This window comes from Genypterus blacodes, unplaced genomic scaffold (genome assembly GCF_046128005.1).
Source record: "Genypterus blacodes isolate CSIRO-AG114 ecotype Tasmania unplaced genomic scaffold, CSIRO-AGI_Gbla_v1 ptg000032l_1, whole genome shotgun sequence".
Classification (NCBI taxonomy): domain Eukaryota; kingdom Metazoa; phylum Chordata; class Actinopteri; order Ophidiiformes; family Ophidiidae; genus Genypterus; species Genypterus blacodes.
In genome coordinates this window covers 6,563,626-6,633,718 of record NW_027466845.1, presented here as the reverse complement: position 1 = coordinate 6,633,718, position 70,093 = coordinate 6,563,626, and the positions used below count along the sequence as shown (strand labels likewise).

The 70,093-nt window shown below is 43.6% G+C and overlaps 7 protein-coding genes across 10 annotated transcripts in view; 4 read left to right on the top strand and 3 right to left on the bottom strand.

Annotated features, from left to right (window-relative positions):
* The first annotated feature begins 6,133 nt into the window (after nt 1-6,133).
* Nucleotides 6,134-6,901, top strand: sst1.1 (somatostatin 1, tandem duplicate 1). The gene is made up of 2 exons (XM_076146387.1): nt 6,134-6,277; nt 6,674-6,901. The coding sequence occupies exons 1-2, from the start codon at nt 6,134-6,136 to the stop codon at nt 6,899-6,901; spliced, it is 372 nt and encodes a 123-aa protein (XP_076002502.1).
* Nucleotides 6,902-11,147: 4,246 nt separating this feature from the next.
* eif4h (eukaryotic translation initiation factor 4h) lies at nt 11,148-19,283 on the top strand. Of its 4 annotated transcripts, none has more exons than XM_076146399.1 (7): nt 11,148-11,293; nt 13,573-13,760; nt 14,394-14,458; nt 15,364-15,472; nt 16,231-16,323; nt 16,773-16,943; nt 17,399-19,283. In XM_076146399.1, the coding sequence occupies exons 1-7, from the start codon at nt 11,229-11,231 to the stop codon at nt 17,536-17,538; spliced, it is 831 nt and encodes a 276-aa protein (XP_076002514.1). In that variant the 5' UTR covers nt 11,148-11,228; the 3' UTR covers nt 17,539-19,283. The 4 variants fall into 4 exon arrangements, with proteins under 4 accessions (XP_076002514.1, XP_076002512.1, XP_076002516.1 ...); XM_076146397.1 differs by having other exon boundaries at nt 16,770-16,943; XM_076146401.1 differs by lacking the exon at nt 16,231-16,323.
* Nucleotides 19,284-20,112: 829 nt separating this feature from the next.
* Nucleotides 20,113-26,853, top strand: rffl (ring finger and FYVE-like domain containing E3 ubiquitin protein ligase). The gene is made up of 8 exons (XM_076146382.1): nt 20,113-20,361; nt 21,741-21,922; nt 22,065-22,262; nt 23,115-23,372; nt 23,746-23,947; nt 24,403-24,426; nt 24,561-24,775; nt 25,193-26,853. The coding sequence occupies exons 2-7, from the start codon at nt 21,743-21,745 to the stop codon at nt 24,740-24,742; spliced, it is 1,044 nt and encodes a 347-aa protein (XP_076002497.1). The 5' UTR covers nt 20,113-20,361; nt 21,741-21,742; the 3' UTR covers nt 24,743-24,775; nt 25,193-26,853.
* A 908-nt stretch (nt 26,854-27,761) lies between these two features.
* Nucleotides 27,762-40,733, bottom strand: ano7 (anoctamin 7). The gene is made up of 24 exons (XM_076146525.1): nt 40,514-40,733; nt 39,587-39,715; nt 37,994-38,051; nt 37,671-37,798; nt 37,449-37,556; nt 36,860-36,996; nt 36,537-36,594; nt 33,847-33,957; nt 33,480-33,645; nt 33,228-33,318; nt 32,914-33,010; nt 32,676-32,819; nt 32,307-32,444; nt 32,123-32,221; nt 31,163-31,265; nt 30,668-30,779; nt 30,476-30,530; nt 30,089-30,186; nt 29,624-29,796; nt 29,011-29,216; nt 28,776-28,918; nt 28,486-28,576; nt 28,253-28,372; nt 27,762-28,007 (listed from the first exon to the last, which is right to left on the bottom strand). The coding sequence occupies exons 2-24, from the start codon at nt 39,674-39,676 to the stop codon at nt 27,855-27,857; spliced, it is 2,679 nt and encodes an 892-aa protein (XP_076002640.1). The 5' UTR covers nt 39,677-39,715; nt 40,514-40,733; the 3' UTR covers nt 27,762-27,854.
* Nucleotides 40,734-41,878: 1,145 nt separating this feature from the next.
* Nucleotides 41,879-60,163, bottom strand: ece2b (endothelin converting enzyme 2b). Its single transcript, XM_076146088.1, has 19 exons — nt 59,897-60,163; nt 53,635-53,721; nt 52,628-52,763; nt 52,208-52,423; nt 51,877-52,001; nt 51,371-51,517; nt 50,362-50,427; nt 49,580-49,768; nt 48,483-48,625; nt 47,918-48,032; nt 47,663-47,773; nt 47,403-47,501; nt 47,131-47,208; nt 46,893-46,993; nt 45,535-45,645; nt 44,951-45,018; nt 44,443-44,633; nt 44,173-44,268; nt 41,879-44,026 (listed from the first exon to the last, which is right to left on the bottom strand). Exons 1-19 carry the CDS (start codon nt 59,927-59,929, stop codon nt 43,850-43,852), a joined length of 2,289 nt encoding a protein of 762 aa, XP_076002203.1. The 5' UTR covers nt 59,930-60,163; the 3' UTR covers nt 41,879-43,849.
* A 7,288-nt stretch (nt 60,164-67,451) lies between these two features.
* LOC142995313 (olfactory receptor 52K2-like) lies at nt 67,452-68,429 on the top strand. The gene has a single exon (XM_076146311.1). The coding sequence runs from the start codon at nt 67,452-67,454 to the stop codon at nt 68,427-68,429; it is 978 nt and encodes a 325-aa protein (XP_076002426.1).
* Nucleotides 68,430-69,131: 702 nt separating this feature from the next.
* The window catches only part of arrb1 (arrestin, beta 1), an 8,922-nt gene continuing 7,960 nt past the window's right edge, over nt 69,132-70,093 (bottom strand). Inside the window, exon 16 of the mRNA XM_076146310.1 lies at nt 69,132-70,093. This exon is cut by the window's right edge and continues 950 nt beyond it. The gene's annotated coding sequence lies outside the window, so the exon portion shown is untranslated.

Here is a 70,093-nt window from a genome sequence, read left to right as displayed (position 1 = left end):
TCTGACAGTATTCCCAAACTGTTTCCAACACCAACAATCCTTTTGGGACTACTTGGAATTTACTGTGATTTTCATGATTGTAGAGCAGTGATCTCTTTGTTTCTGTCTTCATTTCAAATCCAAGTCTCTAAACTGAAATAATCTCACTGACACATTTTTCTTTCATAAGCTTTAAAGATCAGAATAAGAATAAGAATCAGTAATAGACAAACGGGGTGATTAAGTACATCGTGTGTGGGGGCAACACTCATGCAGAGAAAGAGGCGCTGTGCACAGGGCCGTAGCTAGAACTAATGGGCCCCCTGATTGATGATTTATCATCTGATAAAGAAAAGAAAATGCTTTGTTTGTGTGTCTTCTGGTGCCTTGCACAGCAGTGGCACGGTGCTGATTGACTGGAGCCAAAATTGTGTTGTAAATAATTGCCAAAGAGAAACACGTGTTACACAAACCACAGACCCAGTGCTGATCGGATGGACACAGAAATCAGAACTGGACTGAACCACTTTTCAGAGAGGGGGGGGGGTTAAATCTGGTGCCATGTTTTTATGAATCACCCACAAAATGACAAAATAAGATGACATTTTTTTTAATTATGCTTTCCTGAAGAAGACAGAAACGCCTCTAAAATTGCGTGAATTTGCGTCAGGGGGGGGTGGGGGTCAAAGTTCATCTTGGGGCGAAATGTGGTGGGTGGCACTGCGTCATGCACAATTCATGTGAAGGATCTGACTAATAAATTGAGGCCGACCAATCAAAGCCACCGCTGGACGTCAGTGTGCCCGTCAGTCCGAAATAATCCATGTGCCGAGACACAGCGGGCATCTGTCCACACGCGCATACACACATACACACACACCAATGAGCTGAGAGTCACTTTTCACATCTTTATGTCAATTAGTGGGTCAGCGGACGCAGTTTGACCCCCCGCCGCAGCCCAGTGGGATTCTGGGATTGTTGTTTGGAGAGAGAAGGTCAGAGGATAATTTCATTCTGACAGGAAGAAAGTAAAGCCACGGTCTGTGATTTGCGATCAGTCAAGCCAGCGAGGAGGGGAGAGGAGAGGAAAATCACTGAGTGTTCCTTTATACTTTCTTAAATTCACAACAGGTCATGCAGACGCACACTCGTGTCCCGCTTATGTGGGAACACTAATGATCAGGCACACCTCTGCACAGCACGCTGCCAAACAGAGACAGCAAGAAACACACACACACACACACCCACGCGCACACACACACACACACACACACACACACACACACACACACACAAACAGAGGAGAGAGATTCACACGGCAAGAAAGAGAGAGAGAATCCTGAAAATGATAAGAAAAAAAGAAAATGATATCCTCAACGTTCAGAGAGACATTTGTTCTCAGATATGATTTATTATAAAATGTCAGTGTATAAAAAGATTATCTGTGAGCTATAATGCAATAGTAGTACAGTAATGATCACACAGTGAACAAAAAAGAGACAAAACTCTCAAAATGAGAATATCTGATGTTCAAGTTTTTATTAGCTGTTCTCCTCTCTTTATCCAGTAACATCATATTATCCTTTAAGTGCTCAGTGAGTGAAAACGCTTCACATCAGAACCTGACCTCAGTATCCACACACATCATCTGGATTGGATCTCACTAAGTGAACTTTAACTCTATCTAAGTCCATTCTTGGCTGTCTTCGCTGTGATCTGATATCTTCTATGATCCATTGATGATATCACTAATTCCTGTTTTGCATGTGCCGTCACTGTCGGTGCTGCAGGTGCATGAACCCGCTCACAGCGACTCACCACTCCCTCTCAAAGCAGCATGAATGACAGCGCGGGGAGCCAGGAAGCGATGTTTTCCTCTCACGGCTGCTGCGTCACACACACACACACACACACACACACACACACACACACACACACACACACGTCTGACCACATCCACCAGACAAGGGGCGTTTCTATGTTTCACCAGCCAGCAAGGGTGCAAATTAAAATGTTCATATCTGTAAAATCATCTTTTGAGACAGACATCAAGAACCTGTCGGTCCATTTTTCCTGTTAAGTCTGCTGGACAAACTCTTTTGTCCAGGGAGACGTCCCTAGAGTTTGTCCCACCATGGGTTTAGATGTCACCAAAGCTGCAGGATCATTTTCTTGACCAGTGTGTTTGGCATGAACTTTGCTTGCTTCATGTTCCTTGCAAAATTGACCAAGACAGCTGTGGCAGGACGGTGGACACCTGTTTGATGCTAAAAGAGGTCAATTTAACGCTGTGGGACCTTCATCATGTTTGGTTCATCTCATTCCTCTTCCTCATGTCTTGGCTTTTTGAACTCTACTGTCTGTAGCTTTGCCAATAATGTCTCTGTCTGTCACTCTGTGTGTCTCTGTCTCTGTCTCTGTCTCTGTCTCTGTCTATTTCTCTGTGTGTGTCTCTCTGTCTCTCTGTCTCTCTGTCGGTCGGTCTGTATGTCTCTGTCTCTCTGTCTCTGTGTCTCTCTGTCGGTCGGTCTGTTCCAGCTTGCAGCTTCTCCTCTAACACAGAGCAACAAGCTGAACCAATCAGCTGTTACAGTAACAGACAGCTAATGTAATGGAACCCGTCACGGATCAGTATCTGTGGAAACACTGACAGGTCTGTAATCCATCCTGTCATTCACTATGAACTGACCTGATGGACAAAACATCCAGAATGGGCCGGCATGCCAACAGGGCTGGTTGCCAGGGAGACGGGAAGTGATGCTGACTGGTTGCTTGGTATCATGCCGCTATGGGTGGTGGTGATGTCGCTGGTGGCTGTGGGGAGGATGTTTGTGGTCTTACGGTGATGGTTGCCATGGTGGCGCAGGTCAATAACAGACCGGCCAATGGGAGCACTGGGAGGTCTCAGGATCCAGTTTGGGTCAGAAGAGGGGAGAAGGGTGTGAGGTTAGGAAGGTCAAAGTGAGAGAGTCTTTTGTGTGTGTGTGTGTGTGTGTGTGTGTGTGTGTGTGTGTGTGTGTGTGTGTGTGTGTTTGTGTGTGTGTTCCAGATAGTGATGTCACTGGATGATGTGGCAATTTGAGTGAATCACCCAAACAATAAAGTGATGTTAAGGATGATGAAGAGGAGAGGAGAGGAGAGGATATTGTTTCGATTAATAATCTGTCAGCAAATATCCTGTTTAAACATGCTGTCACAAACTCACTGACTGAATTCTTGCAAAAATAGCTGTGCAAAGATGAAGAAGAGTCATTTTAATGTGGCTGCGATGAAGGGGGCTTTAGGATCAATAGAGAGGAGAGAGGAGCTGACAGTGGCTACAATTCATTTACAGATGTTCTCCTCTGTTCCATAAATGTAGACAAGTCGAAGGCAGAGAAGACAAAAGAAGAGAAGAGTTTTTCACATGGAGCACTTAGCAGGTGGTGATTAGAGCCTGAATCACCACCTGCCGACCTCAAACAGGGCTTTGGCCCTGAATGCACCACTTTGTATGAACGCTGTGAACTCCAGGTCAATCAGACTAGTTGTGTCTGTTGAGTTTCCACCTGTTGAAATGCCTTTGTGCTGGAATAGAGATGCTCGTTTCTAGCAAAGACGAACCATAGCAGATGAAGAGGAAGAGGAAGAGGCTGTTTTTTAAATTGTTCTCTGACCTGCTGGAGTCCAAACACACAAAATAAACCCAGAAATGATTTCAGATAAACAAACACAAACAGTTCCCGTGTGTGTTTCGTTTCATACTGAGTCATAGCAGCAGCTTCCCTCCCAGTGAGAAGCCTCCTCTTCCTCCTCCTCCTCCTCCTGCTCATCATCTTCCTCCTTGTCCTGCCCTCACATCCTCTTCCTCCTCTTCCTTGGCCCTCGTCTCCTCCTTGCTCTCGTCCTCCTCTCTCTCATCTCTGTCATCCCCCTCTTCCTCCTCCTCCCTGTCCTCCGACCCTTCTTCCTTTTGGTTGTCCTCCTTGTCTTCCTGATCCCCTGTTCCTTGTCCTCGTCTTCTTCATCCTCCTCATTATCTTAATCCCCCCCCCCCCCCTCCTGCTGCCATCATCTCTGATCTGCTGCAGTAACATTAGAAACATGTTGATGTCTGTGTGTTTGTTTCCCAGCAGGACATTAAAATGTCTCAGTGTACGAATATTCAAAACATTAAATCTTCATTTAAAGCGAAATTACATCATCAATCACTTACAAAAACCTGCAGTTTGCTTATTATAAGTCTTCAGTTGAGGACTTTAATAGTATCGGGGCAGTGTGTTGCAGTACATAATAGTACATAATTAATACAGTTTTTGTGCATTGATGCTTAGTTTGTTGTGTAAAATAAAGGAATAGATTAAAGGAATGTGTTTTCAAAGGTTATAAAGGGAAACATGCACAGCAGTCCTCATTTAGGTCCTCAGCAGGACTGAACAGCTTCAGGCGTCCATCACAGACGTCCACTCCCTGCCTGGATTCTATTCCATTCTATAGTCTATCTTTGTGTTCATGTATTTTTAATGGTAAAATAAAGCAAAATCATGAACACAAATTTAAACTTTTACCTTAAGACGTGACAGAAAAATAAAACTAAAAACCTGTTAGGTGAACAAAATTCAAACAGTGAATATTCATGAATAAATATAAATTCAATGAAACAGATACAAATAAATAAGACAAAAAGCATCGAGCTCAACCGCACAGTTTTACATAATAACTGAATCCTTTCAGCGTTCATTAAGTAATTAAAGTAAAACTGATTGTCCATTAAGTTTCTACCTGAATGTTTGTGCTGAATGTTTGATTGACGGCTCAGGTTATTATGGATTTGGATCAGGATGATTCAGAGGGAGAAGAACTTTCTGGACAAAATGAATCTCTTTACGAATTTTTGCTGCTGGTTGTGACTCATACTAATCACATGGTTGATTAAACTCACCGGTGACACAACAAGTGAAGTGATATTTGGGCCAATTATGTTCATGTGAGGCTCTCAGAGACGAACCCAACAAGGTGCCACATGGAGTCAGCTCAACAAATAGAAAACACATTGAATTAGATTTTATTTCCCACCCATAGTCCGACAAAAAGGGACGATACATACAGTACATTCCACAGCCTGCTCTTCCCCTCCTTTCCACTAGATGTCTCTACAGAGTTCCCCCCTTTACCTGCCCTCTTTATTCCCCCACCTGTTCTCCATTTCCCCCATCAGCCTGCATTAAATACTGTATATGGGCTTTGTTTTCTTTCTTTCATCCCTCTCTCCTGCCTGTCTTATCGCCCTTTAACTGTTTCTCCTCTGCTTTTACCCTTTATGGAAATGTTGGCCTGGACTATCAGCTTCTTTGTGGACTGCTTTGGATCCCTTCTGCTTTTATTGCCGCCGTTAATCCTTTTGTACCTCCACAGTTATTCGTACCAACCAGACACAGAAATAGAGACGAAGAGTTCCTGCGCAGACGTTTATACCTCTTCTGGCCTCTGACTTATTTTTCGACCGTCACAACCCTTGACCTTATGGACCGTCCAAAGAACTAAAGGAGGTCAGTGGCCAACGTAGAGGCTGTGGTCACTTCAGCACCACGGACAGCTCAGTTTGTTACTGTACAAAGAAACGAAAAAGTTTTAGTCTCATTAGATTTCTTTCTTTCTTTCTTTCTTTCTTTCTTTCTTTCTGTCTTTCTGTCTTTCAGCAGGAAGGAAGTAAAACTGTAAAAAAATGAGTCCAACGCCTCATTTCACTAAAGCAGGAGGCGTCCTCTCATCTAAACTCTCATCTAATGTGGAAACATCATCATCATCATCATCATCATCATCCGTCACAGACCCCCCACCCCTACTGACACACACGCGCGCACGCACACACACACACACACACACACACACACACACACACACACACACACACACACACACACACACACACACTCACAAACCCTCATTCTCTCACACCTCACACACACACACACACACACGCTTCCAAACCCTCATTCTCTCTCTCTTACTCTCTCTCTCTCACACACACACACACACACACACACACCGGTGACGTCGGCGGGGCTTTATAAGCGCCGCTTTGACGGGACAGAGCAGAAGACCCTTGGAGCGCCGCCGCCGCAGAGAGCCAGACAGCCGCAGACAGGTGCACACAGACAGACAGGTGAGGAAGATGCTGACGTCCCCGAGCCTCCGCTGCCACCTCCTGCTCCTCCTCCTCTCCCTCACCGCCTCCATCAGCTGCTCCTCGGCCGCGCAGAGAGACTCCAAACTCCGCCTGCTGCTGCACCGGAGTCCGCTGCTCACCAGCAAACAGGTCCGACACACACACACACACACACACACACACACACACACACACACACACACACTTTTTGTACTTTCCCCCCATATTAATCTGACAGCTGTTAGTTACTTAAGTTGCTGTTGTTGGTTCAGATTCATACTTTAAAGTAGTTCAGTTACCCACATATGTATATATACAATATATATATGTTCAAATGTCTTCAAATGTTTGTCTTTAATTGATTAAGTCATTTTATACACACACACACACACATCTATCAGCACAGAGACATATTAGATTGTATCTGATGATGCGTCTCTAATTGATTGGCCTCTGGGGGTGTTGATAAAGTTCTCACCACCCGGCAGTGATCCAGTCACCTTACCTCTGATAACGTTGCCTTGTCACTGTCGTCACTGTGTCCAGGACGTGTTGCGTCCCTCTCTGGCAGAGCTGCTCCTCACTGACCTCCTGCAGGCAGAAAATGAGGCTCTGGAGGAGGACGACTTCCCTCTGGGGGGAGGAGAGCCTGAGGACGTTCACATGGACCTGGAGCGGGCTGCAGCCGCCGCAGACAGCGGGCCGCTCCTCACGCCCAGAGAGCGCAAAGCCGGCTGCAAGAACTTCTTCTGGAAAACATTCACCTCTTGCTGAAAGCCTTCCTCTGTCCTCCTCCCCTCCTCCTCCTCCTCATCTTCCTTCCATCGTCTTCATCACTTCTCCCTCCATCCTCCTTCCATCTTCATCCTCACTCCTCCCATGGTCCCTCCCTCCTTCATCCTGTTCCCTCTCAGAAACTGTACAGAAACCTGTTCAGACTTTATGAATAATAGCTAGTTTGGATTGTTTTCCATGTTGTTTGTTTCACAGTATTCTTTCTGAATGAAAAGTTTGCTTGAGGCAGATGATGAACTATTTTTAATTGTTTGTTTGAATAAAATCTGTTTCAGAATAAAAAAAAAGAGCCAAAATCCTTTAATCATCATTAGACTGAAGAGAATCAAGATCACAGTTGGATCAGTGATTTATTCATTGAGAAGGACAATATTATAATCAGACAGCTGAAGGAGCAGAGGGAGAACAGTAAAGACACTGAGATAGAATTGAATTAAAATAACAATAACAATAAAAAATAATAACAATAACGCTAAAGAAACAATCAAAAGAGTCAAACTGATGTAGAATCCATTTTTGAATGAGTTCTTCGCCTTCTGTGCAGATTCAGTCGACTCATCCGGAGTAGTAAAGCTTTATGGTGCAGCGAAAGGCAGTAAAAGGCAAATTCAATAAAAATTAAAATGACAAACAGGAGGTGCTGCAGGGCTGTGAGAGCTGATAACACGCTGACGTCTCTGACTCACAGGGATTCAGATAATAAAGACGTTCCATTAAAGTATGCAATATGAAAGTAGAACTTAATGTTTGTGCTGGCGTCACCGGAAGATGACTAATTAACTCAAATGAATTCATTTTGACTTCTGAGAGTCTGAAGCATCACATAAGATCAGCAACACGCATATAACGGAACAGGAGGTTCTTCAGCTCCAGCTCAGGTTCAGCTCCTTGTAAAACAACATCAACCCCCGCAGCCCTAACGTCTAACACATGTGGGTTTGGAACAAATAGCCTCCTGCTGAGGCCATCATGGGATAAATATTCATTTTTCATTATATTTCATTGAGATTTTTGAATTGTCAGAAATCGACTTCCTATTCTTCAGTGATTGTGGGTTCTAATCCAATCCCACAGTTCTTTCTGCAGAGGAAGGAATTTCAACACTACGGGATCAATGAGAAAATATTATTAAATCAATGCAAATCTGTAATTATGTGCCAAAAATACACTGAACACAAAGTCCAGGTAGCGTTGAGCTATATGAAGACGTGTTTTGAATACATGTTGTTCCTGATGGAGGTGCTCAGGGATCAACAGGGTCATAAACATGTTCACAGTGAATATTAATGGAGCTATAACAGCTTTGTGTTGATGTTTGTGACTGTGGACACACACACACTGACACACAGTCCATACATTTGGCATCAGAACAGATGAAAATATAGTTAGTTTAAATGTATCTGTGTTTCTGCATCTCCTAATGTGTGTGTGTTTGTGTGTGTGTGTGTGTCACTCTCTGTTTCTCTCCTTCATTAGTGCTTTGTTAAGAAAAGCTTTTCAGCAATTAGAGCTTAATGAACTCGATGATTGACAGACGAGGCAGAGATTGTTAGAGCAGCTGGCTGTTCATTTATCTGTATTTGTGTTTGCTTGTTTGCTTGTTTGTTTGTAATAATCTTTATTTCTATAGCAACTTTGAGTGATTTTAGCAACACAAATTGTCACAGTAATAAAGTTAAAGGTGTAATTAATACCAAAGTGAAACTGAGATGTGTTGTTGTTTTAAAAAGGTGGGAACGTGGCCTCTGCTGGTTGATCCCACAGATTGTTGACTACTAGTGCTAGTACTGAAGACTAGTACTGAAAATCCACAAACCTGGCAACTCCACATAAATCTTACAGGTGAACGCTGTGTGGCATCCAAATGAGAGGAGCTTTGAGATTGTGTATAGTATTGATAAGGACACTATATATACTGTATTTACCTCTAACTGTGCCTGGGCTTAATCTACTATTGACAAAAAAAGAATTGGCGTCGTGCCAGTTGAGAAATGGCAATATTTCTAAGTTAGAAATTGGATTTTGGGTCATCTTGTTTATCTGTGAGGTTAAACTTAATTCAGTGTCTTAACCAGCTTCTTCTGCAATGTAAAACAAATATCATATTTATTTATATACTCTCATGGAAATGAGCAAATCTCTGCTGTGTCAAGGTCTCTATCTCTCGCTCTCTTGCTGTGTGTGAAAGTGTCTGTGTGTGTGAGTGTGTGTGTGCCTGCAGGTGTCTTCGCTCTTTCACACGGAGTCATGATGATGTCACACCTCTCTTTGTGTTTAAAGAGTGGAGCGATGCCGATGCTCTTTAATAGCTCAAACAACAAACAGGAAGCTGCAGCTGTAGCGGCATAAAGGCCCTCAGACGCCAATCAACCTCCCGGCCAATCAGCTGCTGCCATTTAAAAGGCTTCAATGAAACTTAATAAGCTTTAATTATAGCTGAAAGCCTCCCTGGAACCATGCTGGAGCTCAAACTCGCTGTGTGTGTGTGGGGGTGTGTGTATGCGAGCGAGTGAGAGTGTGTGTGACACATTGCTGCATGAATGGGCAAACGTCAGCACCAGTCAGGGGTCAAAAGTCAAAGTACTGCCATTCACCTCGTCTTGTCATCACCAACAAAAACAGTTTGAGCCAATCACGTTAAAGCTGATAAACCTGCCAAACAATAAGCCATCACCGTGGAAACGTTATCACCAGTCTCCAGGAGAGGAAGTGCCTTTTTCTCACTGTGTCTCCATTTAGGACCTGGACGGACCCTAGCAGATCTGAGTCTATACAGACTACTTGTCATAACGCACTGACGAGGCCCCGCCTACTTTTGGGGACACTTTGGGATGAGATTCAGGCATGTGATTGGTCGTTTTGTCGGTCAAAAGTTTGCCTGTGCAAGACAATTGAAATGTTAACTGTGATCGCAGAGTTTGAGCCTAAAGCGCTGCTGCCTTGTTGTGGGTTGTGGGTTTGAATCCCTGTGCTGTCCTCATCCTGGTAGTTATGATGCTTCAAAGGCAGAGGAGGAATTTCCCCACATATTGTATCAATTAAGGAAACAAGAGAAATTTGGGCGTGTTGGCCCCTGGCAGCATCCTTTCTAGTTTGTTGTTTGTTGTTGTTTTTTTCCGTCTCCGTGTCTTTCTTTGCTTCTTTTCTTTAAACCAAATGAAAGAAAACAAGAGGAGAAAGAACATAAGAAACAAATGGACATCTGGGAGAATGGAAAGGAAAACAAAACAGATCTATTTCTATATAAAGAAACGTATTTAACCTCCACTGACCCCGCATATTCATATTGTTTGGAAAAGGGAGAAATTGATAGAGAGATGAAGATCAGATGCTTTCGAGCTCAGACCGCTTTAACTCGAGCTGATGTAGGGAGATTACTCCTCCCGCTCCTCATTTCGCTCGCCCTCTTCTCTGCCTCATCACCCGTAAGGAGGTCAAGAGGGTGCTTGACCTTCATGTTTAATGAAATCCAAACATGAGATCAAATGTGGACGTGATGAGAGATTAACAGCAGGAGAGGAGAGGGGGGGAGAGGAGAGGAAGGACCTGAGAGAAATTAGGTTTTGTGTAGTTATATTTCCTCCATATGCATGATACAGTATGAGATGTCAATAAATAATTAGGTGGCCCATCTGAAATTTCAGTTGAGTTAAGAATTTGAGGAAATTGTTAACAGTTTTTTATTTTGCAAAAGGTTTCTGTGTTTCGATAAAAGAATTGTTGGTTGCTTTTAAAATAAGCACAGATTGAATGTTGGCTTTGTAAATGTGTGTCTGCTATGGCACACATCAGGTGTGCGTACTGCATGAATACACAAGGAATGTGCAGGGTGGTGTGTTCCCATGAGCAGGACTGACAGAAAGGCTCTGCCGTTTCCTCCTTGTCATTAAGCGCTCTGACCACCAGAGGGCGCCACCGATTCCAAACACACCTCATCACTTTATTTAATTTACAGCCTCCAGCTCTGCTCCGCACTTTATCTGTGAGTTTCTAATTTTCAGGTTTTGCGGATGACATATTAGTGATGTCTTTTATTGGACGGTTTCATTCTGAACTTTTTGTAATATTTTTCAAACTTCCCATTACGTACACAATGGAGGCATAATGTTGGAAAACCCCGTCACTACAACCGCAAAAAAAAAATAAAAAAAATAGATCACTAAAAATAAGGACGTGATATTATGAGTTTACGGGGTTACAGCAAGTTTGTTGACGAATCTCCGGCTGCCGGTCCGGCGATGTGCGGGCAGCTAAACCCGCGCTGAGTCGTGAAGGACCTCCTCCTCCTCTGGACACAGCAGCAGTAATGGCGGACTACGATAGCTATGATGATCGGGACCGGGCCTATGGAAACTTCGGTGGCGGCAGAGGGTGAGTCTCCATGCGTCACAGCTACTTCTCCACAAACACAAACACAAGCCTCCACCGGAGAGGCGTCGTGTTTCCCCGCTGCAGTTTGCTCGCGCATCGCTGCATAGCGATTAGGCCCTCGGTGAGGAACCGGGCCGACTGCTGCCGAGTTGCCTGTGCGGGAGGAGGGGCACCCGGCGGGAGCGGCTGGGAAACCTCGAGGGTCATGAGCTAACAGGCTAACACGGTTAGCAACGTGCTAGCCCTGTATGACCAAATTGCATGGTGATGGAGCCGCTTCTCGCACACCCGGCAGCGCTTTGGCATTGGCAACAACGTCTCGCATTTATGGGGTGAAAGCCTAAATGAAGGCGGCCCCGGTGAGAGGCCGGGCGGTGAGGCGGAGCGGGGCTGGAGCTCCGGCTGCCGCATGGCCGCATGACTGCATGTGTTCGCGGCAGAACGTTTCCCAGCCCGACAGCGGTGTGGACACCGGAGGGAATTCATGAGCGCTTCTGGCTCTTGAGTCTGTTTCTGGGTGTGTATGTGCATTACAAGTCTCCTTGTGGTGATTTATGAGGCGGAACAGTTCGGATTTTTTTGAATGAATGAATTGCAGAATGATTAGGAGACGCTGCGGCCCGAGAGGGACTGAAGCCCCTAATAGATCCAGGAACAGGTCGAGTCCCATTCTGTTGTTTTGATGGAAGATCTCAGACTTCTATTGTGGACCCCAGTGTGCAGTGTGTGCTCATGCTGCTGGGACACACACCGGCCTGCTCACCTAAACATCGAACGCTCACACATGTCGTATTCATACAAGCCTAAGTAATTATGTCAGCACTTTGGTGGCTGGGCCCGGGGCAGCACAGACCCCCCCCTCCCCCCAATATTGATATGCAGATCTTTAAACATTTCGATGCATATAACTTTTTTTAAATCCGTCATCATTGTGTAATAAGTCCTTTCTAGCGTTAGTCCTGGTTTAATTCTGACATGCAAATGATGAAAAGTGAACATTTCCAAATCAACCGACTCTCAAATCTTCACATTTAAGGTTTTATATTTTGTAAATGTTTCAAAAAATGATCACTGTTCACTATGAAAGCTGTAAATCTCATCATCATCTCATCTTCGTCTGTCTGGCAGTGCAGACACATATCAACCTTTAATGTCTAATCATGCTGGATTCTAATACAAGCTTTGATCAAGCTCAACACATTAAAATTACAATAAATGAGTAAAATACAGTTTTGGGAATCAAACCTGATTAAGGGTGAAAACATGTCAAACTATTTGAATCCACAGACTTCATGAGTTATTTGATGTCATTGACTTGATGCTGCAGTTGAACCTTTGTTGTAAATGCAGAGACTGAGTGATGAAAGGAGCACAGGACTTCATGTGTTAGATCCTCATTTTTATTCAATCAGGAAATCAGTTTAAACTCTGCATCTGGCTCATATCCATACAGCAGCTGTGTATATGAATCATGCTTTCAGTACTTACAGGAAATGATTGCAAACTTCTGTAATATTGGCACGTCGGATATGAAACATGAAGACGCTCTGGCTCCTAAATAAGCATACAGCTAGTAGATGCTGATTGGTGCACTGATAACCTGATAACAATGTGATGATGGGATGTGCCTTCCTGTCATTGAGATGCTGGTCGTCTTCCTGAAATATCATATATTTATTGACAAGTGACTTCTTTGACGACTAGTCCACTGCCTTCAGAATGGAATGCTCTGATTATCTAATTTACTCAGCATAAGCAATCCTTTGCACCCTGTAACTGAAGGATTCTTTTTTATTATTTTATTTTTTATGACTAATCTGACCAGCAGCATTGGCAGAAGTTTGTCCATTTGGAAGCAGATTACGTTGGAATAGTCTCGTGCCGGCTTTGTTGAGCTCACTACTTATCAATCAACCCTGCTGTCTCTGTTCTGCTTGAGTTGATGCTCAAATTCATTGAACAGTGTAAAATGCAGCGTACCCAGTTCAGTTAACAATCGGGCCAGTGTTAATAAACAAGGGCTCATAAAAATCTCTGCAGTCTAAATACATACTGACTTTATTAAGGAGTCATTGAACACAGCACAGCACAGCAGCCACCAGAGAGCGACTGAGTGTGTTCACCTGTGCAGGAGGCTCTGTCAGTGGTGTGTGTGTGTGAGCCAATCAGAAACCGATAGTCTGTGAGTGTGAACACATTTTGAACTCATCAGTTTTTAGAATTAGGACATAAATCATGACGTACGTACGTTTGTGTGTGTGTGTGTGTGTGGTGTCCAGGTCCCGTGGAGGTGGAGGCCCCGGAGCACCCAGGAAGCAGAAGGAGCTGCCCACAGAGCCCCCATACACAGCATACGTGGGGAATCTGCCGTTCCAGACGGTACAGGGCGACATCGACATCATCTTCAAAGAGCTGAGCATCCGCAGCGTTCGACTGGTCCGAGACAAAGAGACGGACAAGTTCAAAGGTCAGTAGGCGGGGCCACGCTCGCACACACACACACACACACACACACGGTAGAATGATCTCGCTACACTGCTCGCTGCGATTTCACTGTGGAGCGCAGTCAGGCTTTCATAATTTCGGTCAAGTCAAGTGCATGATGAGAGAGATCACAGTCAGACCCAGACAGACCAGGTTAGCCTGGATCCCCTCCAGTCCTGATGAGCTGCCAGCAGGTAGAACAGATGACCGACTTGATGAATAGTGAATTGTAGAGACGTTCACTTGTCTGAATGGGTCGCCCGCTCCTTGCATCACTGTCTTCGGGTCTCAAACAGATGGTGAGCGTGTTTTTCCTCTGTCATTCTGACTGGGTTTTAGATTCCGTTGCATCATGTTCTGTTCCAAGTCCCACAGCAGTGTTGTGATCTCTGATTACAACATATTTACAGTCTAATAAAACACTCTGGTGAGTTTGAGAATTTTGACGTTGAAGTATCGTACGCTTGATCTTCTACTCGCCTCAGAGACAAACTATCACGTTGCCTTTAGATTGCAGATTTGTGTGAAATGGATATGAGAGCCCTGTGCTGATCTGGTGTACAAACATGGCGGTGTGTATCTGTACGTCTAATCTTCCTCTCTTTTGGTCCCTCAGGTTTTTGTTATGTGGAGTTTGAGGACCTGGAATCCCTAAAGGAAGCTTTAACCTATGATGGTGCGGTAAGTGTCATGACTGTCCAAACCTGAATGTGCCTCTGTTCTGTTCAGCACATGGACCGGCTCTGTTCTGACACATGGCAGTTGGTTGTAGATGTGGAAAGGAATGCGTTTACAAAGGCCAACAAATCAGACTTCAGCCAGTCAAATGCTTAAACTACAGGTGTTCACTGTGGCCAGAGCTCCACCAGTGAACACCTGTACTTCCAGCAGCAGCAGTAGTTATTACAGGTTTTACCTGACATGCAGGCATGGGTGGTGACCTCATCGACGCTGAAGCGTGTCAGATGTGACATTCCGGCAAACATTTCCAAGATGCACTAAATATCTTAAGCCCCAAGCCTTCAAAACTGAAAGCTGCCACAGTGAAGTGTTAACTTGAGTCGACTCAGAGGCTTCTCCTTCCTCCTGATCTCTAAACCTGGCTTCTGATATCTCGATCACTGATGATGTCACCACTAGATGACTGGATCAGCTGTCAGTGTGTCTTCAGATGCTCTGTAGTGTTGTTTGTACTGATAGACCCACACACACACACACACACACACTTTGCACCTGTGCACTTTGTCAGTGTGGCCATGTGTGGGTCAGCTGTAACAGATCATAAAGTGGATTCCAGTGATCGGGTGTGTCTGTCTGATAAAAGAGTCTGATCATAGTCATCTCAGGTTTCCTTCTTGAGGAGGCTGCTCACTCCTCATTGTTTAGAGCAGAAGTAGGGGACATAGACGGTGGGGAGCCAGATGGGTCTCTGTGTTGTCCCAGCATTAAGGAACATCCTTTTGTGTTCTAATCTAGGTTTCCTCCCTTTCTACCAAATGTTACACTGTTCTCTCAAGAGGAAGCTGCAGCTCTGCGTTATTGTTTACAGTATGGCCCTAGTCTAACCTGACCTTTGATCCCTGCAGTTGCTAGGAGAAAGGACATTGAGGGTGGACATCGCTGAGGGGCGGAGGCAAGAGCGAGGCGGCGGTGGCGGCGGCGGCGGCTTCGGCTTCAGGAAAGACGACAGCAGAGGTATGATGAGCCGTAACACACACAGGCGTGTGTGTGCAGCTCTAACTTAACTGGAGGTGGAGCTTAGTCACTCCTGCAGTTCCTAATTTTGGATGTAAGAGTTGTGTGTGTCAGCTGTTCTTCTTTGTGTGTTTCTAATCTGATCTGAGCTTCTGTTCTCTGACCGTTAACCTCCTTGATGTCCGTTTTCTGTCCACGTCTCCTCCAAGTCTGCTGTCTCACCATTCCAACCTCAGCTGTGCTCAATTTTTAATGTTCACTGTTTAGTCTCAGCTGAGACACGAGTTTGGCTTGATTCAGACTTGGAGAGAGAGGAGGACTCTTCATCCTTCATGCTTCATCCTCATCCTCAACACATCATTTCCTTTCTCAGAGCTGCTGGGCTGCTCAGCCTACAGGGTGGATGGACAGATAGAGACAGACACAGACAGACAGGGTTACCTAGTCCAGAGACGGAGCATAATCTTTCACTACGACTAACCGACTCGGAAATAACAACATTAACAAAATGTGTGACATCAAAGGCTGGCTGCACTTTGATTTAGCTCACCTTAGCATTTTAACATGCTAACCACTAAGGCCCCGCCCGCTCAGAGCTTTCCTCCCACGTCTTCAAGCTGCGGGAATCCCTGCTTCTCTCCGCTCTCTCTCTCTTTCTCTCTCTCTCTCTCACTCTCTCCTCCTCCTTTCTCTCTCTCAATCTCTCCTCCTCCTTTCTCTCTCTCTTTCCTCGGTTAAACTCCCACTGTCGCCTGCAGGAAGAGGAGGAGGCGGCGGCCGAGGAGCACCCAGAGGAGGCCGTGATGGCGGGGAAGACTTCTATGATCAACAAGGAGGAGGAGGAGGAGGAGGTGATATCAGAGTACAGCAACCAGTCTGAATTGATGTGATCGCATGCTGTAGGCTCACTTCAGCCACAGCCGCGTCAGCATAGAGACGCAGGGAAACAAATGACAAAGCTCAAATGAACCCAAGCGTCACGTTAAACTACACAGCAGCAAGTGTTGCCAAGTTACTTTTCATGTTTCATGTTCAAATAGAATTAAATTAGATTCTTCTAGAATGAAATTTAGAAGAGTTGAGCAGGTAATCTGGATGAACTTTGACCCTGGAGCCTGAGGGGGTTGCCGCTGCCCGGCAGCCTCCTGAAGCTGCGGGACCACACCCTGCTTTTCCTTCATGCCTTATCACCTCAGCCATCTCATGCTCATTCAGTCACCTTCCAGGTTCAGGGTTCCAGGTGTGGGGGGCGGGCAGCGATCGACCTTTAACCTCTCGGCCTCCCCGTCTGTCTCAGCAGGCTTTAGGGATGACGACTACATGGGCCGGGGACGAGGCAGCGGCGGCAGCAGTCGCCCTGGCGAGAGGAGGGGCGGCGGCCCAGGTGCCGGCCCTGGTGCCGGGGGGATGGGTCGGTTCAGAGACCCCCCTGCCCGTGGAGCACCCACAGACTTCAGGGAACCCTCTGATGGTGAGACAAGAACGCATCTTTATGCCTGTTGTGGAGTTGTTTTCTGGGGCGGGGGTTGTTTGGCGTTTCAGTTGCTCATTGAATACGAAGCAGTAGGAAAAATGGCGATATCTCTTGTACACTCTTTGCTGTTCATAGATCCTCAGCACGGGTGGGGTGGCACTTTGTCCTGGGGATGGTGCCATAGGAAAGGCCATGTTGTTGCCTAAAGCAAAGACACCAAATATTTAGCCTCAACATACCACAACATGCTGTCATACTGTATGTTAGTATGCAAAACTACACATCCCTTTGTTGTTTACAGAGGCATGTGCACAGCCTGTAACGTGTTTTTGTTTTACATTGTACATTTGTTGCTTATAGTTGTGTGTGTGTGTGTGTGCGCGCGCGCGCGTCTGCGAGTGTGTGTGTGTGTGTTTAACAGGTCTATTTGTGTTTTCTTCTTTCTTTTGCAGAGGAGCGTGCACAGAGGCCCCGCCTCCAGCTGAAGCCCCGTACGGTCTCTGAGCCGTTGAACCAGGTCGCCAACCCGACGTCGGCCATCTTTGGTGGCGCAAAGCCGCGGGAGGAAGGGGTGCCCAAGGAAAAAGAGTAAAGACTGACAGCCGAGAGGATGGCGGGACGGGAGGGGGGGAGGGGACGATTGTGTATGGATTGAGAACTTTAATAGGAAAAAAAAATTGAGAAAAAAAGGCCAACGAAACGAGTTTAAACGCCACGTTAGCATTCCTTTCTGACAGCCAGCGAATGAGCAGATGCCGCCCTCTTTTTCCTCTTCCTGTTTGAGTTCAGTTTGAGCTAAATATTTATTCTTAGACAGACTTAAGATGAAAAACGCACATCGAGAAATAATAAACCTGTAAACATGAACACCAACAAGCACCCTGTTAATGCATGTCCAGACTCTCAGCTCCCCCCAGCTTCACTGTGCATAGTGCCTGCTTCGTTCCGTACTCTCCCCCACACCAGGTGAAACGTCATCCAGCTGTTTGTTCTCCAACAACAACAACCTTTTTTTTTTTGTAGTCTTAAAGCAGCACCGTTGCCTCAACATGATTGGTCGGGTCAGTTTTTTTTGTTTTCTTTCCCTGTTCCAATGCCTGTAAAATTAACAAATAAATAAAACTCAAAACATCAAAGCAGCTCACTTAATTAAATTTGAGTTTTGACAAGAACTCCGGTTTTTAAAAAAATAAATAAACTAAAAATATTTTAAGATGGCTCATCAGTTTTTTTCTGTTGAAGGAAATCAAGCTCTCTAAACTCAAAGATTAATTGAATCAAGCTATTTTGACCTTTTGGATTTTTAACAGTGTAATTTGTCTGCTCGTTCAGATTACCATGCTTAGATTAATCCAGTTATCATTATTTTCATTTTTTTCTTTTTCAATTTATGCTGAAAAACGTGAAATCTCATGTTTTTTTTATCTGCTTGCCCTGTCGGATGGGTGGGATTGAACTTCTGTCAGGACCGATAGTTCTGGTTGGTTTCGTTTCCCATTATTGTCGCTGAGCCTTCCCCCTAGCGTGACGACAGGCCCCACCCTACATGCGCCTGAGGCAGACACCCCCCCTTTTTGTTTTTCCAAAATTGTTAAAATAAAAACGTACCAAGTGGTGAGGCTGAGAGTGGCGTTATTTCTGTTCCCACGATGCACTGCTGCACCACCTGTTCACGGTGTTCAGTGAAGGAAGGCAGGAAGTAAAGCGTCTTGTCTGAGGGCCTCTCGCTGACTCAGCTGTTTGGCTTCCTAAAAAACGTTAAGTGTTGTATTCTTGCCATTTAGGGAAGACATGGGAAATGGTTAACGACTTTGTGAGAGCAGCCGTTTGATCAATACATAGGACAAAAAACAAAAATGCAGTTGTGGAGACAGTTTTAATGTTTAAACAAGTCCCGATCCCACCTGCGGGGTGCTTACAGATACAACTGTCTGGTCTCATTTTCTAGTTCTCTGAGGATGTTGATGATGGATTATTCAGTTTCTAGGTTTTTAAGGAGGCGATGTGACTCCTGTTGGATTGTTGGTGAAGGTGATGAGTTATTGACCATACCTACCCTATCCGATTGAACACTTTGCATGCCTCTGGTCATCATTTAACACTGGTCCTGCTCAGACAGCCAGTCAGCTGCTGTCCCCTCAGCCGATCACACCAACAGGACAAACATTGGTGAAGATAAAAGTCATATCTGGTGTCGCAAATGGTTGTTCTATTTCACTTTTTGTTACTGTACTGCAGCTGTATATTTTCATTTTTCCTACAGTGTTTATGGCAATAAAAGGTGTCATCACACATTAATCAGAATAAAAGCTCACACTGCTCTGTTTTCACCCACAACATGTGTGCGCGTTTTGAAAGACGCTTCATTCAGTTGCCTTTTTACTTTACATCTGTTTCCTAATTGACTTAATAGTATTTTAACTGTGCCTGAATTATTTGTTTCATACCTAAAAATTGACCACTCTTCATGATACATGTTTTAACTGTTTGAAACTTTAAGGTAAACTTAAGTTATACAATTTTAATTTGATGTCACATTTTTGGAGATAAGTGCTTTTGCAATTTACTACAACTTAAGGTTAGGTTTCATACATTCATGGAAAGTCTGAATTTAGCAATTTCTTCTTTTAAAAAGTAAAGTCAAGAAAAACAAATAGGCACAAAGTGGAAATTTGAAAGATGTTCTAATTGTTCCTGTTCTAAAGGGAATTATTCCTATGAACTGTTGACGTTTATAGTTTTGTACAGTAATTGGATGAGTCTACATAGGTGTCCCTGGTGTTTATGCCTGTTACCATAGTAACATGAGTCATCTGTAGGCCAGGCATCAATGTAAACTTACATAGTGTTTACAGACTGTGGAGTTTTAAACTCTTTCTTCATTAAGCCTACAGGCAAATACGTTTTTAGTAAAATGTCACTTTAAACATTTCATTTCACTGACGTGTTAACTGATCAAACTCATTTATCTTATGTGAGGTGAATGTTTTGTCTTCAAACTATTTAAATGGATACTATGGGAGACTATTTTGAAATCATGTCAATCAGTTGGTCTAAATGTACATGAACCCTGGAAATGTAAAACTTTAACGTTCGAACACACATACAGGTTGGTGTTTGTACGAGTGCGTGTTTGTGTGCGTGTGCGCGCACTCGCCCGCACACACGCACTCTCTTGACAAGACACTGAGTGTGTGTGTGAGTGTGTGTTGTCTCTTCCTGGTTCCGCAGTGTGAGCGTCCCTGTCTTTCAGTTTTAGTTCTGACCTACTTGTTGCCTCTCTGTGGTTCGCGGCCCAAACAGTGAACCCGAGGCGCGCTGAGACTGAACCAGCACCAACTCGCTGCTTACTTAGCAAACTGCGAGCTAAGAGCTAAGTGCTAGCCCGAGCGGTCCGCCGCCTGTCAGTCTCCAGGTAAGAAGCTTTATATTGTCACAACTAAACAATTCTTTTGTTTTTTCGCGGTTAAACATCCAACTTAGTAGGTTCACGTTAACTTCACAAACTTTAACAGCGGTTGTCGTCACTCTTTTTGTTGTTTTGACAGTTTTGTTTCATTTAAAGTTCAGTCCGACTTCAGCGATTAGCTTAGCCTGTTAGCAGCCCAGGGACTCTGCACAGTCACAGACTCTGTAAACAAAGTGTTCATTTGGTGTCTCATTCTGTCTCACCGGCAACCGTTTACACGTCATTACAGACGCGTTACGGCGGTACGCAGCACCAGGACACACTCTCTTATTCGGCCAACTTTGAACACATACAACTGGTTTATTCATGTTGGTAAATGTTGACTTTGCTGTTGTTTCTGTGTCAGTGTAAAGTTACAGCACGGTTTAGTCAAACGTTACCGGGCCGGTGCCGCAGTTAAAAGCAGAGCAGAACACACTGGTTTGTTAAAAAGATGCACATTATGAATCCATATCCAGTATGACAGTATTTTAATGTAACATTTTGGAATATGTAAAAAGTTATAAACCACCTGCAGGCTGAATGAAGACCTGCAACAACAGACTGAAGTGAATCTGACTGCATCTTTCTTAAAAAATGGTTACTTAAATGTACTATAATGTATATATTTGTTGAGATTTAATATTAATGAGTCAATAGAAATCAATAGAAAACGTTTTGAAAAGAAGTAATGGAGGTAAAGGAGACTTCTTCCAAATAGTTTGTCAGTCAAATTTAGTAAAACACTACAGGAATGAGTTTATCTTTTTGTTCATCATCTATCTATCATGTATGTATTAAGTAATGATGTGGAAAAGGACAGTGAGTGCAGACAGAGAGTGTTGACAGGGTTGGGATTAATAAGTGGGCGGGGCTCTGATAATGGTGGGAGGGGCCCTGGTAATGGTGGGCGGGGCATCTAGCCATTTGTGTGCCAGGGGAATCCCTGTTGGAGGACAATGACCTAAATCACTTCTCTCTTCTGAAGCCTGCACACTGACGTACACTCTGTGTGCATGTAAATAAGGGAAACACACACAGACCCTGGACAACCAAACTGTCACATCCACACTATGACATTACTCAAACTGTGCCTCATTAATGGCCTTAATTGGAAGATCTATGCTCTCTAGTGTTCTCTCCCAAACTCTCTGCTCACTCTACTTGCCAGTAGTAAGCCTCAAGAAATCAAAAGTATTTGACTTCATATAAAATCTGTGTGTGTGTGTGTGTGTGTGTGTGTGTGTGTGTGTGTGTGTGTGTGTGTGTGTGTGTGTGTGTGTGTGTGTGTGTGTGTGTGTGTGTGCGCGCGCGCGCGTGCGTGTCTGTGTGTGTGTCTCTCTCAGTGATGTGGGCCTCCTGTTGTAACTGGATGTGTATAGACACAGACACGGTGGAAGATTCAGGCGGTGGTGTGCGGCAGAACAATTCCTACACAAACTCCGCCTTTAGCAGCCACCCATCACCACCACCAGTGGAACACACCTGCAGGGCCTGTGGGGGGCGCTTTGACACTCCTGCAAGGAAGGTAACCAAACACACACCTGCTGCAGTCTGAACTCAAGGCTAGCAGCAGTGATGTCATGGTTCTGTTCAATTACCACTCGATGAAGTAGTTGGTCGTATGCGATTGAATTCTCTCTCTCTCTCTCTCTCTCTCTCTCTCTCAGCATGTGTGTGTGGACTGTAAGAAGAATTACTGTAGTCGTTGCTCCACCCAGCTTGAGCCCCGACCCCGACTCTGTCACACCTGTCAGCGTTTCTATGGCAACCTTCTGGAGCGGTCAGAGCTGATGAAGCTGAAGGTGAAGGAGCTTAGAGATTACCTGCATCTGCACGAGGTCTCCACACATCTGTGCAGAGAGAAGGTGACCGTCGGCCATATTTGATCAAGTCTCAGGGTGCTTTCACACTTCAAGTCCACACTAGCATTTGACCTTTTGTGTCATTGTAGCTTTTTGTATTTGGTCCCATTGGTTTTCACGTTGCATTAAAGGAAGCATACAAAATTTGCGACTCTCCAAAAAATATGTCCTCAATCTTCCTGTGTTGTGATGTCATTGCTCATGCGATCAGCTGATGATGCAGCAATGATATGGAAGTTCAGAGCAGTTATGTTGTGGATGAAATAACCTAACAAAAGAAATCAGAAAGGAGACGGTGTTGTGGCTTAATAGTCAAGAGTCGTCATGTTACCATAGTAGCGGAGAATAGGAGCGTAGTAGAGCGCAATAACATTGGTTGGGAAAGGCCCTTATTATTATTCATTTGGTTGTTCTCTTTGAAACGGAGCGGTCATGGCTGAAGTTGTTGAACTGTGTATGTCTCATGCTGTGATCTAATCCTGTTCACATTGAATAAACCTGCTGCCAAGCAGATAAGATCCTACAACAACAAATCCAACAAGACTTAAAAGAACTGAGAGATCCTGGACCAGAATCATCAACAATTAAATCCTGCTAAATCATTAATCCCTCTACCAAGAATCGGCCCCTTGGGGACTCTAAGCCATAACACAGACGCCAACAATGCTTCTCTCATGCTGTATTTGGTTTGGATTGCTTGAACTGTTTTTTAATTGATTGTTCTAACATACCGTCACCATCAGAGGCGCTTGAGTTAATTCAACCAAACAGAATGGGTTTAGTGTGAAAGCACCCTTAATAAACAATCCTGATGATGAAATACTTGATGGTTAACATTTGAAGGTATGTTTGTAGGAGGAGCTTGTGGAGCTCATTCTTGGTCAGCAGTCCTCACCATCCAGTGGCTCTGCCCCCGAGACCCCGAACCCTGAACCCCCAGCTGTAACCATTGACCCTTCAGTCCCGACCCCTCACATCTCCGCACTGATATCTGACCCCTCAGTCCTGAGCCCTGAGCCCAATATGGTGAACCCTGACCCCCCCACCCTACTCAGTACACAGCCTGAACCTCAGGTCCCGCCCACAGAGCCGGAGCCTGAGGATGACGCACAGGTAAACATGGAGTAGCTGGAAAACCTTGAAATGAAATCAACGCCACCAAATCATACATGAGCTGTTAAAGAGCTGAAGAGTCGACCCAACGCTACAAACTAGTCGGTCTGACTATTGGACAATAAAAAAAACACACAGATGTGTCCTGAAAAGGTTCCTCAAAACACAGGAACCAGACGTTATGATGTGTGGTGATTTCACTGCAGAGTTTGAAACTGAAATGTCAACATGCTGCAATCAAAATCATTACACAAGTCTGAGTATTGAGTTATACTGTTGTGGAGATGAAGTGATGCTCAGTCGTCTCCATTAAGCATCAACTGATGCTTGTCCCGATTTTCTTAATCATTGTGTTGTTGTTATTTGTTGACAGTCCCGGGACGGAGACGAGGCTCAGGTCACAGGTCGCCGAGCTTCCCTGGCTGACCTGAGCTGTCTGGACGACATCGAGGCCCTCAGCGTCCGGCAGCTGAAGGAAATCCTGGCTCGGAACTTTGTGGACTACAAAGGCTGCTGTGAGAAGTGGGAACTGATGGAGAGAGTGAACCGGCTCTACCTGGACCAACAGAATCTGGGTCAGTACCAAAACCAAGAAGTACTCAAACTGGGAAGTGCTTAGCTTCCCCGTGTCATAAACCACCGAGTCTCTAACTATTCTTTGAGTTGACTAAATATTTTGACCTCCGCCGTAATGGACAGGAGCTCCCTGATCTATGAAACAGTAATAATATATAATATGGAAGCCCACTTGTCAACATGCTGAGCAAGCAGCAGGACAAATGCGTCCTCCACACCCCCGCCTGAACACACGTCACTGCCCCTGTTCTCACATGAGGCTGCGGTATCTGGGAAGGTCGCTACGTTCTAAGACAATTGCCAAAACAAGTCTTCCTGCATTCCCTGACAAAAGCAGGAACTGTGTGCAGGAGTGTGTGTGAAAGGGGCTTTGGATGAAAACGGACTGCTTTGATTTGAGTTTTTCTGTTGAATATTTAACATGTGGACATCTTGTTTCCTCTTTGTCTTTCAGTTGCTCACACGGTGAACTGCTCAGGTGAGTTTGCTCAACACCGCCAACATTCTACTAACATTAACACATGTTGAGAATTCCAGATTTTTCTTACATGGACTATGCTTCAGTGAAGTGTTGTAGCTCATTGTAGCAGCTGTGTGTCTGTCCCTCTCCAGAGACAGAAGATGGTGTTGTGGTTGAGGATAACATTTGTAAGATCTGCATGGACTCTCCCATCGACTGCGTCCTCCTGGAGTGCGGTCACATGATCACCTGCACAAAATGCGGCAAGAGGATGAACGAGTGTCCGATTTGCCGGCAGTATGTAATCCGAGCCGTCCACGTGTTCAGGGCCTGAATGTGTCCAGAGGCTAACCTGAACCAGGAACAGGTAAGACCAGTTGGACTGTACCTGTCATCACTGCTGCCTCAAACCAATGAGCAGGGGCGGTTTTCTGTGTGGATCTGCCACATTCTGGTGCCGTTGGTCTAGTTCAGGGGTATTCAACTCAAATGTAAAGAGGTCCAGTAGCGATCATAATGTCTAACTATTTAGTGTGATATATGTTTCATGACTCAACATGAAGCATCGGCCAAGTACAATTCAATACTCGCTACTACTGCCAGCAATTTATTTATTCATTTTTTTTTAATTTACGTTAAAATGGACATGAATCTCTCTCTCTCTCTCTCTCTCTCTCTCTCTCTCTCTCTCTCTCTCTCTCTCTCTCTCTCTCTCTCTCTCTCTCTCTCTCTCTCTCTCTCTCTCTCTCTCTCTCTCTCTCTCTCTCTCTCTCTCTCTCTGCAGGGAGAACTGTATCCAACGCAATAATCAAAGATCAAATTCTTCAGAGGGACCTTGTATACATCAAAGATAAGAGTTTATTTTGTTAACTCTATTTTTGTAGTGTACATACATGTGAAGCTGTGGCTGCTCTGACCTGGAGCCTCACCTGAACACTCTGATCCAACCCGATGATCTGTTGGATTGAGGTTTCTGATCAAGCCAGTCAGGAGCTAAAGCCTAAAATGGGACCTAGCAACTAAATGCTGCTTCCAACCTCTTTAGATAGACTGAAATGTAACCTTTAACCTTCAAACTCAGTGCCTTTCCCCACTGCTCTGCCCCCCCGTGTGTTATTAGTAACACTTGAACATTCAGCAACATGTCAGCGTTCTTTCATCACTCTCTGTAAAAGAAACGGCACCATCTTCATCCCCTCATGTCTGAATGCGCACAGACCTCAGTGCCTGCAGTTGGCTCTCACACTTCCAACACATCTGACTGCTCCTGCCAATCACAGCTTCACTCTCTACTGGAGGCGTTCCTCTGACAGGAGCTGAGCCTGAATGTTGATAAATGTTAGAAATTAATATCCTGACGTTTAGTTTCACGAATCCAAATCACATATTTACAAGTCTGTGTGCTAAGATAAGCTACCACTCCCCCCCCCCCCCTTGCCTAAATCAGTCCTGGACCACAAAGATGAAACTCTTCTTCATCTCACAGGGATGTAAAATGATAAATATCGGACTGTTCATTTAGCAATAATCCCCCCAAACAGGAAATGTGAATATTCCTGATGATGTTTTTAGTCTATATTGGACATTCTGTGATGTTTCATATCTTGTTATAATGATGATTGCACTAAATTGTGTTAATGCAGAAGTTAGATAGACTCTGTAGGGCTGGCCCCTACTTTAAAACTACTCAAGTGCTTTCTTTCTTTTGGTGTTTTTCTTGTTTTAGTTTTTTTTTTAATCTTGTTTGATTAGGTACCATGAACAACAATGGACATAGAAGTAAGCAGGCATAATAAACTGTAACTTTGCACACATCTATGTCGTGTACGAGCTCACAGCACATGGTGGGTGGGAACAAGTCCAGTGGACACTGAAGCAAAAAGAAGATGTTTCACTTTTTCTCCCTTTTACTCACTCATTTGATTGTGGGAAACAAATTGAGGTTTTTCGCTGATAAGACACTTTTCTATCAATATAAACTTTGCACATGATCAATTATTTCACACAACCATGTGACTGATGTGTTTGCCAGCCCAAACTTGTCTTGTCAGCCTGTCCAGCATTTTCTCTTTTTTTTTTTTACAAACCACTTCTGGTGACCAAATGGTTGAATTCTAGTTTGGAGAAATGAGCAAATACTCGAATCCTACCAAGGTGACTAGGGGCCAGCCCTAGGACTGAAGAGGACTTGATGGTGCAAAGATATTTCTTGATTGATTGTTCTTAAACCTTTTGAGCCTGTGTTTTGATTTGTTTTGTTTGGGGGGGTGGGGTTGTGTGATGATGGTTGTTACTGTTTTAACAGTTCAGCTGCTTCTTGTTTTTCTTAAAGCTTTACTGGAATATGTTAAAGATTAAACAAAAAACAAAAACAAGCTTCTGTTTTCTGAAGTGAAATCTGCTGAAATATTTTCTAATAAAATTCAATTCTGTGTTAAACATTAACCCATTACTGTCTGATCACTATTGCACTGCCGTTCTATTCTTCATACCGGGGGGAAGTGGTTTGCTTCCTCCTCATCCTCGACAATACATCATCAAACACTGTGTCAACATCAAAAATCAAAAGTATGTACGTATGTGTGTTCGTATATCCCAAAAAGTACACATATTACAAAAAATAACTTTCCAATATTTGTTTAATTATAAACAAACTTAAAATATACAAAGCATGCCCCCGTTTTATTCCAGTATTGACTTCATAAAGTTGTGAAACAAAGCATGCAAATCATCACATTTTTAAGGATACCTCTACATTGGTAATTGTTTGCATATTCTAGTCGGCGTCTTCATAAGGTCTACGAGAATACATCAATCTATATGAAAATATATTTATCCCATATTGGATAATCAATAGGTACAATTTTATTCCAGGCCCAGGTGAATTATCAAAGCTATTGTTATAAAGTTATTAGAGTTGTGACTTGGTGAATGTTTCCATTTTATCTAATCTTAGTATTGTAGGTGGGTCAAATGCAGGACAAGAATTTAACCACAGTAGTGTGGGATCAATTCAAAAGGACATGGTCTATTGGGTCTATTGTAAATATCTGCTCCAACCCTCCGTCTGCTAGATCAACAGTGTGCTTGTGTGCATAGCCAAAGCAGCTCATGGAGGTCTTGGAGGCCCTGTAAACAGCTCTTATTTGTCAAGGGAAGTCTTGTGGAGCAGGTCTCCATCTCTCAGGTTTTACAGCTCTTTTGTAAGTGTATACTGTTGGCCTGGCAGAGGTATTTAGGTTTTTGTGTTGGTTTGGCAGAGATCCTGTTTCATGTCTGAAAAGGTCTACTGGACTTCTGAAAAACTTTTTAGGCGTTTGGCAAATTGCAGGTTGGTGGAGCTCCGGTCCATCTTGTAGACGGGCTCCAGGGAGAAGAGAAGCTTGACCTTGTTGATGTCCGGGATATGAGGTAGCAGGAGGACATCAGGTACAGAGGCTCCTTTCTCAACTGCCTGATGTTTCCTGTTCCTCTGCGATCCTCTTCAGGTTTGGTGAGGAGGTGGAGGTGTCTCCATGTGAGCCATGTTTAGAGCCACGCCTTCTCAGGTCACTGGATTCGCCATCTTTCGAATTAGCAAGCATTGATTGTGCCAATGACTGGGAACCAGAGAAGAAAAACAAATATAAGGACAACTCCTCAAATCTAAATCTAAAATTCCAGTTTAAAAAAAGAAAAGGGGAAAAAAAAGGACAGAATTCATCAAAATTAAAAGGAGAAAAATATTAATTATGCTAAATTTACAGTGCAAAGCGAAGTTAAGAGAAAACAAAGAAAGGCCTGGTTCTCTCCAGCAGAGGGAAGTAACAGGGAAGTTAAAATGACAGGAGAACAAAATGTCTACGTGGTTCTCAGCCAGAGCCTCCTTGGCCATGTAGTGCTCCCTCTTGATCTTCAGCTCCACCTCCTCTGGGATGTCAGGAACCAGTAGGTCAATCAGGCCACTGATGAAGAAGACCACATGCTGAGGAAGAGGGGGAAGCACAATCATCTCAGTTATATGACGGGCAGGGTTTTCTGAGCGAAGAGAATTTGCCACCAAACGTATTCATAGTAATGTTTTTGTGTGTGTAAGACCTCAAAGACGATGACGAAGGTCAGTCGTATGGCAAGCAGGTGATAGAACTCGGGAAGGAAGTGACCGCTTTCATCCCTGAAACCGTGATACCTGCAGGAATTCAGGATTTAAGATTAGTAGTAATTATTTTTAGGGGCGTTAATAATTAACCAATTATCACGTAATGACAATCAATGAAGAATACATTTAACAGTGTGTCGCCTGCTGGGGTTATGATGTCGTGCTCTCATACTTTGGATCAAGCCCCTCAGTGTCTGATGGCCAGTAGTTTCTCTGTGATGTAGCTAACCTGCAGGGTGTGTGATGCTGTTCCTGGGTGTAGCTGACTGGTGAAGTTGACAGGGTGAAGTTGACAAATCCATGTAGTGAGTCTCTGGTGTAGCGGTAATAGAGGCGAGGCACGAACGAGGAGGTGAATGCGATTAGGAAGGCCTGCACACACCCACACACGCAAAACATTTCCATCTGAATTAAAAGCAGAACGTTTTCAAAAAAAAAAAAAAAACACACATTCACACACTCACATTGGTGAGGACCGCCGTGTGAGTGATGAACTGCAGGATGGAGAACCAGATGCCGATGTTCTGGGCTCGTTCTGCCACTGGGCGGCGATATTCTGCAACAAACTTCTGAGCGTCCAAGCGCACCTCCACCCAGTTATTAATGAGAGCGAAGAGCGGAGCGATGGGACACGCTGCCACGAAGATGGTGATGAACCCAAACTGGATGACTGAGGAGAGGAGGGGAAGAAGGCAGAAGACAGGACAGCATGGAGACAATTAGTGTGGGAAAATATAAATGATAGTCCTGAGGGTGGCGCCAGAGGAAAGGCCTGTTGATGATGATGATGATGATGATACATCTTACTCTAATTCTTGGCTTTCAGGTGTTTAGTATTGTGTAATATCTGACGTTCATAATGATACACAATATGATAGTTTGATGTATATATAGCTATTTTAATTATGACAGGTGATCTTTGATCAGAGACACTCCATGCAATAAATGAGACTTTTCAGTGCGGACACTGAGGGTATTGAAAACTCCCAGAATGCTTTGTGCCACAGTGTTGACTTCAGTCGTCCACACACTGATTCTGCCGGACTTAAGTTTGTGTTGTTTACGAGCGAGACTCACCCATCTCCAGGTACTCGCTGAAGAGTCCCTCACACATCAGCAGCTGGTAGTCCGACTCCCATGGACACAACTTCTCCTCCTTCACAGTCTTCGGTGCTTCCTCTCCTTCCTCCCCCTTTGTTTCTTTCACACGTGGGCTGCTTTTCCTCTTCTGCCACCAGACTTTCACCTTCCTGTGTGTATCAATGTTCACAGCTGCTTAATGTGTTTACAGAATTCCACTGGAGCTTTACACCAACAGAATGTGAAGTTCCGTGCCAGGCTGTTTGTTCCAGCAGTGCACTCTGGGTGAAGTTATGGTAACAGTCCTTGACTTTTGATCAAAGCAGTCTACTGATTGTTCAACCAAAACAGTTTCATGTCTATCACAACTTTGGAATCAGACCAGTGTGTGTGTGTGTGTGTGTGTGTGTGTGTGTGTGTGTGTGTGTGTGTGTGTGTGTGTGTGTGTGTGTGCATGCTTACGGTACAAGGAACTCCTGCATATTGTTGATCAGCTGTTTTCCCACCATGATGACGCACAGCTCCTGAGCCAATTCAATCAGACATCCACCTGCTCCACACTTACACGCACACACAGACACACATTCACACACAGTTACACACACACATCGCTGCTAAATAGTGCAATGTCGAAATGAAATCATGAAATACTACTTTGATGGTGTAAAGTGAAAATAAAGAATAAAGTGGAAAAGATGTCAATTTAAATTATTTAACTTTTATTTTGGAAAGTGCCGTTTCATGACATTCTATCATTTCATTAGTTTCTTTTTCTTGTTAGCTTTTTTAGTATATTCCTACTGTTCTAAAAGTTTCCTTTTATATCCCATCAGCATAACACAAACTCACATCTTCATTCCGGACTCCAAACAGAGTGTCATAGTGTCCTGGGTAACCAACAAACCTGAGCACAGATGGAGACAGACACACACACACATGCAGACAGTAGTGAATATCAAAAGTAGGAAAATGTCTGCAGGAAAGAACATTAGCCTTAGCATGAGTCTTCATCAGTGTGAGGAGATAAACCCCAGTGCTCACCTGCCTTTGAAGAAGGCGATGTAGATGGGGGAGGAGTAGAAGTTAACAAACTGGAAGATGAACACTTTGAAGATGAACATGTCTTCATATTTAGTCTGAGTGCGATGCATCTCTGTAAGGAAACAAATGGAACATTCCACTCAGGCTCTGACGTAATTAATTCAGGAATTAACTTTTTCATTTGATTTATTCTTTTCTTCCAAACTTAGAGGAATAAAAAAAGAAAACAGCTCAGAAACCTCATATTTCTGAGGGAAAATTAAAATAAGAAGTATTGATAATCATATTACCCCACAAAAAACAATACACATCCCAAAAAAAAAAAAAAAATGACGCTTTATGACTGCAAACATTATGATTCACAGTTAAAGTGTCAGGGAAAACTTCACAAAAACACTTCCAAACACAGAACGCTGTTGAATAAGTAGTAGTAGTTTTTATGAATAAAGATGAGGAGGAGGCTCTCACTTTGATGAAGGTGAAAGTGTGACTTACCCCAGGCGGTGAGCAAATGAGCCAGAGAAGTATAAATCCGAGACAACATCAGGATGACCAGCAGGTTCAAAACTGAACCCGTCAAACTGGCGATTCTCCCCGCCTACAGACAGAGAGAGACAGACAGAGAGAGACAGACAGATAGAAACAGACGGAGACAGACAGAGACAGACCGAGTTGGTTGATTTTAAAGTTATGTTGTCTAAAGTAAACCAAAGTTAGCAATCTGTGGTGTTCCTCAGGGAAACATCCTCATCCCACTGTTCTTTCAGATATCATTCAATTTAAACAAGCACTGTGGTATTTAGTTATATTCTACAGGTGTCCATCTTTTCCAAATTCAAAGAAGCCCTTAAGCTTCGCTCAGCAGAAAGACAAGAAGTATTTTTTTCCCACCCATATTCCAACAACAGGGATGTGATCCAATCACATGATGCTGCAGCATCCTACATTTTCAATATGACCTTACAGAGATAAACTCAGGCTAAACAAACATAACCTTAACTCTGGATGTAAGGTGAAGTGGTGCTACTATGTTCTTCTGTTTGGTCTAGCCTAGCTTAGTTTAGCATTAAGACTGGAGGCATGGGGGTTAAACTGCTCAGCAGGTCTTTCAAGTCCTCAAGTACAAGCACAGCATGGCCTATTTTCCCATGTCTCCCTACTCTACCCACATCTGATTAGCTACATCAGATACAGAGGAGGATTTATACCACAGGGATCACTACATGACATTTTTTAAAAACAAAAATTAATTGACGTACAATCAGTTAATTTGATCAAGATGACTAATCATGCCTGATTGAGTTAATTGCATTGAGGAAGAGCAGCAAGAGAAGGAAGCATGCAGCACTGTGGTACTTGTGAACTATAACTGAGGGTTTGAGTCATCAAATGACATCATCCATCTTCCAAGTACCAATAAATAAATGCTGGTTGTGTATTAGGTGCTGAACTCACAGAGACGCTGAGGAAGCTCAAGGTCGATTTGTAGATGACGATGGTCAGGATAATTCGGTACAGAATGATGGCGATGAGAAAGATCAGCACCACTACCATCTGCACAGAGGAAGGAAAATTCAGGAATTCGTCCCAACCCAACATGAGGAGAGCTGGCTCTGGGGTCAGAGGTCACAGGTCTTACCATAAAAACCATAATCATGCAGCCTGTGAAGATTCGGTTCAGTCGTCTATTTTCAGGGAAGTAGGGTTCCTCTGCTCCAGTCACCGGGTTCCTTATGGTCATGGGCGCCAAGGTGCTGAACTCTGGCCGAGGTCGTTGCTGTGGGGGGGTAGGGGTCAGAGGTCAATATAGGGAAATGTCAATTGGGAGCATGTGCAGGAAACTTTCATTCCATCAATTCAGCAGCTTCAGATTCAATTTAGTATTGAAATAAACGCAACAGCTTTTCAACAGAAACTGACATACATCAAGATGATCCACGCCATATTGGAGGTGATACTTAAACACAGAGCAAGAGTGCGAGGTGACACAGGTGTTATGGTGTCCTACCTCCACATCGTCAAAGTCTGTACAGTCCCAGCGGTGAGAGAGAGACGAACACGTCCTCTTCCAGTACTCGAGGAAGGTGACAGCCCACAGAGACATGAAAGCACTGAAAAACACTGTGCCTCCGTTATCAAAGAGCACGCCGGCCTACAGAGAGACAGCCAGGTGGTCAGACAGATACACAGACAGTGTGACACGGTTACAAACAGACAGACAGACAGACAGACAGACAGACATATACCTTATAGAGAACACAGATGCTGGAGTAGTTCCAGTGGGTGCAGATGTTACAGAGAGGACACATGATGAAACGGTCTCCACTGTTACACACCTCTTTCCTACACACACACAGAGTCATCATCATCATCATCACGGTACATTTACAATTATCAGAATCTTGTGCATACACGTACATACACTGCTACAAACACAAACCAACACCATACATACATTAGCTGGTGGGAGAATGAGAGTGGAGGCATAGACTCATTCTGACAAAAGCTGGTTGTATTTCAGTCCAAATGGAAGTAAGACACAGTTTAAGTTTGTACTTACGCTGGCACATCATTGACCATCAGCCAGAAACCGAACACGAAGACAACCGTGCCAATCAAGGATGCAGGCAAGAGCCAGGCTGTATAGAAACCTACAGCCAGATACAGGGTTACTATAGAAACCTACAGCCATGTGCATTGCATTGCCCTTGTGACTAAAAAGAACTGGCAGTGCACAACTGACTTGTGTTAATGGTAACAGTACTTGCAGTAGTAGTTTTATGAATGTTTAGTAGAGTGATGGTGTAGTTACCAAGCCAGGCAAAGTAGAGGGCTATCTTCTCTCCAAAATACTCCCTGATGTGGTCCAGAGGCTGGTAACATTTCCAACAGGACCACTGGGCCCAGTAACCATATAGGATCTGCCTCAGACCCAGAGACTGGGGGGACACCGGAGAGGACGGTCGCTCAAAATCACCCTGAAGACAGAGAAAGACAGTGATACAGGCAGACAGACAGAGAGAGAGCGAAAGAGAGAGAGATTGACAAACAGACAGATAGACAGGTACTCAACAGATCCAGTAGGATACCTGCGTTGTGCTGTGATCACAGCTTTTGTGTTGAAATGCTTCCATACAAGAATGTCACAGTATTAATCAGCTGTAAGCAGACAGACTGACCTCGTGCAGGGGGTAGGCGGCGGAGAAGGCTCCCTCATTCAGCAGTCGGTCTATTCCAACCTCCCCTTTCCTCACAGAGCCATAAGGCGTCCTGGCCAGGATCTCATACAACTGAAGAAGAAAAACAAATCATCTCAACAGCTATCAGACACAACATCAGGGCAGCAGCACTGCACATGGTCCCCTCACAGTGGAGGTCATGTGTACTGTACTGTAATGTGGTACAGTGGGTAAACTGTATATTACACACTGATCCACATTGTAAAACCTATGTTCTGTGATGGACTCTGATGTCATCTGTAAGAATCTATAAAATAACATTTGAAATTGTGTGAAGTTGTTTTTGTTGCCTAGTCTGACACACACACATCAGAATGAACCTCATTGAGAGAGAATTTGTGAAAGGCAACATGAGGACAGACTGGTTTGTGAAGTAGCTGGTGGATTGTGTGTCTGTGTCTGTCTGTGGTTTGTTGATGTGTTTTAATAGCCTGAAGATTGTGGATATTGGCACAGTGTGTTTCTAATAAGCTGGAGCTCACACACATTACAGCAGGGGTCTACAATGTTTCTCAGGCAAAGGACCCCCAGTTTTACAAAACGATGAACGCAGGGTCAACTTTTTCAGTATTTTATCAATATTCCCCAATTTTCCCCAAATTCACACAAATTGATGCCATTGCAGCCTGGATGCTGTGTTTGACATGTTTTAGCTCTCTAGCTCCTTCCTTGTCCAAGATATGGGCTTTTCTGGTTTTCTATAGGGTTAGAACACAACAACGGCGGGGTCAACTTTCTCAGAATTTTGTCAACATTCCCCAATTAGCCCCATGTTGAATCCATGTTAATGTGTATTTAAAGACATTTAAATTTGTTGGTTAAAAAAAACCACAAAAAATTACAAAAATGTGTCTTATCAACCACAAATTTTGATAGAAGATTAGATATATAGAAGATATATATATATGTATAGAAGATTAGATATATAGAAGATATATATACGTATAGAAGATTAGATTTTTTTTTTTTTTTTTCTTTTTTTTTAAAAGGGACATCAATTCAAATTCCCATGACCTTATCATTGCCTTTATAGCATTTTGCATTTTGTTAGTATGCAAAATAGGCCAACTCTTCAACTCTGCCTTGCTGCAACACTGCTATGCACACCAAGTGAAAACAGTGTTAGGCACTGTGTGTAAGGGCCCATCCTGTAATGCCTACAGTGATCTGCCATGTTCACTGGGTGTGAGTGTGTCAAACCAGCTGTGAGTACAATCACATATTTGCATGTTACAGGAGTGTTGCTGGATGCATTTTCCTGGGGCTACAACCTCAAGTTTTGAAAATATTTATCTTCAGCACAAACTCAATATTAGCTTACACAACAAACACAGGAACACAAGAGAAAGCTGGACAGGTTCACACCCTGAGTGTGTCTTATTATGTGCTTTTGCAATAGACACATTCTGTCACTGTCATACGTCAACGAGCATTACTGAGGATGACCAAAGCATGGGTTTGTGTGAAATAGATGTACAACTACATAATGAAACACACAACACATCTCATAGAGCCATGAAGATCATTGCACACACTTACATCATAGTATTCACGTTGCTTTATGTGCTCCTCTGCAGTGTGTGTTTGCATGTGTGTGTTTGTTGAGTAAGTGGAGTCCAGGTCAGGTCCTGTCCTGGGAGTAACTAATGATGCATAAGCCTACACTACTACTACTACTACTACCACTAGACTCTAATCCTGTCAAACCTACCACCCCTTCTTTAAACACGGTAACAGGATGACTGGATCTTTCCATAGAAAACACTGTGTAAATCTGTGTAAATTTAACACACAACTCGCACGCACTCTGGATGTTGGTTCTATGTCTAACTTGACATAAGGAGCATTCATAGAAGAGTTAGCCAAGTTTAAGGATTATTTAAGCAGTCTGAACCCCAATCAGGCAAATAAACAGATATTTGAGGCCATAAACTCAGAGGTTTAAGGCAGCCTGACTGTCTGTGCGACTGCATCAAACACAGCCATGATCATGACACAGAGAGAGTCAAAGGATGGCAACTCACACTGGTTTTTTTTTGGAAGAAAGGTGGAATACCAACCAAGAAGAGGCTTGATAAACTACGTCAACTCTCCACTATCCAGCAAGCAACAAGCGGTACTGCAGGGCGTCGACACACCAACCGCTGCATGTCACAGATGCTTGTAACATGTAGGACAATCGTCAGAAATAACTGTGCGGGCCAGGCAGAGATCGCATCAAAGTCAAGACAATGTGGAACACAAAGTGGAACTTCTCTCAGACGGGTATCTCTGTCCTGACACGTGCGTAGGCCGCAAAAGTGGGACTGAGAACAATGGTCAGTGTTATCTGCTGTCTTTCTCTGGTGACATCATCACTTTAAGCTGGAAATAGATGCAGTAACCTCTGAAGGGGGAGTGCATGTGGCACTGACTGACCTGACAGAGGAAACTCAGAATAACCAAAGTATCAGAGGTGGCAGACAGTAAAGGGTTGATCTTTAAAGTTCGGAATATGTGATGTCATCTCTGCTGTCACGTCGTCTCTCAGCTGAATAGGATTCACCTTAGGTTTCCTTCATCACGATCATTCATGAAGTCTAACCTTTTTATAGGAAGATGTGTTCAGATGTGTGTGTGTGTTGACTCACCACTTGGTGTCTCTGAGTGGTCTTGAAGAATGTCTCTTGGTTTTCACTGCCCAGGAACCTGCATACAGAAAATGGGTCCTAAACACAGGGGTGACCCCTCACCTTTCCTCCAGCAAATCCAGGACAAAACCTCTACTTTGACACAGGAAATATCAACATCTATCACTGTAATGGAGCGATGTTCACATACTGCTCTAAAGCACAGGTTCCAACCCGTTGTTCGACCCTATGTATGACCCCCCCTCTTGGACTTTCCTGTTGCCCGATGAGCCCCCCACTACCTCCTTAGGACAGCTTGCTGAGAAGTATTGGTGTGTTGTTACCTCTTGATTTTGTTGGTCTTGAACGGGCAGGTGTAAAAGTCTGGTGGGGGGTTTGGGACGTCCTGGCTCATTGGGTTTGGGATGGACAGCTTCTCCAGGAGCTGCTCCGACCAGTTGGTGGCAGGCATGCTGACAACCTGCAGGTGACCAGACAAACAAACATACAACCAGCCGATGATGATGATGATGACGGAGAGGTGATGTCAGAGATGTCAGAGAATAGATTTCAAAATACTATTGCTCGTCCTTACATCATTGAAATATGCCACAGAAATGCTTTTACAATAAGAATCCTCTAGACCACTCAAGTCATCTGGGACCTTCTGGGTCTGTTAACTGTCCCCAGATAACAACAGAGAGAACAAAACATAGAGAAGCAGCATTTAGCTACTATGCAACAAATGGAGCTGGAGTAAACTTCTAGAAAATGTCAGACTTGCACTGATTTCCCCAAACAAGTTGTTTTTTTATATCCGTCTTTAAGGCAGATTTGCCTCAGTCAGAACAGTTACATACCGTTCATATCTAGCACCAATGAGTCAAACTCAAACACGACAGGTACACATAAGGAGATGTGGGTCAGTTTTACCTGCAATGGGACTCGCAGGCTGATCTCCTCAGCATAATAACAAAGAACGCTCCAGGATGCGCTGAGGAGAACATAACAGATCTTGGTCTTTGCCTGAAGATCCTCCGTCTGACAGAAAGATGGGGACAGAGAGACAGACAGGGGCAGAGAGACAGACAGGAGCAGAGAAAGCAATCAGTAAAGGTCACAGGGGAATTTTACAATGCGACAGGTTTCGCTCACCTGCTCTACAAAGATTCCAGAGGATTGAAGCTTGGATATGAACTCTTCCCTCCACTTCTTGTGAGTAGAGACATTTTTCTCATTCTCCTTCTGGACCGTGTTCGTTTCTTCCCACACCAACACATAATCTGACCAATAAGAGTGCAACGTTAATACAACAAGAAGAACTGAGTACTGGTTTGAATAAAAGCGTCCACAAATTGATGTCTGAAGGCCGAGGACCTCCACCTATCTCTTTACTGTACAAACATCCTGATTGGACCGGCTCCACCACGGCTGTACTGTGTGAGCCAATATTGACACAGGAACATTGAGAAGCTCACCAACACGTGTCGCTCCATCGCTGAACACATTTCGGTCCTTAGGCTTGACTGGAGGATCCTGCCGAAATGATAAGAAGAGATAAAAACGGATTCAAACACAGACAGAATCAGGGTTTCTGTGTTTGCTGTATGTCAGATTGTGAGATAACGTCAAGCGGGAGAAGAGGAAACATATGTAGAGCATGTTTGCTCACTCGCACACGCTCCGTCTCACATACACATGCACAAACACACACTTACTAAACATGAGACACTGAAAATGTTCAGGAATAATAGGATGTTTGTCTGTCTGTCTGTCTGTCTGTCTGTCTGACACTCGTCTGTGTGCACGTCTAAGTCTAGGGGCTCAGTTTGTTGCTTTTCTTCACATTTCTCCAACAATCGTTATCTTTCATCTGTTTCCAGATCCGGATGTAATTTCAAGAAACTTCCCGTCTTCCAGCTGATTTTCATTGGGAGCAGGCTGAAATAACTTTTTTTCCACCAACAGACTTTGAGACTAAATGATTTCATACTCTTCTTCATTATTAAAACCATTTAGTCCTCTCACGTTTAAAATACTACCAATAAGTGCAAGCCTATAGAAACAAATTTAGTCATAACGCCTTAATCATCCCATTAACCACACTAACACACACACACACACACACACACACACACACACACACACACACACACACACACACACACACACCCTATTGTTGTTCAGACCTCCTGAGAACAAAGGGAGGAAAATAAAAATGTCATTACAGCAAAAATAAATAAATAAAAATTGCGTGTTTCGAAGCTTTTACAAGCCCACACTGAAGAAAAAAGGGCAGATTAGAGACAAAAACACAGAATCAACGATGTTTGAAAAATTTAAAATATAACAAGTGTCAAGGTGGTGTAAGATTCTGGCAGATGGACTGGCTGCTAGGGTGACGTGGTGAAGTGGACTGAGTCTAGTCTGAGTTTGGTCTGAAGAAGGATCATCTGTGCTATGTAGAGGACGAGGACAGAATATTACAGAAAGTGTCCCAATGTCTAGTTCATGGGAAACTGAAGAATAAGACGATCGCTGCACTCATCACACTAAATGATAGAACTTTCTTCCACACAAGTGTTCATGTGATCCAGTTTAGATTCAGTTCTTCACTCATTGCGTCCAAGCAGCTGATTCTCTAAAGTCTGATTGTTCAAAAGGGAATACTGGATTATTAAAAAATACTGATTTATCTTCATCTTGACCATTAAGTCCTTTTCATCAATGGTCAGATTGATGGTTGTGTCATTTACAGTGTTGACATGGCATCACTCAATGAGCTAAACTTTGTTTTGTCTGTCCCTGTCAAGACACACTTCCTGCTTCCTGTTTCTAAAGCCATAAGAGCAAAAACACACAGGCGTAGACACGCAAACACACACACACAAGGTTTCAAATACAGTCTGCAGGCCATTACATGGTGGCTACAAACAATCCCGTACTTGTTTGAAGGTTTGTGTCCAGATTTTCACACAACGCTGCAACTTCAAAATGTAAAAGGAGCTTTGTTTATTTAAAAGGCCTTTGTGAAGCCAGAGTGTAACCACAGGCTGCAGCAGGGATGGTACCTTGATGCTGCCATAGTTCTGGTCCTTGTCAGGGGGTAAGGTGATGAGCGTGGTGCTGTCATCCCTCTCCTCCCCGCGCCTCCTCATCATCCTTCACCTCCTCCTCCTCCTCGCAGCAGCTGCCCAAAACTGCAGGAAAGGTGCACAGGACACAAACACCAAATGTGCAGAGGTCAGAATGTCCAGAAACAGTGGGGGGAATCAAAAATGGGTCTCAAACACTTCATGAGGTTTGTAATTTATGAAGAATATGAGATCATAAACGGTCCTCCGCAGTGAAAGTCTTCTTTCCTTATCTGGCCTCCACATGCTATCCTGTTTGGGAAGACATTTCCCTGTGAAACAGAGCTTATTAATGAGCTTATTTAAGCAGGACGCCTGTTTGAAAATGAGGCCGCACCCATGAAATAATAACATTTATCTTGACTTATGATAACGATCTCAACTAATTGAGTTCAAAATAAACAGGTGAGCGGGAAGCCAAAGTACAGTTTGTTTCAAAACGGTGCCTGCTGTTTAGACAGACAGAGTCACATATTTGCAGGGTCACAACATGTCGCATAACACTTCATAACACTTCACTGAGACAAACTCCTTTTAAATATACCGAGTTACCGTTCGGGGTATCGTCAAAATGTTATTGTCTTTAATTTGGTCATTCTTTTCTGGGAATAAAAAGTCATATATTAGCTTCTAAATGTCCGGACCATTAAATTAAACAGAATATCTTTGCGACGGTTTGTTGTTGTTTGATATCGGTTAAGTTTATTAACTAGTTAATTAGTGACTAGTTCATTTTTCTTTTAACTAATTAACTTTTGAACACAAGCAATGCGCGTGCTAAGACAGTGTTTATCTTTGTTATGATGTCATATATGGAGTTAAATTACAAGAATAAAGTGTGTGAGCGCAGTCAGCGGGACTCACCTGTGCGTGGATCCGCCGCCGCGTCTCTATCTAGGAGGCTCCGTCACTCCGCTCGCGCGTCACGTATTTATGACACGCGGGGGGAGCAGACCGGATGCAGGTCTGCACCAGGCCCCGCCCATCGCACGAGCGCCCTAAAACCTTAAACCAATATGAAACCGACGCAGTGGATAAGCCAGACAGACGCGCAGGTTACGCACATCCTGATGCAGCCTCCACCAAGGCCGAGTTAACACCTCATCCATCTGTCAGAAATGAACTATAACTCAACACACACTCTGTTTTACATGTCTGGTCACCCCTCATAGCCATTTGCTGCATAACAACAAATGGCTATGTCTCCATTTTGATTGGCTGAGCTGTTGTACGTTTCCTGTTGAGGGCGCGGCTGTGATGATGGGCCACATGTGGCAGTGATGGTAACTAAGTGTTTGTGATTACTCTGCAGCTTAAAGGCCGAATAAACACACTGACAGGCTTCTGTTTATCTGCAGCAGGTTAAACAAATGTTGTATACAGAGCGTTGTCTCTGTCTTTGTCTATAAAATGTCTATCAAAATGTCTGTTTGATGGACTGTTTTATGACATTTGCGTCTAATGGAAAAAGAATGTTCCTGGACTGAAACATTTTGAATTTGAGACTGTGGATTCAGTATCCAATGGCATGATGGGGGCAGGTTAGAGTTGAAATTTTATGATAAACACATTTTCCAGAAATATTTTGTAAAATATTTTGTAGTGTAATCATCATGATTAAAGTTGATTTGAGACTTTAATACTGATGGCGTGCTGATTATCCAGAAACTTTATGATCTTGTCATAAAGGCTGCAGACTCATGGAGTAGTTACAAGCCAAAACATAAAGGCAGTTATTACAGTGCCAACCTCTGACAGGTAGTAAAGTTTAATGGACTCCTCATAGGATGTTGTACAACCTGCCAACAATGGTTCATTAAAATCTGTTGATGTTACCGTCCTCAAAGACAAACATAACCGAACCCTTACCGTGAACATGTCTAACCTTTGAGCATTTGTTGGATTTGTTTTACTTCCGACATGCGTTTGTTCATGTGACCCTCATCTTCTCTGTCCGTGGTATTGATTTTCAACAAACACTTTTCAAAAGCACTATCTGCTAATGCTAAAATGGCATTTTCTTCCTTGTTTTTGCGCGAATAGGAGCGTTGTAAGTTCAGGCTACATAATCCTACACCTACCCTAAACAACTCTGCACACCCCTAAAAAAGTAATGTAAGTAAAGTTTTGTTCACTTCCATGACAGTTTCTCCTACTTTTTCCCTTATTGGCTAAACAGTTTCTTTAACACTGACAGTACACAATGTCTCCCCCTGCAGGACAAAAGCCGTACATACAACAAGCACTTTTATTTTCTGTTATTCTTCGTACAGGAACTGTTTGTTCTACTGCGTCGTCTAAATTACAGAGTGATTACAGAGATAACCCATAACTCACACACTCACACACACTCACACACACACACAAACACAGGAGTAAACATGACAGATTTGTCAATTTGTAGATGAACAGAAATATCTTTGGTCAAAGCAGCTTCAGCAGGAAAACACAACAAACAAGACAGAGTGTTGAATACTGGTGTTGACTGGCATGTTTACTCTGATTTGACTGTTTAAGAATAAAGAAGTGGTTTATTCCAGTTTGAACCTTGTACCTTGTCACACACTGACATATGAAGTGGTTTGAGTTTTAAAGTGGGTGTAAGAAAATGAGAATAAAACCGAGTTGTAGTGATGAGACGTTTTCAGAAGTCAAAAACCCTTCAGTGCTGTTTTAACACCTCCTAGCTGATGTTCTGAACAGATGATAAGTGGTAGAATTTATCGCTCCACACTTCATTGTGAAGCGAATCAGTGACAATTCAGTTACTGTAACAACACTTCAGTGGTCTCGATTGCAGTATGTTGGCATGTAGTGGTTTGAGATAAATCACAGTATGGCCGCTGCCTCCATTTTTCATCACTGGCGATGTTGTCCTGGAGATCAAACATGGTCATCAGACTCTAACTGGATCATTTATTCAGTCCATCATTACCTGGTTCATAACAACAGCTATCAACAACAAACTAAACAGTGAGAGCTTGCTACCTTCTGTCAAATGCCCTGATTTCTCCACAAGAGGCTGCAATTGTCATTATATCACAACAGTATCATATGATATATATTTATATATATATAAGTGTTAGAACACACAACATCCTGATGATTTCACTATTCTTAGAATCTTATCAAGAGCGGGACTAATAATCTAATTTGACCTGAGGGTGCCTCAATAAATGTGAGAAGCGTTGGGGCACATGGTTGGCAGGTGTAGTAAAGTTCTTACAGACCGCCGCAAAGATTAGGGTTGAATTCCCACGAGCCATAACTCCAGCTGATCCTTCAAGACTCAGCTGCAGTCTCGAGTCAAGATTACATCATGTGTTCTAAAGTCAGCAGGTCAAATCAGGTAAAATCCCAAGAGTCAACCTAAGATGAACATCACAGTGAATGTGAATGTTGGTGACGGGCAGACAGATGTGACGCCTCAGCCAATGACAGCCCGCCCATCAGCCAATTAGACAACGGCTCCAGAACACCACTTTTTTTTTTTTTTGTGAAGCGCTCTCTGATAACCACAAGTGATCGACACACGGTAACATCACTGATGATGGAACGATACAAGAGCAATACAAACAATACGAGATGATATGAGGTCATCACAGTGGTTTCATCTGAGAGAGGGGGTACACACACGCACACACACGCACGCACACACACACACACACACACACACACACACACACACACACACACACACACACTCACACCAGAACAAATCTAATCAGAATAATCAATCAGAAAAATTGATAATAGTAAAGCATAATTCTAATTTTCGACAGTGCATTCTTCATCGTCCAACATCTTCCTCCCTCATTCTTAATGGTGCTTCCATGTTTCCAGACAGTAAATGAGTCTGACCATCCTGAACGGACATTTACAATAACTGTATGAAAGTTGTAATACTACACTTTCCACCATTAAAAATCAAAACCTGCAAACTTCCTGATAACAAACACACTGATCTGTCAATCTGTGAATTAGGGGCTTGACGGACGTGTCTATTAAACAAATCAACCTTCCTCCCAAACTAAATGTCTGCTGATCTAATTAGGAGACTGACCTGCTCATTAACAAACACACTTGTTTACAGACCTTTCGATGCACTAATTCAGCCTGGCCTAATAATTAACAGGCTGAAACCCTTCCTGTCTGTGGAGCCCCCATGATGGTTCCCCCGTCAACAACTAACAGGTCTCTCTACCAGACCTCACAGCGTTTCCCAGTGTTCATAGGCGTCCCCGCGCGACACTTGAAATGCCGAGTGAAATCCGGAGAGTTTGCAAGCGTGCCAATGACCCGGTAACGCGCCGGGCTGTGGGGGTCGGTCACCAGGCCCTCGTGAGCGCTCTCTGGGGTCCGGACTGAACACCACACCTGGAACACACACACAGGACAGTGACAGTAACTCTAATTAGGCTCTGAACCTGAGAGTTAACATAAGAACCCACAGATACTTGTTAGATGGTTGTTGTGTAGGATAGCATTCTGTCTCCTAGTAGTTGTAGCAGCTCTTTCTCTACCTGGGCAAATCCCACAAAGAACAGCTGGTCATTGGTCAGGTTGACAGCAGGAAGTCTCTTTTCCTCTCCGTTCTTCTTGACCCACCTCTGATAGGCCTGAAACACAGGGGAGTAACAATACAATGAAAACAATGTTCACATAAGGTGTCCTGTAAATTCATATGGGGTGTTTTGTCCTCCTGCTGCAAGTTTATACCAAAGGTCAAAGGTCAAAGGTCTTGGCTCCATCAGTGAATTCTAGCTGGAATATTCCCAATTCCGAACACTCACATTGTACGCTGCCTTCAGGCCCCCGTTGTCGGCGATGTTCTCTCCAAGTGTCTGTTTTCCGTTGATGTGCTCTCCGTTGATGGTGTAGTGGCTGTACTGCTCCGTCATACACTCCGTCCTCTGCCGGAACGCCTCCAACGACGAGTTCTGCCACCAGGGCCGCAGATTCCCCTCCTTATCGTACTCCCGCCCTGAAACACACAACGCACAGTTCAGTCACTCAACGCGCCATGTTAACTGTAACATACTAACACACACCAAACCTCTGCTGCTGCCTCTGCAGGGGGAACACATCTGAACTAGCTGATTGGATGTGGATGCAACTGTGTGGCTTTAGGTTGCCAAAGTCATTTGTAATTGTGCTTAAGTGATTATCTTGGTGTAAATTGACATCAAATTTAAGTGTGTATCTCCCACAGCACTTGATATCCCTGCTTGTCTTACACCTGCATGGAGCAGAGCAGCCCTGTGCAGACCTCGGGCCTGCAGGACTCTGGTGCTTACTCACCCTGGTCATCAAACGCGTGTGTGAGCTCGTGACCCATCACCACCCCAATCCCTCCGAAATTCAGAGCCCTGTGAGAACAAACAAACATTTACAAAAGTTATAGAGAAAACAAAAACAAGCATGTCTGGTGTCCCTAGAGGCTTAAGTGTACATTACATTACATTACATTACAGCCCACAACACAAAGACGGGACAAGCAGAGCAGTGATGACTGACCTATTCCTTCTTGCCAGTAACTGTAAAATGCTTTCTAGAGGAAAGGTCATCATAATAATCACTACCTCAACAGACACAGCTCAGTAAGAGAAGTACTCAGTAAAAACAGAAAAATCACAATTAAGATCAAACGTAATTTACTACTTCTAATACTCTACTAATATCTAAAAGAGAATGTCAGGATGTTCCATATTGTACAGGATAATCATGAAACATTCCTATCAAACAGAAACAGGTAGACAGGCAGGCAGACAGACAGGCCAACAGACAGACAGACAGGAAAACAGCCAGGTATGTAGCAGACAGACACACAAGCAAACAGACAGGCAGACAGACAAACAGACAGGGAGGAAGACAGGCAGACAGACTTGGGGTGGTCTTGGGCATAGAAGGGAGCTTGCAGGATTCCAGCAGGGAAGACGATCCCGTTCTTAGTGGGCATGTAGTAGGCATTAACTGTAGGGGGAGTCATACTCCATCTGAGGAGAGGAGAGGAGAGGAGAGGAGAGGAGAGGAGAGGAGAGGAGAGGAGAGGATGAGTTAATTTCTGTATTATCTGCATTTGAATGTTTCTTTTCCATATCTGGTTGTAACCTCGATACCGAATAGTAAACAGAGCAACATTTCCTCCTGCTGCAGTCTGAACAATGTGAGCTGTAATGTGAAGCATCGTGGGAGGAAAGCACTTAAAAGGTTTGAATCTGCCTGGCTGAACAGAAGAAAACAATATTTAACATCATAATTTAATATTCCCTGTTCTAATAACTTTACAAAGGAAATTCATTTGTTTGCTGCCCCATTTTGCAAGCAGAGGCTGTAATGGACTTGTTGCAGACTCACAAAGCACTTTTATTAAAACAAATGAGCAATAACAACCTTACAAAGGGTCGTGAGCCCCAAAGTGCCTCCCTTTGTTTTTAAGGTCCTAGTTGCTCTTGTGTCTCATGCCAGCGACCTCCAGCTGGCAAATATATGGACAGTTTCCATCATTCCTTGTCTCTTCTCTTACTCTCTTTTCTCTTTCCACGCTTGCTGTCTTTAAAGTGCAGAGGGTTCAACCTTGAGCTGTTATGTCTCCCCAGGGTGTCCTTCAGTTAGTTTAGTCCTCTCACCTCTCACCCTCATGTGTGTCTCAACCCTGTGCATCACCCTGAGCTTGTGTCACTGTCGTTCTTATCAGCGGGGGGGGGGCGGGGGGGGGCTGACCTTCGAGTACCCTGAATGACATCACTGGAGGGCTGTGACATTACAGGAGCACTCGCCTCCGCCAAGGCCAAACTATCTCTACAGCTACCGGGACTCTTTGGATCCATGACGCCACATGTTTTACACAATAGCGGATAATCAGGATTTAGTCTCATTCTTTGACCCTGAAGAGCAAAACCTGTATTTGCCAGGACTCTGGAATATGTAGCTTGGTGTTGAAGATCACATATTACAGACACCATCTACTTCTGGATCAGTGATTCTATACCCGCGTGTTTGTGACCCCTGTCTCTCAACAAACCTCCTATAATATAAGACCAGCTGTGTTAGGTCAAGTGGACCTTCAGTCTCAAACCAAGTCAGAGTGCTTAGAGGCTGGAGCCTTCACATCCTGGGTCCATTTACAGTGACAGTTACTGTTAGTGTTACTTAGAGATGTACACGCCGATTTCTAATTGATTGTAGCGCTCACATGACCTTCACAATAAATGTATGTAAATGTATGACTGGTATATCTTACTGGTCTTTGTTTGGAGTCTTCCTCAGTTGGTCAGCCATCACTCTGGCTGAGAAATTGTAGAAGTTCAACATGTTCTGGAAGTTGTCTTCTGACACGTCATACTGGAACACAGACAAAACAGAAAAGAATAGAATCAACACAGACAGCTGACACTGACTGAGTGCTGCACACACAAACAAGGAACCTGGAGGAAAGAAGGAAAGACTGAAAGAGCGAAAGAAAGAAAGGCGTCACTCACCCCATCATAAACATCATCCAGTTCTTTGGAGTCCAGGATGAATTCTGGGAAACCAATCATGTCGTAGATTGCATCAGCCTGAAGAAAGAACATAATGACATAATGATCAATGAACTTCTCATCTGTTTCCCGCCCGTCTGTCTGACGGACTGCCTGTCTAGCTGTCCAACCTCCTGCTTTTCAACCCCTCTAGGTATCCCTTTATCTTGTCTTTTGAAATGTGCCTGTCTGTCTACCTGCCCACCAACCCGCCTGTCTCCCTGTCTGCGTACCTTGTCTTTCGCTGCCTGTCTCGTCTGGTCGTCCATCCAGCCGAGTTCGTCCAAAGCTTCTTTAAACGCCGATCGGATCTCATTAATCATCCCCTCGGCCTAAGAGAGAGACAGACAGAGAAGGAGACAGGAAGAGACACAGCTTGTTGGTGATGACTGACACTTGCACATTGTCCGGTCTCCATGCCGCGCTAACTGGACAATTGTCAGTAGCTGTGTTCAAACACTGATCCAGTGTCATCCACAGTGCAGTGACTCACAATCTCCTTGCTGTGCTTGTCGAAGGTCGCCTTGACGAAGAGCGCGCCGAGAGCGAAGCCCAGTGTGTCGTCAGTGTTAACGATGCAGGACTGCCAGCGGGGGGTGCAGGACTGAAACCAACCAGAACCAGTCAAAAACAGTTCAAAAGTGTTGAGAAAACCAATTAAATTGAATTATAACAAGGTTGGGATATGAGGTGGAAGGGTTATACGTAGTGTTGGTACTGCCTGTGGGAGTCACATTAGTACTGGTACCTTCTTGGTCCCGTACAAACTCTCCAGCAGTTTGTCCTGAGCATTTTCAAACCGCTGGTCCAGACTGGTTACACTCTTCTGGACCAACGTCCACATCATGTAGTTATTCAACAGGCTGCAGACAGACAGACATACAGACACAGACAGACAGACAGACAGACAGACAGACAGACAGACACAGACACAGACAGACAGACAGACAGAGGGAGAGGTCGGTGGTTAGACTGGAGAATGTCAGACAAGGGGAGAGACAGGTGTTTAGATGTGATTAGACTGGAGAGATCAAAGGGAATAAGTAGCTCCTTGTAAATTGTTTAACATCTTTAGTTGTTACCTCCAGTCATACCACATGTCACTTGTTGACCATTAAGATTCAGCTACATGACCATTAGCATACCTGCAAGGCTCCACCTGTTATTACTGCAGCAATCTGTTCCTGTTACTGCTGTTTACGCTAACTAACGCTTACTGCTGTTCACTCACCAAGGAAACAACAACATGAGTCATGGTTGGTTAGATGAAACACATGAAACAGGCAGGCAGAGAGACAGACAGAGAGTCTGACCTGTGGTTTGTCTTTTTGATGAGGTCAGACACCTGCTGCAGATATTCTCTGGCATAGAGGACGACAGGTTCACTGCCATTCAGCTCCAGAGGAGAGAGAGAGGACGACAGGTAGTCTAGCCAGTCCACCGCTGGAGCCAGCAGCTAAACACGCAAACATCAAGCAAACAAACAACAACAGTTACAGCAAAGGAGCCAGTTTGAAGTCCTGATAACATTACCAAAGGGATACAGGATCATCAAAAGGACAAAGGAACATCTTCTGGAGAGCATGAATAAAATCTATCTGATGGACATTTCACCCAAAATAAAAGCATTAATAGTTTTATTATTATGTTGACAAAAAGTTTGGGATGATCTTGGTCCATCACCTATTAAATTTGATGTGAATTGGAAGGTTGCTGGCCTTGGCAGAGGTATGAGGTCTTTGGGTGCCTTCTTCTGGGATTCGGGGCTTTATGACATGATCCTGTTTGTCTCTCTGTCTGTCTATCTGCTGACCTGTCTGCCTCCCTGTGCATCTGTTTTTGCTGCTGCCCATCTGTCTCACTTTGTCTGTCCCTCTCTCTCTTACTGCGACACAGAAGCCTAGCAACAGTTCTCAGCAACAGTTGCCATGGTGATATCATAAGCATCAGGAGAGAGCTGCAGCAGAGAGCCGAGCAGGCCCACGCAGAGCACAAAGCACTGATTACATCATAACATAATAACATGATATATAACAGCCATACAATTATCCCATATTTACCTATTTTCTCTCTGCTTGATTACATTTATTTACAAACAAAGAGATCACCAAAAAATAAAATGACACTTACAATATAATAATATAAATCAAAGGAAAAAAGCAATTCTTTAACTATTCAAACAATATGAATTGGAAAAATAAATAAAGCTTTATTAGAAAAAAAAAAAAAGTTAAATAGTTTTAATAAAGTGCTTGTTGTCTTTTGTAGAAATGATTAAATATCTGCATTGATTGATGAGTTGTGAGCCTGCCACATAATCATGTGAGCAGGTCTACTTTGCATCCATGTCTGTGGCTTTGTTCAGCCTTTGTTCCTCTGACTTTCACCATTTTCTAATTTTTGGACTCACCTGGAGTTCAGCGATGGTGACCTTGTGGTAGATCTTCTCTTCGTCGCGCCGTTGGTCCTGTGGTACTGTGATTTCAGCCAGAAGTGTCTCAAACTCCAGGATCTGCTGCATCTGGGAATGAATGGAAGTCCTTTCTCCTCCCAGCAGCATCCCCAGCTCCACCATGTAGTCCAGGTAGGCTGCCAACACCTAGAACCAGAACCACAGGACAGTATCAGATAATGCCAAGATGCAAAACCTCCTTAATCCACAGAAGAGGAGCTTTGTTTTAGTTCAGAGGCAGCGCAGACGTGTTGCGTCTTTAATCAAACCACCTCATCAACAACCCATTAACAATCACAATGTGCTTCAATATGTGTGTGTGTGTGTGTCAAGATGACTGTTGGAGAAATGTAATCCTCTGACTGAGCTAAAGCTGTTTACTGCTGCATGCAGAGTTGTTTTCTGCTGTGAACCTTCTGTGCAGACCGTTACTTACTGATCCTACTGCAAAGAGCCATCAAGGAAAATATGGGGTTTACATTCATAAGACAGAAAATATTGGGAAGTAAAGCTACAGTTGAGTTAACTTGCTAATAAACACCTGCTGATCTATGAAACTAAACTGAAATAGTGTATAACAGCAATAAGGAACTGCCCACAAATGAAGGAAATACACACATTTTTTCATTTTTATCACTGTGTGTCATTTCAACAGCACAAATCTTCTATGACTTACATCTTTCCAATCTTAAGTAAGGGATCATCCTAGAAGAGATCATTTAGTGAGGAAGGCTTCTCACCTTCCCATTGGCCGTCTTGTTGAGGTAATAGTCTCTGGAAGGCAGAAAGATGCCGGATTGGTCCACCTACACAGAGGAGAGTAATATGGGGGTAGAGTTAGAGCACAAATCATGTCTGACTTCAAGCCGGACCTCTAATACTTGATCTTTTGCAGAGATCATCGGAGGTTTAAGTGGTTCCCAATTCTCTAATGAGCATCTAAAGACCATTAACCTATTGCTTCAAAGCACCTTTATGTGCCACTGCTATCTGAACTTATTGGTAATTAACTAGGTCACTGCAGATCGGATTATTAATCACAGTAGTATAACCTTAACGGAGCTATTTTAAAGTGCTGGCTTAAACGACAGACATTGCTACGATCGTGTAAACGTTGATGTTTGCTAAGTCAGAGTGGGTCTCTATCAGAAGTCTGTATTTGACAGGCTGAAGGTAGAATGAGGCTGATTGAGAAATCTGGCTTCATTTCTCTGCTTCTCCCTCTGTGTTGCCAAATCCATTGCAAAATGTGCTTACACATGGCTCCGTTTCCATAGTGATACACACATGCTCCCATAAAGTTTGTTTTGATAAATCCAAAGTTTTTCATGGGAAGTAACACGTGCAAGCAAGGGTGTAGATTTCAGTAGGGACAGTAGGGAAAAGGTTAAAGGTCGTGGTCATGTAAATGCCACATGGTCTATGCAGCGTTACCAGGTTGGTGTGTTTTGTATGTTTTTTGTTTTAAAATGGAAGGTTATATAGGTCATACATGCAGGTTACAGATTATATATGCGTTATATAATCAAATACATAAATAACAATGCCATGAATAATTAATGTAAATGTTTTGCTGAATCAGGCTGTATGACAGAGGAAGAGACAGTGTGTGCAGCTGCCCAGCTGTACATATTGTCCAACAAACAAATGTCCTCGCCAATGTTAGAACCTGCGGCCTTCATTTCACCTTTTACATTTTGTCCCAATGCACCGACATTCTAACAGCCTCCCTGTCTCTTCTGGTCTTACCTGGATGACGTTGCTGTTGGAGTTCTTGGGATCAGCACTGACCCCCACACTGAAGAAGGGCAGGGCCCGGTAGGGACCAGAGACCACCTTCAGAACCTCCATGAAATTTTCTTTATCCCAGGGTCCTGTCATGCTCCAGCCCCCAATCTACAGACAGACAGGCCAACAGGCAGTCAGACAGGTAGACAAAAACAAACAGATAGACTTGATGTAAGTTTTAGCACTAGTAACGTCATCATACATAGTACTACTGGTTAATCTTAATATCAATTTTCAAAAATAAAAGTTTACAGTAACTGTATTTGTTTTATACAGTTAGAGATTAAAGAGAAAAGGCTTCATAAAATATATAAAACTCTGTCTAAAACTCTGTCTAGTTTTGATGCTGCTCCCAAACCAAACACAGTGCTGACAGCACTTTGGGGGGGCTTGGCGGGCATAAATGATGTTAGGCTATTGTGCCTAATGACGCTGTTGCTATGGTGAGGAGCTGTATCAGTAGTTACCTTGGCAATGAGGTCTATGAGAGGCTGAGCTCCCAGCTCCTCGATCCTCTGAGTGTTGAGGCAGGAGAGATAGTAAGCCTGAGTTTTCCTCTCTGCTTCGCTGGTTCCATTAAACGTCCCGTTCTCTACAATACAAACCATCACAGTAAAGCAATGAGGGTCCAGCATGGAGGTTCTTTCTGCATATGTGTTCATTTGTTAACATGGTTCATTAAATCTGTATTGATTGATCAACTTAGGAACAGAAACAACACAGGAGAGAACATCTTGTGGAGAACATCTTGCTACTTCTACAGGGGTTGACTTTGTCTCTCTCTCTCGGCTGTCTCACCCAGTAGGTGTTTGAGCAGGGCCAGGTTCTGCTCCCAGATGCTGTTGAAGGTGGACCAGCGCGACCGTCCGTCCGGCAGCGGGTTCTTCCTTACCCAGCCCCCGCAGGCAAACTGGTAGAAGTCCTGGCATGGGTCGGCACTGCGGTCCATCGCCTCCACCATCTGACTGGCCACGGTGACGCACGCCTCCGACAAGCATAGGCCCCGCCCACCGTCTGCAGCGCATCAGAGGACAGGAACATGGACCGAGCCAAACAGGAAACAGATAAGGATACAACAACCTTAGAGTCAGGTGTCAGGTTTTGAATTCGGGTTGAAACCATCTCATTTCAGAACGCTCTTCCTGTGATATTACAGGGAGCAGTAGAGTCAGAAGCAAATGAGAAGGAGCTAGGGACGGAGAAGAGTTGGTTTCTGACCTGTGGTGTATCCAAGTCCCAGCAGCAGCACACAAGCCACCAGAGCCAGCAGAGCCACAAGCAGCAGAGCGGACAACAAAACCTCAAGCTGGGTCCTCCTGCCGAAAACATCCACACCTCCCTTCTTGAAACCGACCTATGGAAAAGAGAGAGAGAGAGAGAGAGAGCGAGAGAGAGAGAGAGAGAGAGAGAGAAGGAGAGAGAGAGAGAGAGAGAGAGAGAGAGAGAGAGACCACATCATCAAAACCCCAAACAGTGACCTCTGAGTCTGAGGTCTTTCGGCCTGATGGAACCAGTCTGCTGTTTCAGGGCTCCTGCAGATCATAGCTCCAAGCAGCCAGAAGGTCACGTTTGGGTCTAGCAGGTCTTCATCCTGCACCCGGTCCAACTAACCAACCAGCTGATGAGTCGAGACAAACCTGAAGATTGATGTTTGTTTCTGAATCTGAATGTGAGTGAGAAGTGTTGAACCCTGACTCCTTGAGAAGACGAGCAGATGCTGTTTGGATTGTAGTCACAAACAGACGGTGCCTCTGCATCATCATGCGTCACATGGAGGAGAACTTCTCCAGACAAACCCCAACATGGAGTCATTTAGATTCATGTTTGAGTAACCTTTGGTGAATTATACGCAAATCCGTTTAGCAGTTTTTTTCGCTGTATTCAGTGAAGAGTCCTCACACGATGGGACGTTCGAGAAACTGCTGTGCTCAGGCAGTCTGGTAAATACCTGACCATGATGTCATCAGCTGCAGATTCAGGAAATACATCCCACTTTGGGTGATGTCTCATAATGGGACCGTAGTGCACATGTTCCTACCAGCTCTAATAAACAACATCTAATGAAGTCCTGATCCTGGAAACACACTCAAGGATAAACACTGTGTGATTCAACTGTGTTTACCAAGACAAGAATTCAGCTGAATCTCTATCATTAACCAATGTGTATGTGTGGTGCGCATGCATTTGTGAATATGTGTGTGTGGGTGTGTGTTATGCTCACTAACCTCCATTCTGTCGGGAGATAAGGTCCCCTCAGTTGGAGCATCGGACACCTCCTCCTCCTCAAATGTAGCTCGCTTGTAGCTGGACATCTGCAGGGAGACAGACAGACACACAGACAAACAGAGTGAGAGAGGCAGACAGGCAGAAAGAGAAAGAAAGAAAAATCGACACATAGACAGGATTGTAGTTCTGGATGAGGACTCTCAGCATGAGGACATATTTAACTGTGATCAAATGAATCTTGGGTTCCTGTGTTTACACAACCCCCTCCCCTCCCCACAACACACACACACACACACACACACGCTGAGCTCTGGGTCTCTGTAAACAATAAGCACAATGCCCTGAAGGAAGACAGAGAGAGAGAGCCAGAGCGCATGAGAGAAACAGACAGACGGGTAGAGGTAAACATGGCTGCAGATGTTTCACTGCTCCGCTTCTATCAGCCACATTGATCCTGACAAACAGAGTTGTTTCACTGCGTTAACACTGAAATGATTTGGTTACCATGCAAAGAGTCGTCATGTTAGGTAAAGCTAGTGTAGGTTAGACTTCATTGCTCCTCCAGCTCCTCTTGTAGGATGCTAATAGATTCCACTATGAACAAAGAGCGACTTATCCACAAAGTTCAGACACACCAGCATTCACTGACAATGCGGTTTTGCTGTCAATTCAACGGCTTGTTGGCTTATTGTGTTCGCCTAAGTGTGCATTCCAACACACAACACAAGTACGGCTTAGAATGTAGATCAATCACGAGTTGAGCTCCACCTTTACTCTCATTAAACAGCCTAGTACATCCTCTTTGTCACTCTGTATCCTGCAAGACCTCAACAACAACACAGCAACTCACAGCAACTCACCCACCTGAAGGGACAGACCATTATTTTCCAACAGAGTACCATCCCCAATCACACACACACACACACACACACACACACACACACACACACACACACACACACACACACACACACACACACACACACACAATGATACCGATAGATGTGTGTTTACTTCGTATCAGCTGATGTACTGTATCAGTCAGGGGGGAGAAAGCTCATCAAAGTGTGTGTTCTAGTACATAGTGTATAGCACTGCTGTCCTTCTGTTACTGTGTTAATCAGTGTTATTTACATACTCAGCTTATCAGCCTGGAAACATTAATGTGATTTCTTTGGGAAAATTAACCCGGTTACACAATCCTTTAATGAGCTCTGACTGCATGTGCTGTACGGCGGCGCAATGAGGCCGACAGGAGACATAAAGACCAGAAACAGAGACAGACAGGAGGGTTACATAAGCAATGACCGGACTCCTCTACAGCTGAATGATGATGATTCACTGACATTATCTAATAACACACACACACACACACACACACACACACACACAGACGGAAGCACGGACGCACGCAGACACGGGAGTCATTTCTTTCAGTGACATCAACCTCTACAGAGGAATATAACACTCTGCAATCTCCTAGCAACCTCGCACACCCACTACCTCTCTCTCTCTCTCTCTCTCTCTCTCTCTCTGTCTCCCTCTCTGTGCGTCATCATTTAAAGGGAGCAGAGGAGAGCAGGAGAGAATGAGAGAGAGAGATAGAGAGAGAGGATGATGTCAGCTTTCTCTTCGCCAAGGTCTTCCTGTCGCTAGAGCAAAGAGAGCGAGAGAGACAGAGAGACAAAGACAGACATGTGGGGACTGGCAGCAGGGGAAGCAGCAGAGAACATCAGAGAGAGACAGAGACAGACAGGCAGAGGAAGAACAAGATGACATTTAGAGACGCGGCTGAAGAGACCTGCTGCTGTCAGTGCACTAAACAGTCCTCACAACAGGTCTTTGAAGCATCGTTTACAAAATAAAGAGGCCCTGTGAGTTTGGGGAGGAGAGGGTTTCTCACCGACAACTACACACATGTGCGTCGCTCGTGCTTGCATATGTGCATTTGTGGACCGAGCATGCAGATTTTTGCAGCTCGCGCCGTCAGACTGCAGCGAGAGAAGCTTGTAAGCTCGTCTTGTGACACGACAGCACAACACTACAGGACAATACAAAACACACCACATTCAATCACTTTGGGTGAAATGAGTTCCTTCACTTTGTTTACTTTCTGCACCAGAGCACTAAACTGTCCTCTGGTGCCACTTTCATTGACCTGCCTGCTAGTTCTGCCATTTAGGGAGCCAGGGGGCTGTAATGCTCTGCAGTAAATGTTCTATGTAGGTTTGAGTCTTCGATTAAATGGGGTTGTTTAGTGGAACATATCCACCTGCAGTCATGTCGGAGCAGCACACACTCGGTTGCGTGCAAATCTTGTGTCAAGGAAAGAGTTGATGGGTCAAAATTGGAGGAGATATTGCGCTCAAAAGATGCAGCAAATATGAGTACACGTGGGAAATTCTGAACTATCACTTTAATTCCTGCAGTTTGTTACCATGGTGACCTTTCCATCCCACAGGATGTGAATACAGCATCATCAGGCCGCTCTGTGAGGAAACACAGCTGCTTCGCCTGGACCAGTGCTAAACACACACACACACACACACACACACACACACACACAAACACAAACACAGCTCCTATACCTCCCGATGCCAATTTCCCACAACTCCTCCCACTTAATTAAACAATTTATAGTGAAATGAGCCGATTAAAATAACAACTTTAAATGGTGATGAAGACGATGAAGGTCAGATTGTTTTTGTGAACAGAAAGAGAAGTTCCAGGTGTTTTTGTTGGAAAATGATGATGATGATAATGATGATGATGATGATGATGATGATAATGATTATGATGGTGATGATTATGATGGTGATGATCTAAAATGAGGAAGAGGAGCAGCAGAGGGCATTGTGCTTGGAGGAGGTTGGGGGTTTGTTTTGTTGCTCAAAAAAAACACAAACTGGGCGTCTCAGACAGGAAGTAGCAGAGCTGCAGACAGGAAATCCCTGCCCAACTACAAATTCACTCACACACACACACACACACACACACACACACACACACACACACACACACACACACACACACACAGGGTCAGCACTGCCAGGCAAAGAGAAAAAAATAAAATCACACTAGCCTGGATTAGCCTGACCACCGTTTGAGAGGATTTACTGTTACTGTGGTATACATACATACATACACACATACGCACACACACACACGCACACACACGAAGGGCTAGTATATTATAGAATCATACGGCGCTCAGGTGGACTAAACCATTCTCAACAGGTACATTTTTATCTAGCGGTTTGTAAATGGAGTTATAGTATATGCTTTTATTTTGAAATGTATCCAGTGTGGCAGTGTAACCATGATAAACCAGGACGGCCTTCAGTCAGAGCTGCAGAATGTCACTTATGTATAACACACACAGATCCTGAAAACCTGCCAAAGACCAGACAGGAAACAGCACCACCCATTTACAGGAAACTCACTTCACTGATGGAACACCTTCATTAAGCTGTCTTAAACTGAATTAAAATAAACAGATTACCAAACAAATACACAGCTGTTTACTGCACAAGCCTCGATTGATAAGTGGTGAGCCCAGTATAGAAAGTTGTAACTCAGAGCTGTGAGGAGTTCTTCATCTTCCAGAATAATCTCCTCCGAACTCAGAACACTCAGAAACCAACGATGGAGCCAACATCCGACAGTAACACAATCCAAATGCTGACATATGACTACAAAAGACACATGTATGACACAAGAGCAAAGGCTATTTATGTGTTGAGGACACTACAATAACTTTTCAAGCGACAGGCACCTCATGATTTAAAGTAGTCAAGCTGTAGTCAAGCTACTCTGCCAATAAAGTAGTCGTCAACACTACAAGATCCAGAGGAAAAGTAACTAACTACACTGAAGCTACTTCAAGAGCGTGTGCTTATTTTATTCTCTAAAATTCCACGACCAGTATATCCTGGTGTGTGGGCTCAGTGACAGAGTTTGCTCTCCCATTCACCCTGATCACACAGGCTTTGTGCCCAGATGGTTTTCAGTTTCAAACCCGCGTCATCTGCTCAATATTAATTGTAAGTCGGCCTTCACGCCATCATTGGCTCCTGACTGAATGGAGGAATATGATAGCAGTGTTTAATCAATTCAGGTTTCATGTTGAACAAGTGGAAAACAGAACCTCTCTATATGCCGATGATGTCATATTTTATTTGTAAGGTCCCTTGTGCTCTCTCTTGAAAAACTGGTTAAGTAACTATTTGTTTCCTTAACTATGCCCCTACTCATGGAACAGTGAGGAGTGTGTTCATGTCACATTGTGCCAACGGGGTTTGGCCGCATTTCATCTCTTTCATCAACATCCCTGTCTTCTTCATCTCTATAATCCTCTTTCTCTTCCCCACAGCTATCGGCATCATTATATCCCATGATTCATAATTCTCTATCAAAGCTGTCAACTTTCACATCATCATCACTAGAAGCAACACCACCACCATCATCATCATCATCTTCATCAGGAGCCAGAGGAGGAGGAGTTACCAGGAAGTGAATGAGAGCTACCAGGAAACAGGTTTCCGTGGAATTGTCACCGGTGGGGGAGGGAATCTATGTGTGTGTGTGTGTGTGCGTGTGTGTTCCTGTCAAATTGGCCCTTTGTCATTCCTGGAGTGGCTGCGGTCTCCATGGCTCCGTGTGCTGATTGGTCAGTTAACTCCCACTGCCATTAACAAAGCAGTTAGCATGTTCTCACTAAAAGCTCATGTTAGCCACAGATCCTTATCCTCTCCTCTCCTATCACCTCCTTCCTCCTGTGTCCTCCACTTCTTCTCTCCCTCTTACTTCCTGTCAATCACTTTCATTACTGCTTTTCTTTTCCATTTGCGTGTTTCCAGCCCCCCTGTCACTGGTAGAGTGGGGGTGGGTTGCTTGAGATTTATGGTGGATTCGGTTGTAGTGTCTCAGGTTTTGTAAGTGTGTGTGTGTGTGTGTGTGACAATATAAACCTTCAAAAGTAACACTGCAGGGATCACAATTCCATATATTTCTATTTAAGTATGTATGTATGAGATATATATGTAAGTGTTTTCACTCAGTCCACTATGACCGCCAGAGGTGTAGTTCCCACACACACACACACACACACACACACACACACGTTTATACACACACTGTAATCTGATTATTTGTCTATAAAGGCCCATTGAGGGAACACAGGAGGAAATGTATTATATATAAATATGATAAACAAATGTCTAAGTTACCAATCATAGCAGCGGCTGTTATGAAGAGACAGAGCACTTGAATCAGCTGAAGGACATGAGAGGACAGAGGACAGAGGACAGAGGTCTGCAGCAGCTTTTCCTCCATTTTGGTCACTCGCTCTGAGAGATCAAGCCACTTAAGAAGATTCCCTCTCAGTCGTTGGTGCAGATTTATGACATGAGGGTTCACACAAGATGACATATTGGGTCAGAACGTTAATGAATTCCAGATTTGGTTTTGTTTTGTTTGTCCTTTTCTGGAGGTTATATCTCTTTCTAAACAGCACTGCTCTCCATCATTGTTCGCACGACATCACATCTTTGAGCCAATCAGCTGACCGTGATGTGATGTCGCCAGCTGGGGTTGATGATGAAGATGAAGGTAAAGGTTGGTGTGACAGCGTGGCAGATGAGCTCTGTTAACCCACACGTATGCTGGCAGTGTGTGTGTTAGGGTGAGACGTTACTGCTCTACTGAACATTTATGATGATTAGACCCAGAAACTACAGCATGATTCAGACACATTTCATTTGTTTTCGCAGCAAAACAAAGGAATTAAAGCCACATCCTCAGAAATATGTGATTTATTATAAAATCTGCAATGTTTTATAGAATTTCTTTACTTTTTCATTTCAGTAAAACATCTGTGTGCAGCTGTGGAAGCCGGAGATGAAACCTGTGCAGGTGTGTGTGTGTGTGTGTGTGTGTGTGTGGTTGTGTGTGTGCGTGTGTTTTTCTGGTACAATTACACTGTGGCATTGAAAAGCTTGTACCTCTTGTCCAGATCAACTATTCGCTCTTTGACAAACCCAACAGGTTTAAAATGCATTTTTCTCATTTTGTGTAAAGTGGACATCTGTTGTGTGTTTGAAACAGAGCAGCAGTGATTCATTAAAGATGTGAAGACTCCAGACAAACGCTCCTGCAACCAAACACTGATTTCTAGATATTTATTGTCAATCAAATCAATGTGTGTGCGAGAGTGTGTGTGTGAGTGTGTGTGTGTGTGAGTGTGTGTGTATGTGTACTCACGGAGTTCCGGAGGTCCTGCAGCACTACGCTCATCCTGGAGCTGGAACAGAGCGCTACCGACGGACGCTCCGTCGGCCCATCCTCCCTGCCGGTCTGCCGGTCCGCTTGTCCCGCTGTCTGACGGTCCGCCTGTCTCTCTGTCTGTCTGTCTCTCCGTGTCTCTCCCTCGTCGTCCTTTTGTCGCGGGGAAGCAGCAGGAAGGAATCTGTGCTGAAGGAGGAGGAAAGAAAACCTCTCTCCTCCCTCCTTCTCTCCTTCTGTCCTCACTAACCCCGCCCAACTTCCAACCACCTCTTCCTCTCACAAACAAACACACCCGGAGACACAGGAGCTGACGTCATCAGAGCACGGCTGAACGTCAGCGCCGGCATCTATCTATCTATCTATCTATCTATCTATCTATCTATCTATCTATCTATCTATCTATCTATCTATCTATCTATCTATCTATCTATCTATCTATCTGTCTGTCTGTCTGTGTGTCTGTACAGAGGGAGAAAGTGTGTTAGATAAATAGGGAGTTTCAATTTGTATGTTTGTGAGCGTGCGTGCGTGCGTGTGTAAATATATGTGCATGCAAAACTGTAAATGGGTGTGTGTGTGTGTGTGTGTCAAAGAGACAGAGATGAGAAGAGTGTGTTTCGGTTGCAATTTTACAGTATTCATGTAAGAGAAAGAGTGTGTGAACAAGAGAGAGTTAGTGTGAGTTTGTGTGTGTGTATTTGTTTGTTGCAGACTGATTACAATGGAATCCAGTTTCTCTTGCAGCAGGAACCAGTCAAACAGCATCTACATGGCAGTGGTAGATGCCAGGTAGATTACATTACATTATTACATTACGATCATTTTGGCAGACGCTTTTATCCAAAGCGACTTACATTACATTACCACCCTTCGCAGAGGGGGGAGCAATTGTGGGTTCGGTGCCTTGCTCAGGGGCACCTCGGCAGGGGCTCAAACCGCCAACCCTCCGGTTCCCAAGCGGAAGCGCTACCCACTGAGCCACTGCCTCCAGATGCCATCTACACAGAGGGACACACACGCACACACACGCACACACACGCACGCACACGCACACACACAGAGGGCACTGCTGACTGACACTGATTCATTTATGCATTTGTTCCTACTTGTATGTCATTATTCAACAATAAAACAAAATGGGCCACGGTTCAGCTAATGAGGCCTCTTCCTCACCTGGACCTGACAGCCAGGGAAAAACATGCAAATCTGCATATCTGATTAAAATGCAACCAGTACAAAGTTCACTGAGCAGGTTGTCTAAACTTTTTTAATTTTATTTATTATTCTTGTTATTAGTTTGTGACCATCTACAATTCACATAAATAAATAGTGGAGCTTGATTGTGGGTTAAAAAGCTGACTGCGATTAAAATGTGTTGATCGTTTTGATCTGATTCGATTAACAAACCATTATTTTTGCAATGTGCAACATGTAAGCACAGATTCAAGTAAAACTATAAAGATGTCGCAACACAAGGGTCTGGGCCTCGCTATGGGATTAGACTGTGTTGCTTTCTACTCTATTCTCTTCTGTCTCTGACGCTTAGTGGGCTCTGGTCGCTAATGTTATGAAACACCACCACCTGCTGGTCAAAGAGACAAATAACATGTTATTGTATTCCTCGCATGAATTAAGTTAATGAACCTGAATGTTCAGCATTTATCTTTACACTGTACAATGATTAGCTTCTCCTGCTGCAGTCTGACGTCAGTGAGCAGCAGAATACATTTACAACTGGAGCAGTTAAAAAGGTTTTTTTGGGGGGGTCACTTCTCTACCATTACAAAGGAAATTTCTGCTGACTGCATACTAATCTGCTGCATTTTCACTGCTGAGAGCAAATTAGTGATACACACTTGTGTGCTCTCTCTCTCGCTCTCTCGCTCTCTCTCTCTCTCTCTCTCTCTCTCTCTCTCAGAATCAGAATCAGAATCAGAATCACTTTATTTGCCAATTAAGTTTGCACTTAAGAGGAATTTGCTGTGGTTCTGGGTGCAACGTGTAACATATAGAAAAACACAACAGAAGACAACATATAAAGCAACATAAAACAACATGTACAAACAGCAGCTTGGTGAATACTTAAATTAAATTAAAAACACACTAAATTAAACTAAATTAAATAAGTTAACTAAATGAGTGCTGATGAATAAGGTGTTAAAAAACGTGCAGGGGATTATTGAATAAATTAACTTAAGACTACTGTTAAATAAAGTCAATGTGCAGGGGTTTTTGTGAGGTCAGTGGAGGACCTGGGCCTTGTTGATGAGGCCCACTGCCGAGGGGAAGAAGCTGGATTTGTGGCGTGAGGTTTTGGTCCTGATGGACCTCAGCCTTCTGCCAGGGGGGAGGGTTAAAAACAGTTTGTGTCCAGGGTGGGAGGGGTCGGCCAGAATCTTGCCTGCCCGCTTCAGGGTCCGGGAGGCGTACAGGTCCTGGAGGGACGGCAGGTTGCAGCCGATCAGCTTCTCGGCACAGTGGATGATACACTGCCCTTGTCCTTGGCAGTGGCTGCAGCGTACCAGACGGTGATGGAGGCGGTGACGATGGACTCAATGATGGCAGAGTAGAAGCGTACCATCAATGTCTTTGGCAGGCTGAACTTCTTCAGCTGCCTCAGGAAGAACATCCTTTGCTGGGCTTTTTTGGTGAGGGAGCTGATGTTGAGCTCCCACTTGAGGTCCTGGGAGATGATGGCTCCCAGGAAACGAAAGGACTCCACAGTGTCAACTGGGGAGTCACACAGAGTGATGGGGGCAGGTGGGGCTGTGTTCAGTCGGAAATCCACGACCATCTCCTTTGTTTTCAGAGCATTAAGCTCCAGATTGTTACGCCTGCACCAATTTACGGTCAGTCTCCTGCCTGTAGGCAGACTCGTCCCCATCAGAGATGAGTCCAATGAGGGTGGTGTCGTCCGCAAACTTCAGGAGTTGGACTGACTGATGACTGGAGGTGCAGTCGTTTGTGTATAAGGAGAAGAGCAGAGGGGAAAGAACACAGCCTTGAGGGGAACCGGTGCTGATGGAGCGTGAGGCAGAGATGTGTTTCCCCAGCTTCACGTGCTGCTTCCTGTCAGTCAGGAAGTCTGTGATCCACCTGCAGGTGGAGTCGGGCACATGGAGCTGGGAGAGCTTGTCCTGCAGCAGTGAGGGGATGATGGTGTTGAAGGCAGAGCTGAAGTCAACAAACAGGATCCTGGCGTAGGTTCCTGTGGAGTCCAGGTGCTGGAGGGTGACACACAAACACAAACACACAAACTCACACACACACACAAACCCACAGCGGCTGCTGCTCTGGTTAATATGCACACTATGGGTGCATGTTTTAGTGTGTGCTCAGGTCTCACCAAATTTCACAATGAATTAGAAGAGAGAGAGAGAGAGAGAGAGAGAGAGAGAGAGAGAGAGAGAGAGAGAGAGAGAGAGAGAGAGAGAGAGAGAGTGCAGGCAAGTGCGGGGGGACACACATGCATAGGTTTGTGAGTGAGGGCTGTTTGCGTGCTGCTGGAAGCAAACATAGTCCAGCTTGTACCTGCAGCAGGGGAAGAATTCTGACTGGGTTTGTGGCCGTGTGTTACTTGAGACTGTCATGTCTAGCAGAAGGAGAAAATAAAAACATGTTACTTTTGGTGTGTTGTTAAAATGCTGAATTATTGATTATAAGATTATCATCATCATCATCAATTTCCATGCTAGAACTTTCACATTGGAAACCTTACAGCAGAAAGGCCTGAATCGATCTTACTGTGCTTCAGCTTGTATGGCCTTGGTGTGTCTCTTGCAGCTCATCATCTTCAGACTGGGAAGGGAAAGCTGACTAGTGGGAAAAAAATCAGAGCACCAGGAGGAAACCCAACAGACAGAGAGGATCCAGCTCTGAGGCGACAATGCTCTTTGCTGTAGTCAATCTTAGCTGCATATTGGAGATAAAAAAAACGATGGTATTAGTTGATTCTTCCCGCCTCTGTGTTAAATGCTTTCCTATGATCGATAAAGCAGGAGCTGCATGATTCAAGAAAGCTTGTAGGTATTACCAGCAACTCCAATAATGCATTCCTCCATAAAGTCTGTGTATCTCAGCAACACAAGCAGGGTTATTATTATTTCTTTTAAATGTTGCTTTGTGTTTTTTGTGGGGTTTTCTACCAATTTATTGTTGTGAAATTTCATCATCACCTTCCAGCCGTCAATGTTGTTGCCCACTTGCACCGCAGTCGGCAATAATTACCTTAGCCAACAAACAGTTATGTCAAAGAATGTTATGTCACATTTTTACATTACACTTCTAAGATCATCGAGTCAATACAACAGCAGACATGCAGACATAGAATGAAACAGAAGAAGCATGACACAGTCACCTCATCATTTAGAACCAAAGAGTGTATTCATATTTGATATTTCTAATTATAAATATGACAGTCACACACATTCTGGAGGAGTGTTGGACATGGCTTTATTATTGCAGATGTCTGCAGATGTTTACTGTTTCAGTCAATTAAACCTGATTATTTATTGTTCCAAGTGATGTCACCATTGTGTCAGGTGTGTGTGTTGTTAATTAAAGTTGATTAGCTCAGGTTAGTCTCCAGCAGTCAGAGTGGAAACTCTAACTAACTGGGGGAGATAATGAATCCCAGCGTCCCCCGTCAAAGCAAATTGGACTCAATTGTTTGGACCTGAAGCTTCATTATCCAAAACAACAATAAACCCAGAGAGGAGCAGCAGATTGACTCACACCACACTCACGCACGCACATTTCCATTTAACTACTTCACCTTATTGAGTCAAGTTTTAAAGCTCATTATTTTACCAATGAAAATAAGTAGGACATCTCTCTCAAACGCAGCAATCAAAAGTGTAAAAATGACTAGTAGAACAGTAAAACTAACAGTCAAGGCGTAAAGAAATAGTCAATGGGTTTGTGAAATCAACAGTTGCTCAGTTAAACTATTAACTTGTAGAATGAACATAAGTAGTAAACCAGTAGAATCCAGTTCACTGCTAAAACTCAGTAGATGAGGAGTAAGGTTGACTAATACAACTCAGTAGTAGGAAGTCAGACTCAGTGGAACTTGGTTGCCAAGCAATCAAAGTTAATAATCAGCCATAAAAAATATAATTCAACCAGTAAAATCAGCAATTTTACCTTACACTAGGGGGCAGTGTTAGTGACAAAGTACTCTCAAAGTGGAAGTATTTTGTGTTTTGGGGTGAAAACTACACATATGAGTTAAAGCACAGCAACAATAATGTCACGAAAAATGATTGATTACTTCTACTAGTACATTACTAGTACTTTTAGTACTAATACTTGAACTGCTACTACTAATTCTACCTACCAGCACACACTGCCCAGCAGACTCACCAAGCTAGCCGCCCCAACTGCCTGATCACCAAGCTAGCCGCCCCAACTGCCTGATCTTGGTACCCATATCAATACTTTTAATACTACTACTACTATTACTAACTACTACAATTCCTGCTTCCAATTAGTTCTAATACTCACACCAGTACTACTACTAGTGGTTCTTTTACCACAACCACTTATATTACTATCATGACAATTCCTGCTAATACAGATACCAGTGCTACCATGACTAACACTACTAGCAGTAGTAATTTTAAAATAACTTTTGGTAAAACTACTACTACCGATTCCTGCTAACATTAGCGCTAACACTGATACCAGTACCGCTAATTCTAGTCCTAATAGCAGGACCTTTTGTTAGTACTTTTAGCATAGCACTAATACAACAATTCTTGCTAATTTTAGTGCTAATACTCACCACACACACCAGTGGGACTACAACTACAACTTTTACTTTTTACTATTACTACTACTTATGCTTCTTCTAGTGCAGGTACTAGTAATTTTAGCGGTACTTCTAGTCTTGTTATTACTAATACTACCAGTACCACTGTGACTCTTGAGGCAGTGACTGTTCATTGAGCGGTTTTGAAGCAGACAATGTTTCCTCTCTAAAAATCAACAGTAGACAGCCAGTAAATATAGTAAAAGTACTGAGCTTGTAAAACCCATAGTTTTCTGGTAAACTTAGTCAACTAGTAAACATCAGTTGTTGACAAGTCGAGGGAGGTTACAGCCAAGGAGATTCATTAAAAAGCGGCTGTAGTGTTAGTAATTGTTTCTCTTCGTCCCATACATCAGGGAGCTTTTCCTGATTGCTTTAATTGGTTTGAGCTCATCGGGGGGCAGCTGGCTTCACCTGAGGGCTGCTGGGGTTTGGAAAGTCTATTCCCGCAGCTTTGGGGCTCGGCTATAAAATGAAAGGGGAGAGGTCGGAGTCCTTCTTAACGAGCTGAGGACCAACCAAAGTCCAGCAGCTGACAACACAGAGAACACGGAGACAACAAGCATGCAGAGACAGTGACCGCAGAGAACGCAGAGACACACACAGGTACGAGAATACGTAGCTCTTTTAGATGTCTGTCTTATACGTCCTTACAATCTGTCTCATGTCTCATATATCTTTCTACCTGTCTGATGTCTCATGTGTCCAGTCTATCTGATGCTCATATGTCCTTGTAATCTGTATAATATCTCATGTTTCCTTACGATCTGTCTAATGGCTCATACGTATGTCCTTACTGTTTGTCTGGTGTATGATATGTCCTTTCGATTTGACTGATGTACGTGTCCTTAAGATTTGTCAGATGTATATGTCCTTACAATTTGTCTGATGTATGTGTCCTTACGATTTGTCTGATGTATATGTCCTTATGATTTGACTGATGTATGTGTCCTTACGATTTGTCTGATGTATATGTCCTTACGATTTGTCAGATGTTTATGTCCTTATGATTTGTCAGATGTATACCTGTATGTCCTTACGATTTGTCTGATGTATACCTGTATGTCCTTACGATTTGTCTGATGTATACCTGTATGTCCTGTACGTCACAAATGAATGATCTCATTATCTTGATAATACCTCATACTCATGACTGAAAATCATTGTCTAAGATGTTGGTCACGTGGTCATGTGGCATAATCATACTGTATTAAATAAAAACACACAGGATAAAATAGTTTTGAAAAGCTTAATCTGGCATTTTTGTGTGGTCTAATACGAGATAAACCATTGTTCAGATTAAATTTAGTTAAATTCATTTACTGTCAACTTATAATGTTGCATTGGATATTGCCTGTGTATCATGGATTTTACCTTGTAATATGTGTTTTATTCAACAATTTTACTGCTGTTGTTGTAGCGCCGCTGATGTTAAATTGTTGGTATGAGTAGCAAGCGCACATCTACCAAGTTTGGTTACTATCGACTGATTCATTCATGAGATAGAGAACAGAATGTGAAGTGTTAAGTGTGTGAAAGTGTATTTAGTTTAGTTGTATTTAGTTTTCACGTCTTTGTTATGACTGACAGCGTGTAAAGAAAATGTAGCCGTGTAATGATGAGTAATACGAACATGAACAATCTGTATTGTAGGATTTTGGAAGCACCTGTCTGCTGCTTCATCACTGTTTGTACCGTCTCTGCTCAGGTGACGGTGTCATGAACTCCTCTCACAGCACCTTTGTGTTCAGAGGTATCCCCTCAGTGCAGAAACAGCGTCGCCTGCTGGCACTGCCATTCTCAGCTACTTATGCGTGGGTCCTGCTGGGAAATTTCCTCCTGATCTACGTGATTCGCAGCGAGCAGCGGCTGCACAGCCCCATGTACATGCTCGTCTCAGCCCTCTGCCTCGTCGACATCATCGTGGCCACCGCCATCGTTCCCAGTATGCTTCTCAACTTCCTCTTTGACGTGGATCGCATCTCATTGGCTGGCTGCTTAACTCAGATGTTTTTCACACACTTCCTGTCATCAGTGGAGTCCACGCTCCTGCTGGCGATGGCGTTGGACCGTTATGTGGCCATTTGCAAGCCACTTCGTTACACTGACATCATCAATTCCTCTATGTTTGTCAAGCTGCTGGTGTTCACGCTGATTCGCAGTTGCTCTGTGATGGCTACGCTGGTGGGTTTGGCGGGTTCACTGCATTACTGTGGCTCCAACGTGATCGAGCACTGTTACTGCGACCACATGGCACTGGTCAGTGTGGCGTGTGGGAGCACAGAGAAGAATGAAGCCGCCGGCCTTGCTGTGATCATCTGCTTCGTTGGTGTAGACATCCCACTCATCTTCCTGTCCTATGTGAAGATCCTGACAGCTGTGTTGCGAGCAGCAGCAGGTGGCAGTGAGGACCGCTGGAAGGCCTTTCACACTTGTGGGACACACCTGATTGTCATGATGTGTTTCTATCTTGTGGGAAGTGTCACATTTCTATCCCACAACCTGCAGATCCCCATAGCAACGGACATCAACACCTTCATGGGAGTCGCATACATCCTTCTTCCTGCCACCGTCAATCCCATCATCTATGGAGTTCGGACCAAAGAAATACGGAACGGCTTTCTGAAGATTTTTAAGCTCAGAATGAAGAAAATTGTCAATGTGAAAGTTTCTCCAGCTGGAAAATTACAAACATGAAACATTTTTTTCAAATGGCCTTTTCTCTGGAGACGGTTTGTTTTATGATTCTTACACTCAGTATGAATATATCTGTGATTGCCAGAACACCTTATTCATCATTGATTACTTCTAAATCTCTTGAGGTTAAAGGTCAACGGGGACTTCACCGTATATAAACATTTATACACATTGTATGTTACAGTGCAGAAAGACCTTCACTGAAAGTTAAAATCTTTATAGTTGCAGATCTTTTGATCGACTCATGAGCTCACAGATGAGATGCCCGGTTGTATAGACGGTAATTCAGACGTCAAACATTACTCTCTCCAGGTGTTTATCTAATGAAATTATTGTTACTTCTAGTTCTTCTTATAATTGTACCTCATCACCTCATGTGTTCAACTGGTTTAATTTTATTTTCCATTTAATTGAAGCTAAATTATCATGGGTTTGTTTTGTGTGTTATTATTTCCAGATTGTTAATTCCATTGTTACTTTATGTAACATTGGACATAATACTGTTAGATATTTTTGATGTGTATGGCTGTAATAAATTATATGAATTAATGTGTATAAAGTTGTAATAAATCAGTAAGTGTTACTGCGTTTTCATGAAAGCACAGCTTGTGCATTCTAGTGTCAGAAGGTGTAAAGACGGTAATAAAGGGGACAGATGCTGGGGACATTCAGATATTAATATATAATATATATAATATGTGGATCAGAAGCTGATATTTTGTTTGTCATTTAGTTTTAGGCAGACTTTAACACATTGAGTGCAAAATATGATGATTATCTCAGACTTGTTTTGCAGAGATAACAGCCAGACGTTAAAATTCAGTACATTTGACATGAGATCTCAAAATGATCTCTAAATAAAAAGCAAAAATCTATCGGTGAACGAAACTGTTTCGGAGAAAAAACTAAAAAATGACCATGTAAGGTCAGTTAAGAAATAGAAACAACCTCAATAAGAATGTCGTTTGTGAATAAAATCTGCGGTTAAATGACCGTAACAGTGTTTTTTGTTCATGTTTTATCCCATTAACTACAAATAACAAGTACACATTTCTGCTGATCATTTACCAAAATCATCCATCAGTGCTTACATCAAACACCTTCCTTCCATTCAATTAAAATCAACCTGCAGACCAGTAATTCAACACCCAAATGATCTCAAATTAGGACTGAAATTAAATCTAAAAACCACATATTTTGTCTAACAAAGAGACAAAACAAAACAAAACGAGTATTCAATTACCAAAGTTATGGAATGATAAAAAAAAAGCAGAAAATCCATTTGTGAAGCTGTAAACAGTAACTATTTGGCATTTTTCTTGATAAAACTCACATTGATATCATCTTAATGAACTAATAAACTTATCGATTATTTGATTCAGCATTAAAACATGATTTGTTGCGACCCAAATGAGTGAAAACATGTAACACCAGTATCATGGTTGTTTAAATCCATGTCACAGCTAAATTCATGATAATTATTCAGGATAATGAGTAGTATGTCATATAAAGTATTGATGTTTTTCATGCAAACACGGCCATCGGTTATTGTTATCTGATTGGTGGCTCTGTGGCAGAAACAGTATGAGGTTGTGTGTGTTAAACCGTTACAGATCAGCCCAGCATGACAGTTTTTGGCAGTTTCTTCTCAAAAGTTAAGAAGT

Coding starts and splice junctions, on each gene's coding strand:
- LOC142995313 (XM_076146311.1), top strand. CDS start 67,452: ATGAACTCCTCTCACAGCACCTTTGTGTTCAGAGGTATCCCCTCAGTG.
- ano7 (XM_076146525.1), bottom strand. CDS start 39,676: ATGATGAGGAGGCGCGGGGAGGAGAGGGATGACAGCACCACGCTCATC. Junction 36,997..37,448: donor GCCTGCGAGTCCCATTGCAG/GTAAAACTGACC, acceptor GGTCACCTGCAG/GTTGTCAGCATGCCTGCCAC. Junction 30,187..30,475: donor TTGGAGTCCGGAATGAAGAT/GTGAGTTTGTGT, acceptor TGTGCGTGTAAG/TGTGGAGCAGGTGGATGTCT.
- ece2b (XM_076146088.1), bottom strand. CDS start 59,929: ATGAGCGTAGTGCTGCAGGACCTCCGGAACTCC. Junction 51,518..51,876: donor TCATAGACCTCATTGCCAAG/GTAACTACTGAT, acceptor GTCTGTCTGTAG/ATTGGGGGCTGGAGCATGAC. Junction 50,428..51,370: donor CCAACAGCAACGTCATCCAG/GTAAGACCAGAA, acceptor TCCTCTGTGTAG/GTGGACCAATCCGGCATCTT.
- eif4h (XM_076146397.1), top strand. CDS start 11,229: ATGGCGGACTACGATAGCTATGATGATCGGGACCGGGCCTATGGAAAC. Junction 11,294..13,572: donor AACTTCGGTGGCGGCAGAGG/GTGAGTCTCCAT, acceptor TGTGGTGTCCAG/GTCCCGTGGAGGTGGAGGCC. Junction 16,944..17,398: donor CTTCAGGGAACCCTCTGATG/GTGAGACAAGAA, acceptor TTTCTTTTGCAG/AGGAGCGTGCACAGAGGCCC.
- rffl (XM_076146382.1), top strand. CDS start 21,743: ATGTGGGCCTCCTGTTGTAACTGGATGTGTATAGACACAGACACGGTG. Junction 23,948..24,402: donor CCTGGACCAACAGAATCTGG/GTCAGTACCAAA, acceptor TTTGTCTTTCAG/TTGCTCACACGGTGAACTGC. Junction 24,427..24,560: donor TCACACGGTGAACTGCTCAG/GTGAGTTTGCTC, acceptor GTCCCTCTCCAG/AGACAGAAGATGGTGTTGTG.
- sst1.1 (XM_076146387.1), top strand. CDS start 6,134: ATGCTGACGTCCCCGAGCCTCCGCTGCCACCTCCTGCTCCTCCTCCTC. Junction 6,278..6,673: donor CGCTGCTCACCAGCAAACAG/GTCCGACACACA, acceptor CACTGTGTCCAG/GACGTGTTGCGTCCCTCTCT.